Source organism: Camelus ferus, chromosome 25 (genome assembly GCF_009834535.1).
Source record: "Camelus ferus isolate YT-003-E chromosome 25, BCGSAC_Cfer_1.0, whole genome shotgun sequence".
NCBI classification, from domain to species: Eukaryota; Metazoa; Chordata; class Mammalia; order Artiodactyla; family Camelidae; genus Camelus; species Camelus ferus.
Genome location: NC_045720.1, coordinates 9,560,744 through 9,632,832, shown reverse-complemented (window position 1 = coordinate 9,632,832; position 72,089 = coordinate 9,560,744). Strand labels below are relative to the sequence as shown.

Below are 72,089 nucleotides of genomic sequence, written 5' to 3'. Positions count from 1 at the left end.
CAAATCAGGAGATGAGTTTGAGGGCTTATTAGCTCATCAACATTATGCCTCCTCTTATTCCAAATGCTCAAAAGTTAAAAGCCAAATTCAAATACTCTCAATGATAAGACATTTGCTCCTACCTTTCAAAGGTACTTCCTGAGGAGAGCAGCCACCCCTAAGTGTAAGCTCTAGGAAACCTATAACCAGGTTCTCTAATTGAGCACTTTCCTTCCTTAGATTTTGGAAGAAGCATGAAAATGATTTACTGATTTAGGAACTGGGTGGAGCAGACCACAAAGGGACAAATCAAAAACATCTGGAATGAACTCGTTGGGGGGAAGGAGACAGAGAGAGAGAGAGAAGGGCTTTCAAATAAAACAAAGTACAGATGATTTGGCCAAATTTAAGCCAAGCCAAACACGCACGTTAAACATTGCACTTGGGTCGAGTTCAATAGCGGGAGCCGGCAAGAGGGAGCGTCCGCCAACATTGCATCAGACGCACATTGTGGATAGAGGAAATGAGTTTAGTCAAGCCAGCTGTGACTTCAAAGGGGCTGCTTTCTCGGAGAACAGTGGGAAAGGGTTCCCTCTTCAGTGGAGATTGCAAAGTTCAGCCAAAGCCAGTCCAAAGGGAATGGACTTCAGGAGGAGGAGAATTAGATTCAGTGCACAAGAAAGAGTGTCCTTCCATGAAGTCGCTTGAGAGAAAGGGAAGGAACATGACGGGGAAGAGAGTCAAGAGGAAAAGCTCCCGACACTCATTTGGAGTCTGCAGTCCTGTGTGCAGAGTTATTAAATGAGGTGTTTGTGTGTAGACAGCATTGCTCTTCAGTTCAGACACCTGAATTGTGTTCCCAAATCTGTGGGAGGAGAGGTCATAAGATTTGCCCCCCAAATGACTCCCACAGACACTTCCTTCCCTCTGTATTTCTAGAAAACCACACATTTCTCTCCAATTATTTACTCAACACAGATCTACTGAGGGACAAACAGTGGGTTAGACCCTGGAAGTACAAAGATAAACAAGACAGTCCTGTTCCAGGACTTCACAGCCTGAAGGAGAGCCAGACATCAATAGAGGATAACAGATTTGAGCAGCGTCTTACACTAGAGCAGAGATGCCCAAAGGATGATCACCTGGCCAGGACCAGCATCACCCGGGAACCTGTTAGAAATGCAAACCCGCAGAACCCAGCCCAGACACACTGAACCCGAAAGATGAGTTTGGTTTAACCAGCTCTCCAGGTGATTCGGAGACATGCTGAAGTCATAGAACTGCCTTGATAGTGAAAAGCAAAAAGGACCTTGGAGCAGAGACACAGTACACCTGAGCCAGTTTTGAACTGTAGGTCATCTGTAGGTCACTTCTCAGCCCCTTCTAGGCTAGATTCTAAATAGACTGCTCCCTGGTAATTCACAAGAAGGATACACAGGTGTGTGTCTTGTCTCTCAAAGGAAATTTTAAGAACTTTAAGGGAAGAGGCTGATGATCCTTTAAAATGTTCTTTCCTTTCTCCTCCTACTTTCAGAGATTAGTCCAATACTTGGAAGATACAGGCACTGAAATTTACTTTAAGTAGTTAATTCAGAACTTCGATGGGTGCCAGAGTTACACATTTGCAAGGAGAAACTGGCACATTTACACTTACAAATTTTCATAACTTTGGTTGGTGGAAGGAGAACATAAATGTTATCTTTTCCAAGCACTCATCGGATGCTTGAGTCCTCTCTGTGGTATCTTTGCCAAATGTTTGTCCTTCTTCTGCTTGAGTCCCTCCACCGATCTCACTATCTCAGGACTGCGGTAGCCTTCCTTTCAGACAGCTCTGCTGGAAAGAGCTAGCTTCTCCTGGGCTGAAATCCATCGTCATTTAAATTCCATTTGTTAGTTATAGTCCTATCCCTTGGGAATCCATAGCAAAGATACTTACATATTAATGTGACATTTTTCAAGTATTTGAAGATAGTAATTATGTAGCATATGACAGAGGTTAAACTCACAGACTCTGGAAGCAGACGGCCTGTGTTCAGATTCTCGTGCTGTCACTTATGAGCTCTGTGACCTTGAGAGTTATTTACTCTATCTGCAGCTTTGTTCATATATATATATATATATATACATATATATATATATATACATACACACACATACAATGGCATTACACAAAAGGGCTTTTGTAAGGAGCACTTGAATTAATATATGTAAATGTACCTGGAACACAGTAGAGTGCTCTGAAAGTTTTAGCTAGTATTAATCACCATCATTATCATAGAGAGCTTGTCAGATACCTGACATCGGCCATCTAATTCCACAGTCATTCACTAGGGGAGCCTACTCACTCCTAGGGGTTCAATCACTTTCTATATATTTGTGAAGAACCTCTTCATTCTCCTTCTGAGCACACGGCTAGATGTCAGTGGCTAGTGGTGGCCATGTGAATTGCTCTGGCCACGATAATTTGGACAGAAATCATGAGCACAACTTTCAGACCTGGTCCCTAAAACCATCCGCAGAAATCCTCCTCTCTTTCTCTTAGCTCATCAGCTGGTTGAATGCACAGGAACCAGCCAGGGACTCCAAGAAGGCCCTAGGGTGGGGGGGTGGGGGGTGGCGCCACAAGTTGGAAGAAGCATAGATGCCTGAGTCAACACTTAGGCAACACCTACAAGAGCCACCAGATTGGAGGACTGGGCTCGGTGTGAGTAAAAACAAACATTTATTGTGTTAAACCTTTCATATTTTGTAGCCTACCATGACTACTCTAATTTATCTCTTGCTCAGACTTTGCTTCTGAGCTTCAGGACACCACGTCACTTTCCATTCAGCTTTTCTACGTGAACCCTCAAATAGGGTAATAAGGAAACTCAAGGCTTCTGGGATCAGACCTTGTGTGTGGACATACTAGTCCTGCCAGGTACCAGCTGAAAGACCATGAGTGAATTATATGAACTATTCATCACTGCATGGACTTCAGAGTTGTGAGAAAGTCAGATGAGTAGATGTTTACAAAGCAGAACAGTCATGGGTCCATAGTAAACAATAAATGCCAGGTGGTACAGTCATTATGACCGTCCCCGTCCCAAATCTGCTCCTCTCCCTGGGTTTCCCATATGGACAACTGGTAGTTTCCCCACCATCCCAAGGCTGTTAAAACCAGAAACTTGCAACCTAATCTTGAGGGGTTTTTTTCCCATCACCCCACATGGATTAAATCATCAATAACTGATAAATTATACTCCCTAAATATTTCTCAAGTTCATCCACTTCCATCCTCTTTTGTTGTCCCCTCCTCATCCTTCTCAAGGTCACCTGCATATGTCGCTCTACTGTAATTGCATCCTTACTAGTCTTTTCAGATCCATTCTTCTGCCCTTCGAATACATTCTTCACAGAGAATTGTTAATGTTCTTTTTAAACTCAAATCTGATATGGTCACTCCAAAATTTAAAATGTATTAATACCTTCCATCAACTGCTGCTAAGTCCAAATGCTTTACCCATCATTTCAGCCTCTCATCACAATCCACGTGACTTCATCTTCAGAGTTCAGCCAGGCTGGGCTTTTGTTGTCTATAAAGGTGCCACAGATTGTCCTATCACGTTGGCTACCTCTGCTTAGCGTGATCTTTTCCTCACCCCCAGTTTACCTAATTAATTCCCTATCATCCTTTACATTTCAGCTTAAGTGCTAGACTCCTCAGAAAGCCTTCTTAGCAATCTCTGTCCACACTAAAGATATGCCCACGTAGCACACACCATACTTCTTCATTAAAGTCAGTGCACTTGTCATCATTGGCACAACCATGTCTTCCCAGCTAGCAAGAAAGCCTTCTGAGGCCCGGGACCTCATATGCAGGGTTCTCGGTCTAGTATTGGCTTGTACGGAGAAGGGGCTCAAACTTTTTTAGGTGTATTAGTCTCTTTAGGTGACTTTGTGTATATGTCTCCCCTGTGAATTTTTATTTGCTTGGGTCAGGAAAATGAGTCCTACAATCAATCCATGTGCCTAACTCAATCCACAAATTTAGAAAATGCAGCATCTGACCCTTTTGAGCTCAAAATCTAGTGGCTTTGACAGATATACAAAGTAAAAACCACATTACCGTATCACGCATATATAACAGAATGATTCTAAGACCTCCATTGGTGGGTGATGGGTTATTTGGAATGGGTCCAAAAGTAGCATGTTTCTAGAAACAGTCTTATAAGTGTGCTCGTATGCTAAACATCAAACAATTCCTCCATCCACATTTCACAGTGGATGTGTGATACCAGACCAGATCAAGAAATACAGGAGATGATGAAAGAAAATTGGAGTTCAGAACTAAACCAGGTTGTTTTCAGGTCAAGAAAAGGTTTGTGTTGGTCCAAAATGTGACGAAGTACATAGCTGGAGATGGAACAATACAGGGATGCCTGATGAACAGCACCACATAGAGAAAATACGTCCTAGGGAAGGAACCACCGGAAAGCAGACTCAGCACAGTCACTGAGTTTCAGTAATGAGGCTTCAGAGTCTAGTTCTAAACCTACTCGCCCTGTTGTTGATGTAAGTATGGAATTTCTCTCAACAACACTTTCTTTTTTTTCTCATCAGTAAAACAGAAATGATGGGCCTCAGGTCATCAGATTCTTTAAGACAACACTAACTGTATCTGAAGCTCAGAGAAGTTAAGAATTTTTCCTGGAGGAACTTCCTAATAGCTGATAAAAGCTAGGTTCATACCTACACCGCCAGACTCTCAGTCTAGAGCTCTTTCCATTAATTCCTAAGGGAATGTCTTCTCCCTTACAAAAAAAATAATAAAAATAAGTGGATATTGCCAAGAAAGAAACAAGGTAAGCGAAGGCTAAGTTCTACTGAGTGCTCATAAGCATCCTGACTTATATCGGGTGATGTGTGTCAAATTGAAACCCACAGAAGACATTCTCTGTTTTAGAGAGGTTTATGGTCACATTTTCCAGAAGAGTTGTAAAAGGGAAAAAAAGCCAAAATAAGTGGCCCAAATTCAACAACACTAGCACTTTCTTCTGCCCTCAGTCAAAGAGGAAAAAAAAAACTTGATATGAGCCTTTGGCTCTGGCAATAGTTTTGCATTAGTCCCTGAAGCATGTGGGTTTCCTTCAGCTTCTTTGGAGTCATGACCAATAGTTCTGTCGCCTTCTCTGGTTCTAATAAAACCCTGTGATGGGTTTTGGATTACGTTCATTTCAAGAGGACCCCTTGTCAGTCCTCTAGTGGCCTTTGTTGTCCACAGCCGCTTGCAATGAATCTGGGGGCAAAGGTCTCTGGTTACACCCACCACTGAAATCAGACTCAGCTACGCAACACGAGGAACGCATTATAGGGTGGAATCCAGCACTGGTCCCCGCAGGACGAGGGCAACAGCTCCGCAGCTATTCTCCGTCTTTACTTTTGATAATTCTATAACCCAGTGCCTCTTACATTGGAGACATCCAGGATTTTTTTTTAGCAACTCTGACCTGAACAGAAAATAAAATAGCACAGCAGCAAAGGAGTCAAATCGAGTCTCAGGAATGTTTTCTCCAAGAGAAGAGGTCGAGTAAGTTTAAATACAAAGACTTACAAATCCCTCCAAGTAATTTCCCCTCCTTAATAGTTTCAGCCAGGGCCTTATTATTATTCACCCCATGTTTGAATAATGAAGCGCTTAGATCACTGCATTCATCAAGGGAAGTAAATGCTGTGTATTCTAAAAAGCACTTTGAATAAAGCTCTCTCCCTCTGTGTGAGGCCATACTTCACTGAGTTCTCCTAATAGTTAAATGCATAGTTCTGGCTTGAAATTCAAGAATTTGAAAAATTGTGTAACACCCACTGCACCAGGGAAATCAGACCACACCACATTTCAGAGCCTTCATCATCCAAGCAAACTCTTCCAATCCCAGATTATCACAGAGTGTTAAGATTTCATGTCTGTACACATACATACCAGACTATTGCAAATAGCATCAAGATTATAGATATATAATACTATGAATTACAAATATATGAATTTTATTCTGGTTCTGGTCCTCAGGCACTGCTTCACAGCAGTAGATTGAGTTTGGAAGTTCTGAGCCTCAGTTTCCTCATCTGCTAAACGGGTTAATGAGTTTGTCTTGCTCACCAGTCAAGGTTATTTTATAGCCCTAATCAAACAATGAGGTCCTGGGACTCTGATGCAGGATATATCCAGTGACTTCTGGGGGAAAGGTATTTCCTTAGGTCATGTGCCCCATCTAGCCTGGAATTGCAATGATTCAGAGGACTTGTTCACTGCCAAGTGCTCAGCATCTCTGATATCTTCTATGAGAGATGTAGCAGACTTGATTGGAGAGCTGAAAGGCCTGCTCTGAGCAGGGCACAGCCTCCTATTTCCGCTGTCTAGCAACATTCTGAAGAAGTTCATTCAAGTGGGACAATCAGCCCATTGTTTGAAAGAAGCCCACGTTTCTTGAAAATCTAACTTTCAGGTCCGTTCCCCTGGGTGAGCGGTCACTTAACATTGTTATCATTACTATTCGTTTATGATTAACATTCACTTCATTCAATACTTTATGAAAAATACTTAGAACTCAACTTCCCTTGTTCAACTGCCTTATACAGTTGTATAGGCAATCACCTTGAGTGTAAAATGTAAATTACTTGAAACAACCCAAACAGCCTAAAACGCCTGGGGAAGCACATGCATTGAATGGGTCATTATACAGCCCTGAAAAGTCATACCCTTAGGGTGGTAGTAAATTTCAAGTAAGGCAGTTACATTAGAGCATTTGGTGAGCTGCTGTCAGGGTTCTGCAAGGATTAGTCATTATTTGAGCAATGGGCATTACAACACTAAGAAGACCTGAATTCAGAACTGAATTCTCTTACACTTTTTAAGCTGAGTGACTTCATAAGACCCTCTCTGAGGCTCACTTGGCTTATCTGGATAATGGGTACACTAAAGATTACCTCATTGCATTATTACGTGAAGTATTACAAGCAAAGCACCTAGAGCACAGAATGACTCAAATAAATGTTTATTTAAAAAATTGCATTTGACTTTATGAAGAGTACTAACTCTACGAGGCAGCTGTAAGTCTCATTCCATTGTTAAAAGTACAAAAATAGTTGTGACTTAATGGAAAAGGTTCCCTGGGGTAAATTTATTCTATGCCACAAAGCAAAATAATTGGGCTGCCCTTCTGGGAGATAATGAGCCCCTTTCCCTGGAATGGCATATGGTCAAGGTGATGACTGTTTAGAGGGGGCACAGAATACAAGTTAGCCTCGATGGCTTTGAGAATCCCTTCCACTTGAGACTTTATGAGTTTGAACATTCAGAAAGTCATCATTCACTCAACAGATAAAAAACTGCTGTCTTAGGTACGCATCACAAAAATCTCTAACCATGCAGAACTTATTTATAATGGAGGGAGACAGACAATAAACAAATAAATGAGTCAACGTTTCGTACGCCAGAGGATGATGCCTGCTAACATAAGGCCTAGCATTTTTAGTTGGGAGCTGAGTTTTAAACCTAATTTAGGGCAGCACCCAATTTCAAACCTCAGTGGCAGGAAAAGCAAAGAGTTTCAAATTCATGGACCTCTGAGTCCCAGATGTTTCCTTTTCCCATAGCATTTAATATCATCTGATGCAGAAGGATCCCCGGTCAGTTGAGTGAACTAATTAATAGTTGATAAGTTTCATCAGGGAGAAGACGATTTCTATCACAAGGGTTCAGTATCCTTCATCAAAGTGTCCAGGTGATACCATGCATTTTCTTTCCCCCTGGTTAATCAGGAAGACTAAACCCAGACGGAGGGTTGAACAAGGTCAAAGAGACGGAAAAACAGCCACAATTTGCATCCTAGGGCACGTGACGGAATCTATTTATGTATACCTCCAGGGGCACAGAGAAAAAGGCTCCAGGATGCACAGATAAGATTTTTGAAGATTCTAAAAAACTAATTGAACCATTCGATCCACTAAGAGAAGATTAATAATAAGTATCTACTAGTAGATAATATTAGGTTATTTTATCAGAAAGCCCCAATACAATTCAGAATAGCAACTCTGACCCATTCTGGTTTATATCGAAGACTAGATTAGACTGTTTAAACAGAGACACAGAGTATTTCTAGGTTTAACCGCTCACATAAATAATTCCTAAAATGACTTTGCATTTATTATTTAACATATTTACTCATGCACAAACAAACCTGTAAGTTAAGCAAAATGGGCCTTAGGATTTTAGGTGGAGGTGGGAGATGAACCTAGATTTTTGATGTCGCAGGTGTTCACATACGTTTAAACTCTCCCAGCTGGACGCCCTTTTCAACTTTAAAGGGCATACAAGACAGAGAGGTAGAGGTCGCAACACACCACCCATTGGCTCATTTCATCACACACAAACAAGCCAGTCACTGGCCTGGGGTCAGAGGCCCACAAGTCCAGGAGAGAGAGAAAGACAAGCCCCAGCAGCCACTATGATAAAATCTGGGAGGTGGCAGCACCGTCAGAAAGTTAGGGAGTGGTGCGGGGTTCACAGGGGGAATACATCGCATTAATCTCCTTGTCACAAGACCCCAGTGGGCTTAGCGGGCAGCTGTACTCAGCTCAGCTGGTACAGGGTGGGGAGGGGATGGAAGCGGAATCACTGTGGTCCCCTGTTCCAGACAATGCACTCAAAACTCAAAGGATCAGCCTTGCCAAACGCTGAGGGCACATGGCTCTGCTTCTAAGGATGTGCCCACGGGGTCAGACTCCAGCCCAGAGACCCATCCTGCTATGCCGGACATTTAGTGCTGAGAAACCAAGTGAGTCGGTCACCCTACCTGAGAAGGCGGTGGCATCAGATGAGGCAGTTCTCCGCGCTGAGTAGTACCCAGTCCTTCCTGGAATGGGCACGTGGGGCAGTGCTTCCCCGTGGCCAATGCTCTTACCTTTGCTGTAGACATTGCACGTTTTACGGATAAAGAAATCAGGCTGGGTGAGTTTCAGTGCCACAGAGAACTGGCGCTCTGTATAAAGCAAAAGAATGGAGCCGGTGTATATGATCCAGGTAGGTAATTCTTGTCCTCGCCTTCCAGCATCTCTCTTATAATTGGCTCTGAGCTCTCCCAAGGCTCAAGTGCCTTTGTCTTAGGGGCTAGCACCCAGGGGAGATGAGGGGACATGAATGTTCTCATTGGACAGTTTAAGGAAGAGGGATCCTAAGGGAGAGAATAGGTGGCCAAAGGTTTAATCAGGGAAGGGATGTGGTCACAGCCCTCGGGGTCTCTGGCAGGAAAGAGCCTGAGCCCTGGACCTGGCCTGGGAGGGCTGGAAGCCCTGAGAGCAGATTTGATGCAAGGGTTTGTAGTCACATAGGCAGCTTTCCTCCCCTCTCATTAGGCCCCGTCTTATCAGCCAGCAGGGAGATGTGCTGAATTCTGTGGAGGTGTACAGAGGAAGCTTTCCCCCTTCCTTGGGGAAGAAAAGACAAAAGAGGCACTGTGAATGGTAAGGAAAAGAAGTGGCTGAAGCGAATTCCACAATTCCTTGGCCTTCCAAACCTGAAGACGACTAGTTAAATAGTCTGATGCGCACACCCTGACCACCATTCTAATGAGGCCTGATGGCTGGCACAGAGAATTAATAATAATAAATTAATTCCAGAGAATTCCATTTTACGTACTCAATTATTAATGGCATTACAGTGTTATTAATGGTGTCAATTATTAATGGCATAAATAATTAAGAAATCACATCCTCACTATGATGTACAAGGGTTCCAGTGTTCAGCAAATTGCCCAGAATAAATAAACATACCAGGGCTCAGACTTGTAACACTCAGCCTTCAGCATGTTTCTTGGAAAACCTTGGAATATCTGTCAGCAGACTAACTCTACTGATGAGACAGACCTCTGTTACCAGGACTCCTGCCCGAGCCTGAGCTTAGGACAATAACTAGAAAGAGGGCACGGGGGTGGGGGTGGGGAGCGCATGTTTCCTCAGCAGTTCTGATCTTTCAGGGGACGGATACGGGAGACTCTGGCTGAAGCTAGTGTCTACAGGAAACCAGGTACAAGGTGAGGGAGGGCTGTGTGAATTTAGTGAATCCAGAAGAGCTGATCAAGGAACCCGAGACTGACTAGTTACTACTGAGTTTAAAGACAGCAGAAGCCCCAATCAGCCATTTCCCCAGTGAAACCAGGCTGGGGTTGCAGTAAGTAAAAATGAGGGAGGGGTTTCAGGAAAGCATTGTTTTCAAATGCGGCAATTTATTACTGTGTGAATGAGTGTCCTGCAGCATCTCACCGAGCCTCAGTTTTCTCATTTGTATAACGGGAATAATATTTATTCTGAAGGCTATTTGACAAAGTGAATGCATGGCTCATAATAAGGTCTCCACAAATAAGTTCTATCAGTGTGGTTGTTTTTGCTATTATTATTATAAATACCTTATCATCCAACCTGCCCATTTTACAGGCGAAGAAATTAAGGCCTGAAGAACAGATGTGATCTGTCGCTAAGTCTATGTGTAGGATGCCTTCCCCTTGCCCCTTCAGGTTGCCATCTTCTCCACCCTGTTCCTTCCCGGGAGCCAGTCTCCACGTGTGATACTGATGGGTCTCCAGTGCCCACATGGGCAGCACCAACAGGCAGACCCAGCAGAGGTGAGAAGAGGGAGGAGAATGAGGTCAGGACCTTTCTTTTCCTGGCTTCTTCCCTGAGAGGATCCTGCCAGGGGCTGCGTATCTCCACAGAAGACACAGGTACTCCCAAAGTGGCCAACTCTCCATGATTTATCATTGACTTTATCCCAGCATCCTGAATCTGCTCCCACCTCTGGACCCTTTAGGTTGACAGATGGTAACATCTCAGATGTTACTAGCTTTGAATTACTGCACAATCCCTTTGTGAAAAAAAATGTTTATTAAATGATCCTACTTTGAGTATTCCGACAGATAACAGTAAGTGACAGAAATGATGCTGGAGTCCAAGTGTAGAATCTGTCCTTTATACTCATTTAACTTTTCATATGCTCAATAAATTATTGGCTACTAAGAGCAAAGCCCTGTGCTGGGCACAAGCATCATAATAATCAGTAACACATGGGTGAGCACATTATTCCAAAACACCATTCAACAGTAGTCCAGCGCAGGAGTTAGCAAATCGCTTCTGCATAAAGAGCCAGATAGCAAATATTTTAGACACTGGGCCCTGTGTCTTTGCTGCAACTCCTCAAATCTTCCACTGTAGGGCAAACGCAGCTACAGACAGTATGTCCACAAATGAGTATAGCTATGTACCAAAAAAATAAAATACGTACTTATGTCCACTGAAATTTCTATTCCATATAATTCTCATGTGCCACAATATACTCTTCTTCTTTTGATTTTCTTCCTCCAAGTATTTTTTAAAAAATAAAAACTATTCTCAGCTTGTGGGCTATACAAAACCAGGCAGCAGCTCAGATTTGGCCCTTGGGCCGTAGTTTGCTAACTTCTATGCTAAAATATAAACTTGGTGCTGAGGCAGTCGTCAAGGAGGCCAAGAGTTGGGAACAGGAAGCTGAGAAAGAATTCACAGAGGAAGCGACATTTGCACAGAGAATTAATGCATGATAGAGTTGGTTTGTTAGTCAAGAAGAGAGCATACCACTAAGGCACAAGTGACAAGCAAAAAGCAAAGAATCTTAGAAACACTTAGAAGCGGAAGCTAAATTGGTAGGGCCAGAGAAAAGAGGCATGGGGTGGCAGGGAGGGGAGACCCTGGCGGGGGAGAGGATGGGAGGCTCTGAGTCACATCCTGGAGGACCAGGGACTGGACTTCAGGTGTAGAAAAGCCAAGTGGTGAGGTTCTAGGCTACAGCATTAGACAAACTAGAGTGCAAAACCCAGCTCCACTGCTCTCCAGCTGAGTGACCATAGACAAATTAACCCATCTGAGCCTCATTTCTTACACACAAAACAGTCATCAAAGCGGCTCCAGCTTCACGACTGGAACAGTGAGGATTAAACGGGGTAATGCACGCAGACCGCTCTCCGCAGTGCTGGCTCACAGAAAGGGCTCAATAAAGGTTTGCTATTATTAGCATTATCATGATTAGGCTCATTGACCGGCCTGGCTCTCACTATGTTTTCTCTAGCCCAAATTCAGAGCATTCCCTGCCACTGCTGATGTGGATGGCAGCTGGACAGTTGGCAGCCCCGAGGTGAACATAAGGTTTTCCTTTTAGCACTGTGATAGCATCAGCCCTAATGAGTCTGCAGTGGCAGAAGTCCATTTCTCTGAACTTGAACCTCATAGACTTTGGTTCATTGAACATGTAGCCAAAGCCGCAGCTCCCCAGCCTAGACAATACCTTCTTAGAGCGTTCCAGCACACAGAGCACCTATTATTGCTTACCTATGAGTTCTCTTTCCTGTTTAGGCTGCAAAGGGAGAGGACAATGTTTGGATAGTTCTCCTTTTGAACAATTCCTTCTTGAGTCTCCTGGCTAGCAGCCTTCAGTGAATTTCTGTGGCGCTCCATCTGACCTGAAGGGGGAGAAGAAAGGCAAAACCAAGTGGGCATTAATCAGTGACATCACTTGAAATAAACAAGTTCTCTATAGCCTAGGGATGCCTTAAGTGATATATTTTATGATTAATTTAGTGGATCCTTAAAAGACTTCAGATCTGATTTAAATAGAATATTGTGCAGAAACCGTAACATTCTAATTCTGAGACACTTAAGAAAACTAAGATGTGGTGGGGAAGAGGACTGATTACTTATCTTTTTAAAAGATAAAATAATTTTGGTATTTAATTATAATTCTGGCACTTAATCATTAAATGGACTTTTAGGACACATTTCAAGGTAATAATTTTAACTCCACTTTTTAAAAAAATTAAAAATTCTGTTGTAAACGTAACAAATGTTCATTATACAACATTTGTGGAAACAGAAAACTATAGAAAATTAAATAATTACTCAATGAACCTAAAACCATATGCTGTATTTTTAACACTAATTATGTAGTTTCTTCAAAAAAAATTTTATTGGCATATTTTAAATCTAGATAAAGGCAGGAGAGACCAAAAAAAAAGTGTGAATGGTCACATTTAAGGATGTAAAAGGTTGAAGTGAAAATGGCAGAATGAGTGCTTAACTGCACAGAGTCATAGGGTTTTGTGCCGTCACCCTGCACCTTACCCCCTAGGTAGGGAGGCATGTGTTTGTTCCCCATCCCAAGTTCTGTGGGAGAATAATGGATGGATGGACAGATAGATGGATGAACAGGCAGATAGACAGGTATTTCAAATGAGCATCAACACTGGTAATAGTGATAGCTGACCACATAAGAGAAAATATAGGAGCCAGGAAAAATTGAAATGATATATTCATAGTGTCAAATAAAATAATGACTACCCTAGAACTCTATACGAGGTGAAACAAACGTTTAAACAGTTGAATGAATAAAGAAGATATGGTATATATACACATATATATGTATATATACACACAATGGAATACTACTCAGCCATAAAAAGGAATGAAATTTGTCATTTGCAGCAACATGGACAAACTTGGAGGACTTTGTGCTAAGGGAAATAAGTCAGACGGCAATAGACAAATACTGTATGATATCATTCATATGTGGACTGAAAAAAATACAACAAACTAGTGAATAAAACAAAAAAGAAGCAGACTCACAGATACAGAGGATAAACTGGTGGGCATCCGTGGGAAGAGGGGATGGAGGGGCAATATAGGGGTGGGGAAGCAGGAGGTACAAACTATTAGGTGTAAGACAGGATACAACACAGGAAACATAGCCAAAATCTTGTAATACTTGTAAATGGAGTGTAATATTTAAAAATTGTATAAAAAATAAATAATAAAACATTAAAAAATAAATTAAATACATGACAATAATAGCTCAAAAAGGTGAGATAGAATAAATGGAGTTGAATTCCCTAGGTTATATAATGATATATAGTGAAAGAACAGGGAAAAATAAAATGATAAAATATTATTATTCCAAGTGAAGGCAAAAAAATAGAAAAAGTTCAGTAGATAGAAGTAGAGATGGTACATATAAATTAAAATATATTAGTAGTTACTTTAAATATAAATGAACTAAATATTTCAATTAAAAGAACAAAGAATAAAAGCACAAATTAAAAATAAACTGACTATATATCTCTTAAAAGAGACATACTTTAAATACAAGGATATAGAATGTTTGAAAAGTAAATGGTTGAAAATATTTATACACTATAAACATTAATAAAAGAAGTTTGACATACACCAATATTCAACATATTTTAAAGCAAGAAACAGCACTCCAGATTAAAAGGTGCAGTTTTTGATAATAAAAGGAGCAACCTATGAGAAAGTGTATCAATTCTAAATTTACGTCCATCTAATAACATAGCTTTAAAGTACATAAAGCAAGTATTTACAGACCTGAGAAGAGAAACAGTCACAATAGTTGGGCAGAAATTAATACCTTCTTTACTCAAGCTCTGCTAAAATAAGCAGACACACAATCAGCAAGGTTGTAGGATTTTGTACAGTGTGAAAAACAAACACAAACCACCTGACACAGAGAGAATATGCAGGAAAAAATAATCAACAAGGGATCAGGAGAATGAAGATAAAACAAAGTTTTATCACCATTGAAGCTGAATTAGAGAAAGCGCTTTATAGCCTTTTGTCAGAATACGGTTTCCAACTACTCCTAACGCTACCGTCTCCGTCATATTAAACTCTCCTCCCTGTAGAAACTGGACAATAGTGGGCCTGCTCCAACCAGGAGGAGGAAAAGAAAAGGAAGCTAAAGCTGTGTACAGATTTCACATTCAGACCAGATGCTTGTCTTGTGAGGACGGTGGCTCAAAGGGGCAAAAATGTTCCTGTCCTAATTCACTTCTCTCCTGGGAATAGAAGTCTCTCCCCGGAAACATGTTAGTAAGAAACTGGACTTTCCCCAAACAGTATCTGAAGGAGACATTATGAGTAGAGAATGACATAAAAATGTTAGCTATAATCCTGCTTTACCACTGATCACATTTTTATTTTAACGAAATGTCTGTATTCCCCACACCTCATCTCCAGAACCAGATGCTATTAGCCTGTGTACCCCCAACACTTTACACAGTGCGTGGCACATCGTAGATAATTCTAAAAGAATTTGCTGAGTAAATAAAATTTGAAATAAGGTGAGGAAAGGCACCTGGCAGCGACTAAAGACAAGCTATGAGTAATAAACAGCACTTTCCTTCCAGAGTAGCCCTTCCTAAAACAGGACATTGTAAATGTGGTACCCAGAAAACTTCGAAATCACCCAAATTCAACCAGAGTAACTGTGGACATCCTCAGATCTCAAGCAAGACACAGAAGAGTTGTTATCTATTGACTTGAACCTGGACATTCTAAGGGAAGATATGTTAATGGCTCCATGTGGTTTGCATGGAAATGGAATTTGGGTCAAGGTCAAGAGCATAGTAAACGGAAGAAGCAGAAGCTCTGATTGGCCAATCTCGGGCTTTTGATGTCCTAGCAATGAGGACTCCCACATTTGGAGTGCCGGGCGTAATCCCCCACAGTAATCCTTAAAATCATTACCCCTTTGAAATGGAATAAAACACCAAGGTCCAGAGAGGATGAGAAAATCGCTCTAATTCCTGCTACAACTGAGAATCAAATCCTGGCCTTTCCATCTCCCGAAACCTGGGCTCTTTCAACTTTTCTCTACAGGTCCCAAAGACAGCTTTTAAAAGATGTTGTGGGTCTACTGCTTGTGTTCAGAGGTACGTTACTGACGCGGACTTAACTTGCCCTGGGAAGTGCCCCACTGGAGAAAAATGTGATGACAAACAAGCACTCCTTAGTCCTCATTACAGTTACATTCTCTGTAATTCATTCATAAAACGCTGTCTGGCCTAATAATCAGTATCTGATGATACTGGTTATTCAGCAAGATTGGAATTGCTCCCTGAGGGACTGGAAAGACCGAGGACCCAAAGGCCCAAACCTCGCCCGTGGCAACCCCACGGATGTGCAATTCCGCCAGCAGGAACAGCACACCCAGAACGCCTCTGTCTCCTTGATGTCTTTCTTTTAAAGCACTGATGAGACAACTTACCTACTACTTTCGTAAGAAATAAAAAGGGCAACCCAGTCTATTTCCTTTATTTATGTGTTGGAACTCTCTGTTATGGATTTTGAAACTAAATATGTGCTGCCAATATTTTTCTTCATCTTTCATTCGACCCTTAAAATATGACTTTTTTTTTTTTACCACAGGGAAGTATTTTCTCTTTTACTCCTGTCTCTCTTATCCCCACTCTGTCTTGCCCCATCTCCTGTCTGCTTCATTCTTTCTCACACTCATCCCTTCATTGTCCCTCTCTTTTTGACCCTTATCTTTTTTTATCATGGAGAAGCTTTCTTTTTTTCAAGTGTAATTGATACACAATATTACATAAATTACAGGTGTGCAATTGAGTAATTCACAACTTTTAAAGGTTATATTCCATTTATAGTTTTAAAATATTGGCTGTATTCCCCGTGTTGTACAATGTATGCTTGTAGCTTATTTTATACACAACAGTGTGTACCTCTTAGTCCTCTACCCCTGTATTGCCCCTCTTCCCTCTCCCTGCTAGTAACCACTACTTTGTTCTCTGTATCTGTCAGTCTGCTTCCTTTCTGTCTTATTCACTTGCTGGTTGTATTTTTTAGACGCCACATATAAGTGATATCATACAGTATTCGTCTTTCTTTTTCACTTAGCATAATACTTGTACCCCAATGTTCACTGCAGCATTATTTATAATTACCAAGATGAGGCAACCTGAGTCCCCATCAACAGATTAATGGATAAAGAAGATGTGGTTGTTCTTTCAAAGCTCTCAAGTGGTTTAAGTTCTAAACTGACACTGCCCTTTCTCAGTTGCCATGACTCTACTCTATTCCCCAAATGGTTTAAAGATGTTGGTGATGCTGATAACAATGATGGTGACAATTATCATTTCTTAGCTAATGCTAATTTCTTGAGCACTATTGCACAGAAGGGTATAGAACTGTTCTGTTGCAGGAGCAGGGAATTAACACAGGAGGGACTATCTCTACCCCTGTCCAGACCCTGCCCTAGGGAGCTGGGAAGACCAAGTCAGGAATGCCCGGTATACATTTATGAGCAAATACTTGTAAGATAGTACCATAAAAGCAGCACCATGAAACTGAGAAGTTTTGTTTTAAGAGAGTAGACTGTTGCTCAATTCAAGGGAAAAAAAAAATTCCTTTATATCTCCTATTCCATAAAGTGAGTCTACGGGTCTGATGCAAAATTATATGGGAATTCCATGCTGTAGGTGCCATAAGCTCTTAAATAGTGGTGATTACTTAAATCCCAGAGGCCGTAAAGGAAGATCCAACCCCAAAGTACTGTGTCTCTTCCTGTGAGAAAGAACCACCAACCCCTCCAGAACGGAAAGAGCCTGATGTGGTCGATCCACCTTCTCAAGGACTGATGCTGTGTCAGGCGCTCGTGGTGTTATCTCTGTTGCTGGTGGGTTAAACATCCAGTCAGTGCCACGTCAGACACTAGCAGCTTTGGTCGGTGGGAGCCCATGCGGTGGGGCCGCTGTATAGTCTCCATGTCTGCTGCCTTGGCCGCATCACTCATGTCCCCGCTGTGTTGACCCTGCAGTGCCTGACGACAGAGGCCGGCTGACGTCCACTAGACCTGCCTACTCAACTACGTAGTGCCTTTCCCATGACGGACACTCACAGGTGGCTGTTCACCTGTAGCACAACAGTGTGCCACTCCCCAGTGTTTATCCATATGCCACTAGTCCAAACACCTGTCTCTGTCCGTCCAGTCTTTTACCTTCCATATCACTGACCAGCTTGCCAGGCCATTTCCCACCGCCCAGGTGTCCATTCTAACCTTGGCCAATTATCATTTCTCACAAAATGGATAACCACATTGCCCAAAGCTCTATCCATGAGGAGTATCTTTCCTTGTTACCTCCTTTCAAGGCCATTAATGCAATGCCATCTCAACAAACCCTCAGTCAACCCAGTGGGGAGCTCCAGAGTAAGTCTTACCTGTCAGAGTGTCATACACTGGCCCCAAATGACTGGGGCTCTTTATGCACCCACCTCACTGAGGCACAAGATACAGGCTGCCCCAAGGACGGCTGAGACACCAAGTTAGTACTTCTCCATAGCTAAGGTGCACACTGAAGGGCCTGATGGCGGAAGGCTGTCTGCTGATCCTCGTCCTCACTGCTGGGCAGGAAGTCCTCCGCAAAGGGAGATCCAGACACTGCATCTCTACGTCTAGCACATGCCTTCCTTAACACAGCGCCTGAATACAGTTGCAAGAAACAGAAAACCTGACCACAGTGACTTATTATGTTCTTTTTTTTTTTTAATGAAGTGTAGTTGGCTTACAATATTATATTAGTTTCAGGTGTACAACATAGCAGTTCAATAGTTTTATAGTTTATGCACCATACAAACTTATTACAATATTATTGACTACATTGCCCATGCTGTACATTACATCCCTGTGACTTATTTATTTTATAACTGGTAGTCTGTAACTCAATGCCCTTCACTTATTTCATCCATCCCCACCCTACCGCCTTTCTGGCAACCACTAGTTTGTTCTCTGTATCTGAAAGTCTGTATCTGTTTTGATATATTTGTTCTCTTCAGTTTTTTAGATCCTACATACAAATTAAAACATACAGTATTTGTGAGAGATATAAATAGATAGATATAAATATAGCTCTTCTTTATCCATTCATCTATCCCTGGACACTTAGGTTGCTTCTCCGCCTTGGCTATTATAAATGCTGCTGCTATGAACATGGGAGTGACTGTATCTCTTCAGATTAGTGTTTTCATTTTCTTTGGATAAATACCCAGGAATGGAATGTGGAATTCCTGGATCATACATTAGTTCTATTTTTACTTTTTTTTTTTTTTTTTTTTTTGAGTAACCTCCATGCTATTTTCCATAGTGATTGTACCAATTTACTTTCCCACCAACATTTATATCACATGAGTAACTTGTGTGGGTTCAATAGATCAATAATGTCTATAGCTTTCTTGCCATTATCTTCATGGTCCTAAGGTGGTAACTATCATATTCACAGTCAAGGCCAGAGTGAGAAAGGACATTGCAGAGTGTCTGTCCCTTTTCATCAGAAAATCAAAACCTCTTTAAGAATTCTGCAGGAAAACTTCCTTTTCTTAGGTCTCTTCGGCCAAAACTAAAGTATACTAGGGCTCCCAAGAATGTTACAAGAGTGAGAATAAGGTTATCATGACTGACTTACAGCAATAAAAATTTATTGCTTGGGTGTAGACATAATGCTTCCACTCAAAAAAAAAAAAAAATTCCATGAGAGTGCTGTTAGCAAGGAGAAAGGAAGAGCAGTTGAACAGAAGGTAGAATACTAACAATGCCTTCCACAATGAATAAATATTTATCAAATGGAGAGTGACTTTTTGCTCTGCAAATAATTCCTGCAGTGGCAAGAAGTTTGACTAAATAATTCCTGAGGTCATTTCAATACCAGTCCATGAACTAAAGGGAACATTAAAGATCATCCATAATTAATAAAAAGAAATCTTTTAACTATGGCAAACCACCAAGAGAGCCAGCAAAAGAGAGGAAAATTCTTTAGCATCATAGCCAGACTCATTCGGTATCCCCCGAGGAATCTTCGGGCAGCCATTGACTCTCAGAGCGGAGCTGTTGAGGCGATGGTGAGCCAAAGAGGAATAATAACTGCTTTGTCCTTCTGCTGGACCAGGGAAAGAGTGATCAGCTGTAGCGTCCATGAAAAGCCTCACTCTTACCACCTTTAACGACTCGCCCCCGCCTTCCTCCCCACCCTCCACCGAGTGCCCTGCTCAAAATCTGACGTAAATTGTTTCTACCATGGCGAGCCGCCTAAGATTTCTGGGAAGTATGTTTGAACAGGAGTCCTGCCAGTGCTGGAATCAGCAGTGCTTCTGTGTAGCCTGCAGGATAAGCTGTAATTAGGGATACGGAGACCCCTGAAGTTGTGGGCCAAGGAAGTGTGTCGTCTATGGTGTGTGTGCTGGGGGAGATTTATACGCATGCACACACACACACACATACACACGTTGTTTTTTTTTCTATTCGTTTCTTCACTTAGATGTAAAAACCAAAGGCCATAAGAGACTGTGTCGGTTTGATGGAGTGTGACATCCCTCCCAAGGCTGTTTTCTTTTTCCTCGCCACTCATTCACTCATTCTTTCAATTCAAAAACTTTTCTTGGGGACAGAGCAGCTAACAGGCTAGATAAGGATCACATCCTCATAGAGCTTATGGTGAAAGGCAGGCTGTAAACCAATATTTTAAATTGTTTCTTGATGATGTCGACCCCTTTACCTCCTTCTGTTTTTCCTATTCCTTTCTGTCTCAGGGCTGAAGTGAAATATTGCCTGCTGAGATGGTACAGTTGAAGGAGCATGACTATGGAATAAAAAGACTTTGATTAGAATTCCAGCTGAACCGCTTACGAGCTGTCGGACCTTCAGCAATTTACTTAACCCACGTGAAGCTTTTTGTCCTCACCTGAGCAGGTGGTCGGTGGTCTGTTCACACACTGGTATCCAAACTTTCACTCTTCCTCATTCCCTCACCTACACTTTCTTAAATAAGCTACCCACAAACTTTCTTTTTAGAGTCATCCCTTTTCTTGGCGTACAGAGATACTCATGTGTCCTACTGACTCCAGTTCTTTATTGGCTGGACTTAGTAAAGTGTTGTTGAAGAATAACATACTTACAGAAAAGTGCAAAAATCATAAATGTGCAGCTTAATGGATTTTTCACAAGCTGATCAAGCCTGTGTAACCAGCACTCACATCGTGAAATTGAGTATCTTCAGCAACCCAGAATCCCCTGTATCCTTTTCTGACCACCACAACCAAAAGCTAATGACTACCCTTATTTCTAGTACCAACAGGGTATTACAGGGACTCTTTTGCTTAGGACCTCTTTCAGTAAACTCCATGTTCGTAAGACAGAGTAATGTTGTTAGCTACAGTGTTACTCTTCATTCTCATTGCTGTATAATACTCCATTGTGTAACTATATTGATTTGTTTATCCATCCCTCTGTGGATGAATATTTAGATTTCAGTTTGGAACTATGATAAATGGTGCTGCTTAAACACTCCTGCACATAATTCTTTGCCAACTACTCTTTTGGATACCTAGGAATAGAACTACTCTGTTACGGGGTATGAAAATATCCAACTTTAATCAATACTGCCATTTTTCCACAGTGCTTACAACAACGTACACTCCCACCAACAGTGTACAGAGCTGCTCTGTATGTTCCCTAGCTATTCTTGCTATTAACTATTATCATTGTTTCCATTGGTTAGTTCCTACTAACGAATGTACCTGTTGTTCAACATGTTCGGATGTGTTCCATCTTTGACATTTGAACCATTCTGGTAAATGTACAGTGACACTGTATTGTGGTCGTAATTTTCATTTCCCTGATGACTAACGGAGGTGAGCAGCCTTTCATAAGTTTATTGGTCATTTGGATATACTCTTTTAATGACAGTCCTGTTCAAGTCTTTTGCCTGTGCTTTACTATTGCTGAATGGTCTGTCTTCACTTAGTGACTTGCAGAAGTTCTTTATATTTTGTAGAGTCCTTTGGTTAGCATATGTGTTGCAAATATTTTCTCTCACTCTGTGAATTCCCTTTGGTTTGAATCTTTCTTATTCATTCTTGAATATTTTCTGTAGAACAAATGAAGTGGAATTATATCTTTGAGACTTCTTAGCTTTGAGAATTTAGGTCAGTTAATAAGCCTCTCTGAATCTCAGTTTCCTATCAAAAAAATGGGAATAATGACCCTCACCCAACCTACATCATATTGTCATTGGGAGGAACAAATGAGATACTACACACATAGCAGCCTGAGAATTCATACAGTATCCAGGACAAGAATTAAACTATGGTTTGCAATTATTATAGATAACACATTACTATTAGTGGTAAGTTGTCACCAGAGAAAAATTATTCAAATTATAGGCTGGGTAGAAAAACAGGTTAAGTATAAACCACTTATGAAGGTTATACCATTGGTTCTTATCTGTGGGATAAAGAACTTTCACTTACATTTCGTACACAGAAAAGGAATCTTGTAAGACCAAAATAATGTTCCCAGATGTGAGCCTCAGCACTCATATAACTATTTTCAGAACTTGATATTGATGTTCCTTTATTTCACATTTCCTCCAAGTTCCCTTACTTCCCAATGAATACATTCAATCGGGCGAAGATGTCTTCCCCAAGAGGGTGGTGCCACTTCTCAAGAACCCAAGCCTATAACAAGATGTGTTTCCCATCCATTTTATTTCCTCAGATAAGACAGGAATTGACTGCTGTTGAGACCTGAGTGATTTAAGGGCTGTGGGGGATAAAATAATGAGGAATAATAGAAGGTCAGATGATGACACATTGAAATCATCTCATCCTATCCCCTAATTTTACACCTGGGAAAACAGGTTTAGAGAGTTAAAGTTACCTACCTAAGGATGTACATGAAGTGAGCAAAAGACAAAAAGCCAGAAGTTTGCTTTACAGACTCTAAGTTCTGAAGGACCATGTCTGTTTCATTGATTGCCATAGCATTTGGCACACCAAGAACAATGCCTTTCAAACCTTCTTCCTGCCACTTCTCAAACACACCAAGCTCCTTCCTATCCACAAAGAGAACTAACTAAATGAAAAAGGCTTGGCACTTTAAAAATTTACAGAATGAAACAAACAAGTAATTGATTGTTTAAGAGTGCACACAGCTGGGAAGACTTACATAAATGATTAATTGTGGGATACTTCTCATGTTCCTCAGAGAATCCTTCCAAAGCCACCCACACCCTAAGACACAGTTCATCTGTGTTCTCATAGCAGTATGTTCTTAATTCTCTTACAGCAGTGTGTATCGTACTGCCTCATATTGTAGACAGCTATTCATGCATTTAAGTCCACTAGACTTGCCTGACACAGACCCTGGTACCAAGGAGGTGGTCCATGAAGAGCTGTTACATCAGTGACTCAATTAACCAGCAAACAGTCAACGGTTGATTTGTCTACTTCTTTAACATCTCAAACTATATTCTCAGGGCTGTAATTAGGAATATTGAGGTCCATGACCCTGTAGATCAAATAAGAATGTTGTCTCCAGGGGAGGGATGTGCACCCACAGACACACACGTATGTGCGTATTTTTTCCATTTCTGTTTTTCTTTTTCAATTGTTAACTTGGAATATGAAAAAATAAAGATAGTAAAAGACTTTGTTATTTTGATGAAGTATAGCACCCCTTCCAAGTCTCTTTTCTTTTTCCTTTCTTTACATGCATTCATTCAACCATTCATTCATGTATTCATTCTTCCAATTAAAGAACTATTCTTGAGTAAATATTGGCTAGCAAGAATAGTTTTGTCCCGAGGGGAGGTGTGCCAATGACTGGAGAAGCTTTTGGTCTTTACAACTTGGAAAAGGGGATGCTACTGGCATCTAGTGGGTAGAGACCAGGGATGTTGCTAGACATTCCCTACAATGCATAAGACAGCCCCCACAACAAAGACTTATACAGCCCAAAATGGCGGTAGTGCCAGGTTGAGAAGCCCACTGCAGGACTACTGTAACTAAAATGTTGCTCATTGGCCTGTGCAATCCAGAAGACAACTGAAATTGATGTGAGAGAGCACGGGTCTCACCCATGGGCAAGGATTACACAATGACATAGCTTTTCTTCTCTAAACTTTGCAGTGAATGCATCAATCAGCCCTGTTCACCTATAGGCAGTCACAATGGCCATTCAAATCCAACTGAGAAGTTATCTTTGAAATTTGAGTCATTTAAGTCATTTGACAACTATGTACTACGTGTCTCACCATTGCCCAGCACTGTGCTATACTAAAAGAGAAGAGAAAAGAGAAACATTTCAGTGAATTACTACTTTCCATTTCTCAAAGTGTCTTTACCATGTGACCTCATGGCTTTCCTTTAAGGTAAAGAGGATGAGAACTATTGACCCAATCTGACAGGTACAGAAACCAAGGCACAGAAATACATACAGAGTCTCCACCTTCTAAAATTAAAGAGTTCTCTCAGTAATGCAAAAGTCAAGTCACAGCTTATATAACATTGACAAGATAGACAATGAAACATATTAAAATGGCATGGGTATGTATTTTAGTTGCCTATCTGGAATCAAGAAGAGAGCAGAACTAGTTCTCTGTCTTAATCCATTCAGGCTGCTATAACAACACACCACAGACTGACTGGCTTATAAACAACAGGATTTTTTTTTCATAGTTCTGGAGGCTAGGAAATCCAAGATCAAGGTGCCAGAAGATTCTGGCAGATTTGGTGTCTGGTAAGGGCCCCTGCTTCCTTGTTCATAGACAGCCTTCTTTCTGCTGTGTCCTCACACGGCAGAAGGGATGTGAAGTCCTTCTGAGGTCTTTTTCATAAGGGTGCAAACCCACTCACAGGCGCTCCACCCTTGTGATCTAATCTACCTCCTAATACCATCACACTGGGAGTTGCAATTTCAACATATGAGTTTGGGGGAGACCCAAGCATTTAGCCCATCACAGTCCTCCTCAAGCACTTCTTCAGTAAGACCATCCATCACAATCAGGACCAAGAAGCTCAGCTAAACCAATAGCCCTAAAAAGCTCTCCTTATCTAGGGAGAGTCAATGGTCCCATTAGGATAAGTGCACCACAGAAAAGATGAACTAATTTCTGCGTGAGCAATCTTATAAAATTTTATCATTTAAAATAAACACAAAAAATTAAAAATAATAATACATATTTCAGTAAACAGCATCCATATTTCTCATTCTGAGACTTTAGGAGAAAAAAGGCACTATTTTTCAGAGTTTACTGAAGAAACTAAGGCTTGTAGAGGTTAGATGATTCGCCCAAGGCCACATGGTTACATAGTTTCATGACTGCATGACTAGGTCTTTTCCCACTGCCACTTTTGCCCTAGAACCTTCTCCTCTCTTTAAATCATCATCACGATTCCACCACCCTCCACCTTCATTTCCTCTGGGGGCAGGAGGGGAGCACAAAACTCAAAAAAGTATGATACCTCCAGGGATTTTTCATGACTCACTAAAATAACTAGACACATCCTCTGGGAAACAGAGTCAGAGTAAAGAATGTGGGAAATCTTCTCCTTCCTCTGCACTGACTGGGCATGACATTCTCTGAGTGACATTCTCAGATTCCCACAAGGATAATAAAGCTCCTTGTCTCTTAACTACAGAACTTGGAGCTGAAAGGCATCTTAATCTTTTCCAAGAAAACTGGAAGCACTGAAACCAAAAAATGGTCTTTACCAAGAGGCATGACTGAACCAAGACAATGTCCCCTACAATGGAGGCTCACAGATCCCAGGTCTGGCTGTGGTCAAGTGGGCCAGACACAGTGGCAAGAATTCTTGCCATTGCTAGGGTAGACAGCCCCTAATTTCACTCAATTTTTATTAGCCTCAATTAAGATTTGATAGTATATGAGATACATATATATATATTCACAATAAACTTATGTTTTGTATCAAGTCATTCATAATAACATACATTCCCTAATGGAGTCTTGAGAACACAGAATACTAACAAGTAGGACCGTGCCCATTGGTCCCAGGACCATCTCTGATACAGGAACAAACTAAACTCTCAGTGTTTGGAAGACAGTGTTATCAGTAATACTATTATGCTTATGGAGTAAGGTGAATTTATTGATTTATATAATAATATCAACAATAATTGAGAGGGTTTTAAGAAACTACAATAGTACTACAGAGAAGAATCAGACACAATTTCACCCTTACAAAATAACTGACTATTCAGCACTATTAAAGTTCTCAATTTAAGTACTTAATCTTACAGTGCCCTGTGCTACATAAAGAGATATAAAGAAGAATTTGAGACATAATCCTTACCCTCAGAGAGAGACAGATACATCTCTATATAATTGCAGACCACGGTAGAATGCCATAGCGGTTGTTTGCACTATGTGCTATGTTAGAACAAATGTGAGGGGGTGACAAATTCTACAGTGGGGGGCAAACATTGTGAAAACAAATCCAACAAACTTTGAGGTGGCTGAGATGGCCAGCAAAATCAATCAGTCCCACTCTTTTAAGATGGTCTTCCAAACCCCAACTCAATGACCAGTGGTTGATTCAGTGACCACCACACAGACAAACAGACTCATTTAACTGCCAAGCCATCATGGCTCAAGTTGGGTTTCACTGGGTGAATTTCCGTCAGGGCTGTTGCATTCAGTTCTCTTCTTCCGCCATAAACTGAGGTCAGGGAGCTAGTCCAGAATGTTGACTAAGTCAATTCTCATGTCTTACAAAATTTTCACAAGGAGGAAGGATAATTGTGTGCATGTGCAAGGCCAGATGTCAAGGTTCAGGGAGATAAGATCCTCGACGGAGAGGATGACAAGACCTTGACTGCTGAGACCCCGCTCCTGCCAGCACAGCTGAGCAAACGGCTTCTGGCACTGAGACTTTCAACTCTGGATGAGCATTATTTCATCCAACTGATCGAGAATAACATGACGTGGCCTTAAGTAGCGAACTTTGGTCTCTGGCCTCTCAGGACTAGTCAGTTAAACATCTTCAATATTCCATGATCCATCAATAAATAGTACCAGGTCTTAGGCATTAGGCACTGGGGAGTTAAAAATAAACAAGCCATGATTCTTGTCCTCAAGTGCTGTACAGTCCAGGGAAGGGACAAGCTCCAAACGAGGCAATTAAAGGCCTCATTCCAGAGCGCTAGTGTGAGCTGAGAAGAGTGACAAACTGCAGCTGCTGGAGAGGCTGGAGGTGGGAGGTGGAAGGTGGGAGGTGGAAGGCAGACTTCTTACAATAAGCAGCCCCCAAGCTAAGCCCTGAAATCAGATGCAGGGCTTGTGACAGACGAAGAAGGGTAAAGGAGGGGGCATTCCAGGGAAGAGGCAGCAAAAACAGAGGCCTGCAGAGAACACAAGGGCAGGTTGCATTCAGAATCTATAAGTTTAGGAAAAACGGAGCACAGCAGGGAGGACAGGAAAGATTGAGAACAGAGAGGGATAACGCTAGAGTTACATGCTGGCCAGGTTACACAGTTCAGGTTGATTTTGAAGGCAGCAAAACCCTTGAAGGTTTTTAATTGGGTAATAAATATGTGAGTGTGGTGTTAAAGAGAACCCCTCAAAGCTTCTGCTTGGTGAGTGGATTAGAGGATTGAAGTTAGAAACCAACCAGAAGGCTGTTCCGGTGGGCCAGAAAGGAAAAGAGAGAGTCTTGAAATTTCATAGAATGGCCGTGCGTTAGAGAAACATTAGCACATTAAAGAATCTCTAAGGACTTAGAAAGAAGAACTGGTAGTTGATTGACCGCTGGAGCTGAAGGAAAGAGAGGAATCAAGGCTGATATCTAAGTCTGAAGCTTGGAAATTGGGTAATGATGCTATTTATTAAGGACAGTAATACTTCATTTTTAATGGTTTTCGGTTTTTGATATTTTCAGTCTCCGTTATCAAATAAGCAATAATCTGCAGCTTTCCAGAACCAGAGCTCGGGAACTAAGTTATCTCTTTGTGTGACGTGAAGTCATCTAATTGGATACTGGTTCCTTAAATATGTACAAGGAAGGAAGTCAGACACAAAAGGTCACATTGCATGATCCCATTTATATGAAATATCCAGAACAGGTAAGTCCATGGAAACAGAAAGCAGACTGGTGGTTGCCAGGAGGTGGGGGGAGGGGAGGATGGGGAGTAACTGCTTGATGCCTTTAGACTTTTATTTGGGGATGAAAGCATTGTGCAGCTAGATAGGGATGGTAGTTGCACAACAACATGGATTTACTAAATATCAATGAATTGTTCACTTTAAAATGGTTAATTTTATGTTAAATGAATTTCATCCCCAAAACTTTTTTTTTAATGGACAAGGGAGAAATTATCACACCAAGGACAGAGTTCCCACTTCACCTTGGTTCAGAGTCTCATCTAGACGTGAGGGATATTTGATTCCTGGTCTTCCTCAACCCTCCCAAGAGATCCTCACTTCCTTGACACAAACACAATGTGGGGCCCTGAAAAAACCAACGTCACAGTCAGAGAAATAAGTGGACTTTCAGAATAGAGTAAATAGCATGATCTTTCGAGTCTTTTCTGGCATCTCTTTGACACTTGGATGATTTCGTGCAGGGAGGGACAGCACGGACATGTTGATGTTCCTGGAAGTTTTATCTTCTTTCACTTACAGTCAGTTTTGCCACTGGCTTGCAGCCCATTTAGCAGCACTAAGGCAGTTGTGGGACCACCTCATGGCTTCCCCTCCCAGAGTAACCTGCCGCGATGGCTCTCCAAGGACACGCTGCGTTTACAGGGTATCCATTTCAAAGATTGGCTAATTGCTCCACAGGCTGCAAAAAGTGCACTCCTGAATCATAAAAGGGAAACACTCGGGCTTTTCCCAGGCCACAGAGCATGACCAAGTTGATTAGGACTCGTAATTCACACTCCTGATACCTGAGCTTGATCCTTGGAGAAACAGCTGCCCTATAAAAGCCGAGACAGGGTACGTATATCAGGCTGTTCAGGCCGCCCTAGTCACAGCTTTGCGTCCACAATAAATGGCCTCTGCCATGTCTGGACAGGGGCTGCGCTGGAAATGAAACAATAAGAGTGGAAAATCGCTTTTATTTATTGAGTTCACCTACCCTTAACATCAAATCAAATCCCAGCCTACGCAGCTCACAGAATCCAAAGAGCTAAAGATGGAAATGCTCCAGTAGACCAGTGACCCTCTCCCAGGAGCTAGCCCTGGACTCTCTCCCACAGGACACGCGTCAGTGTCCAGATCTCCAACACCTGGGGTGATGAAGCAATCACTGTTTTATGGTGACACACCCCACTAGGGCTGATGGGTCTTACCAACGACAAATTGAGTTCCTGTGCCTTGAAAAGGAGCACTTGTAAGTGGAATGCAATGGAAAGCAGACATCGTGATAAAAGTCACACAGAGAAACGTTTCATGACCATTCGTGTCAAGATGAGAGACGCACTGTGAAGGAACATGTTTCAAAGCAAAGAGGAAAGCCACATCCTATGGCAAAACCAGGTGGGTGAATGCTGCTCTGGAGACGATAAAGTCCATCTGGGACTCTATATGCTATGGCAGATCTTTCTCTTGCTAACAAGGGGCTCTAGAGTGACACTGAATAGCATAGGGTTAGCCAGACACACCAGCTTTGGGATTGCCTAGAAGTGGCTTTGAAGCATGGCTCCACTACTTCATTCATTCATTCATTCAATCATCCGACAGTAATTCCTAAGTGGCTATTTTGTGCTCGACTATAAAGCAGTAGATAAGACATGGTCCTCTTCTCAAGTTTATCACCCAGGGGTTATTGAACAAAAAAAGCAAGCATCACAATAAAGCTGAGATGTGCACTGATGACAGGTGACACAAAGTGGAACTATAAAAGGGAAGAAATTGACACACGGGGCCAGGCCAGAATTCCTAGAGGAAGGGATACCTGAACCGAGGCTGGAGGCCAAGTAAGTTAGCAAACTGAAATACTGTGTGTGTGTATGGAGAGGTGAAATGGAGATTAGAAAGAGCATATTAAAAGACTTAGAATATGCCACTCCTGGGCACGTATCTGGAGGGAACTCTAATTCGAAAAGGCACTTGTTCCCCAATGTTCACAGCAGCACTATTTACAATAGCCAAGACACGGAAGCAACCTAAATGTCCATCAACAGATGACTGGATAAAGAAGCTGTGGTATATTTATACAATGGAATACTACTCAGCCATAAAAAATAAAATAATGCCATTTGCAGCAACCTGGATGGACCAGGAGATCATTATTCTAAGTGATGTAAGCCAGAAAGAGAAAGAAAAATACCATATGATATCACTCATACATGGAATCTAAAAAAAAGGGGAAAAAGAGGACCTTAATGAACTCATCTACAAAAAAGAAACAGATTCACATAGTAAACAATCTTATGGTTACTGGAGGAAAAGAGGTGGGAGGGGATAAATTTGGGAGTTTGAAATTTGCAAATGTTAGCCACTATATATGAAAATAGATTTAAAAAAAAAGTCTTCTGTTTAGCATGGGGAACTATATTCAATATCTTGTAATAACATTTAATGAAAAATAATATGAAAATGAAAATGTATATATAATATATGTGCATGACTGTAACATTGTGTTGTACACCAGAAATTGACACACTGTAAACTACTTCAATAAATTAATTAAAGTTTAGAGAGAAATTAATACACACAAAAAGAATAAAACACATTAACTGAAAAAAAAAAAAAAAAAAAAGACCCAGAAACGGACAGTACTGGGGGAATCAGAGAAAAAAGAAATGGACCTAGAGAGACAGCATCAGAGAGAGTTCTTATAGAAGGCGGCAAAGGAAAGGACTTAAAAATCTTACATACAGAAGTGACACAGGAACAGGAATTTTACAAAAATGTTACTAATCATATTACTAACTCTGGACCAACGACTTAGTCCCCCTGAGCCTCAGTTTTTAACTAACTTGCTGTGCAAATTAAACAATACGTACAATGCTTAATGCCTGAAACTTAGTAACTAATTACTCAGCAGTAATCACAAGGAAGTTTCCATTAGTTTAAATTTGATGTAACTTTTGACCTTCCCTTCCTGTACAAGTTCAAACATTTTATGAAATGCTTCCAGTAAATTCACGTACAAATTGGTTAATTCAATATTTCTCCTTTGGGGGAGTTTGAGAAGTTCGTTTGTTCAATCAATTACTTGACTTAACATTTACTGACCATCTTTCCTGTGCTGGTCACCGAGCTTCCCAACAGAGATGCTGTGACGAAAACACTGATTGGATGGTGATTCACTTAGAAGAAATTGTTGCTTAAGTCAAATACTAAGCAAATTACTGTGGCTCAGCGTGGTTTGGGGGTTTACGGCAGACACTACCAGTTGCCACCAAACATCTTTTCCCTCCTTTTTCTTTATGAAAAGAAGTCTCGTTTTTGGTGCTGATAATATTCTGTTTAATGATTTGGAGATTACTTACATAAATGGATTTGAGAAAATTCATCATGATGTATATGATATATTTACCAGAAATAAACAGATGAATTAAATCAATCAATAAAAATTAAATTTTAGACATCTTCATTTTTATATAGGCCTATTTTTGCCCAGCTAAAAAGTATGTTCTAGGTCTCCTCTGCAGCTAGGGGTGTGATACGACTGGGTTCTGGCCAATTAAGTATAAACATGGATGCTGAGAGGTATCGCCAGTAAGACTTGCAAAGGGATATTTTTCCCCAGTCCTCTCCCCAACCCTAGACCTGGGAACACATATGATGTACAGGCTATCTTGGACCACAAGGACAGAGGTCACATCCTAGGGATATTTGAGAGGTTAGCGAGAAGAAGCTTTGGCTCTGCCTGACAACTTTCCACAATTGCTAAACCAGCCCCGATCTCTAGATTTATATATCAAAAAGAGAGAAGAACAATAGTCTTGTTTAAAACACTCTTATTTTGAATTTTTCTGTTGATTCAGCTGAAGTTAATTTTAACTTACACAAGGTTCAAGGTGTTCAGTCCTTGCTTTCACACCAGGAACACCCAAATGATATTAAACAAACAAACAAACAAGGAGTTACCTAAAAGCAATAGAAACAGCAGAACATTCTAAATCTTTAAAGGTCTAGCTTCACTCTTCACTGTTTAATTGCAACTCCACATTCTGATACGTAATACAGAGCTTTAAACATCTACCTTGTTTTCTCCATTGTTAAAGTTCTTTCCTGGCAGCAGCTCAATCTAAATTTAGTTAACAGGAAAGGGGAATTTACTGGAATGTTATCAAAGATGTCCCTCCAAGTAAACTGACAGGTTAGCGTCCAGGCTTAGAAGTAAGGCAAAAATCAGAACGAAAAATCAGAGTAGGATCCAGGTAACCAGAGCAGAGTGCCACACCCGGGACGAAGGATGCGGGCCATTTCTCCCCCACGGAGAGTCACTTGACGCAAGAGGCAAAGTTGCGGGAGAAAGAGTCTAATCGACTAGGTGCAGACTACAAACACATTGGCTTCTTTGAAGCAGTGAGAGAAAGGGTCTGGAGGGAAGAGGACGCACTGGCCCCCAGGGCAGCGGACACTGATTTATTGTCCCACTGAGACTGTACAAAGCAGGGGATACTTGGGTCCCTCAAATTAATGGATGCAGGACAGTCATAAATCAACAAACGTCCACTCTTACCACCTCACAAGGTTGAGAGTGAAATAAATTAGAGGCAAAAGCTCTGAAAACTGAAACCCACTATACAAATACTCAATGGTACACTGTTATTATTACTATTGCTATAGCAATGACAGAATTTATGAAAAAATAAAGTACCTTTAAAATCATGGCTACTTCAAATTTTGAAGATTTTTTCCCCTTTAATAAAGAAATTATTTCATTAGCATTGAGCGCTAAATTAACAGACTATGTCTCAAATGAACAGCAGGGAATGTGTGTAGACAACGTTGACATTAACAGGAAGTAAAACAAAGTGCCTTTACACATGTTGGGAAGGTCACCTTTCATTTTAGGTAGGTTTCAAAGAAGAGTGTGGAGGATGGGGAAATATACATTTCTACGCAAAAGCCATCACCCAGAATAGGATTCTCAGCGGTGGTTCTTGAGTGCATGAATGGCTTCAGAGGCTTATGAACTCCTGAAATTGCATGTAAATATTTTGTTTGTTGCACACAGAACTGTGTGGATGTATGTGCGTGTGTGTGTATGTATATATAATTTTTATTTTTCTCGAGAATACTGCCAATACCTTTTATCAGTAGTTGAAGGTACATGACCCTAAAAACACTAAGAATCATTATTTTTGATGCTAGATATCATCATGTTGTATGGAACCAGAAATAAATGGATTCAGATTCTAGGTACCCACCATAGGTTCGAAACTGTGTCAATCAGTGGAGGAATTCATAAACCTTCCCCCATTCTTCAGGAACTTAGGGTCTCACGTAAGAGATAAGAGTAGATAAACCAATTAAAACATCATAGGCCCAAATTACAGAAAATCGAACTGACCTTAGTCTACATAAATATGGAAATAGTTCATGAGGTTCACGGGAATAGAAATCCAGAGATAAGGTAGATTTCAGAGTTGGCGTTAGTACAATGATTTAGGTTGCATTTCCCTACAATTCTTTTGGCTTGGCCTCCTCCTTGTGCTGGCTTCTTCTGCAGGCCAACATCTGTTGTGGTTACAGAGTGGCTGCAGATGTTCCAAATGGAGTAAATAATCAAAACTAATATCCATACAAGTAGGAAGCATTCATAGTTCACCTTTTTTTTTCCCCTTGGAGTACTCGGCACAACTGAGTATTCAATTAATATCTCTTAGATAACAAAGCGATCGGATAAAAGTATGAAACATTTAAATAATAATACATGGCAGGCATGATTAAATGAGCATTTTAGATGCCATAAACAATAGATCAAAGAAAGAAATTATACATTCAAAAAGCTCCTAAAACTCACAAAGTTTCCAAAGACTATCATGCCTCAAATAAATAGGAGACAGAAATAGTATTCCAGGCATACAGTCAGTGCTTTGTTTAAAGCAAATGAATTCATAAATGAAAAGAAAAAAAAGATACTTGATTTCAGAGGAACTTTTCCATCTACTCCAAGTGGTTTCATATTTTAAGTTGTAATATTACGAAGTTATTAGGACCCTGGACGTTTCTGTGAAAACTTGTATCCTATAGAATCTCAAGTTACCTCGTGCAATAATGATCATGACCACCTAAATGATGAGGAGATTGAGGTTTACATCCTTTATGCAATAAAAACTTGTTTTTTAATCCTCCACTGCTATTTTTACAGCTCGTTTACACATTCATTGAGAACTTTCCATATGCCAAGCCCTGTGCTAGGTACTTCCAATTTTTTTTTTTTTTAACTTTCACCACAAGGTTAGTATTATTATTTTGACTTTACAATGAAGGAAAATGGGAAACCCAGTGAGGGTGGGTGACTTGGCTAAAATAACCAACTAACGAGTGTCAGAGCTGGAATTATAATATAGGTCCGTGAGGGTTAATATTAAGTATTTATATTCTGTTTTAAAAAAACAAACTACTTTTTAAAATACCAAAAGTAACAATTTAAAGAGGAACAAATTATAGAGGGATTAAAAGTAACTTCAGGCTAATTACGCAGGTAGATTTACTTCATATTCCCAATATCCTCCTGTAGTCAGATTCTGGATACAAGACACAAACACAAAGGGAATGTAATGACTTTCTTGGAAGCTACTGCTGTTTTAGATTGCGCCCTCTTAATTGGAACAATGTGGTAAAACAGAAAGCACGTCTATCATGGAGCGAAGTGGAACTCAAGTCCAATCTTAGATTTGAACAAATTATCCAATTTATTTGAGCCATGGTTTTCATGTCGATAAAACAGAGGTTTTAATCACCCCTATAAAGGACTGATGTAGAATAAAATGAGATTAAAGTACCTCTTATGGACAGGTATGTGCCTAAGAGTCATTACCTCTCCTGCCTTTATTCAACTAGACCTGTCTCTCAAATTTTTCAAATTATAAAAGAAGGCAGAAAAATGGAAACGAGATGTTGAAAGCTGACTTTGCGTCAAGGCCACAACTATTATTTCAGCTTCCTGAATATCCAGGTTACCAATTCAGATATTGCTGCAACGTGGAAATGATGGCATTAACAGTATTGTGGAGGTGGTCCATTTATACAACACTTAAAATGAGGTTTGTTTCTTGGCCTGTGTTTTGGGCTTCCAACTTTTTAATTGTATTGAGGTGGACTCATTTTGTTTCAAATGAGAGAAAACCCAACTCAAAGAGACTTAAAAGATACAGAGAATTGTATTTTATTTACACAGTTAAAAGTGCAGAAATAAGGACTGGTTGGGTTCGGGGTTGGTGTGACGGAGGGGTCTGACGCTCTCACCAAGGACTCGTGTGCACTGTTCTGCGCACCTATGTGTGTGTGCGTGCAGGTGCGTGTCCACTGTTCTCCTCTGACCTCCGTGGCTCCAGCTTCATCCAAAGGCAGGTCAACCACACGATGAAGTGCCTCCAACGAACTAATACTCTAACCAGAGCCAGAGAGGGGAAGGGAAACCAGGAGACAGCTCAAATGGGTAAAAGGCACCACACAACCAAGTCGGTGGGAGGTGAAGATGAGAGAGAGTCCAGAGAAAAAATGTTTTCTCTTTTGACAGAGAAAGGCAGTGTTATGGGTGGAACTCCCTCCGACCCCCAAACAAAAATATTTCATATGCCAAAGTCCTAATCCCCAGCACCTCGGAATGTGGCCTTACTTGGTAACAGGGCCACTGCAGATGTAATTAATTGAGATGAGGTCATACTGAAGTAGGGCAGGCCTCTAACCCAAAAAAGACTAGTGTCCATATAAAAAGGGAAATTTGAACATAGACACGGACTTGGGAGAAGAATGCCACGTGAAGGCTGGAGTTTTGCTGTCACAAACCAAGGAACTATCAAAAGCTACAAGGGAGGCCTGTGCAGATCCTTCTCTGGAAACCTCAGAGAGTATGGCCCTGTCAACACCTTGGACTTCTGGCCTCCAAAACTGTAAGATAATAAAGTTCTGTTGTTTAAGCCACTCAGTTTGTACCACTTGTTATAGCAGCCCTGGGTAACTAACACAGGTGTATGGCTAGAAGAAAGGTACCTGTGCCAGGTGAGTATTTGGGAGGGAAGCTGAACAGACTAGAGAAGGCGATTCCAGGTCCCAGTACCTGCGATTTGATGTGGGCTGAAACATACAACTCAAACCAAAGGTGAGTACTTACTTTTATATTCTTCTGGAATCAGTGTCTGGTGGAAAGCAAAGCGTGGTTGTTAATTAACTTTACGACTTCTCGTTTCTACTACTAAGAGTTGATGGTTTGTAGTCACTGCAACTTCAGGTCTAAATATTCTGGGTTCTAGCACTCTCTGCCTCCTTCTTCAGAGACCAAGCAACTCAAGTTTAAGTTCCAAATTGGTCACCTCCAGGAGAAAAGGAAGTCAAGTTTAGAAATACAATGAGCCAAGAGTTAGGGAAAGGATATGATTTTCTCCTGTTTTTTCCTATTATCACCATCCCTTCCAAAGTTACTCTCATCTCACAGTCAACAAAGTGCTTTCACATACAAAGACTCATCTGTTTCTCCCAAGGACGCAAAGAAGTAAAAGGAAGGCTGTTCCCATTACACAGATAGGTAAACTAAGGCCCTGGGAGATTACAAGACTACCCAAAGGGAACTGACACAGCTAGTTGAAACAGGTCTGTTGTCCTTTTACTAAACAATTAATACTAAAATGTTTTTCCACCATGGAAGAAGTATTCCAACACACACAGATCAGTGTTTCCCTCTGCCCAGTCTAAGAGGGCATTCAATTCTTGCTTATGTGCTCCAAGGACCTCAGCCAGACTTGGAGTGTGGTCCAGATTTAACATCTTGAATTCTGTCGTGGCCTTCGGGCTTTTTGCCCCTCCTACTGACTTACCAAGCTTGAGTCACAATTCTGGATGGTCTTACAGGGAATCTTTGACTCAGGAAAGCCTCATAAAAGCTCTTCTGGGAAATTAGACACTAAGCCAAAATTTCACACAACTGAGGTATCTTTACAGAATCCAGATCAATACCACCAAAGCGTTACTTCCCACTGCCTCCTGACAGAAGGCCCTAGAATAAAAAGATATGTTTTTTATGGAGATGTGGTAGTTTTCATATCTCCATTTCTCTTTGAAAACAGGGTCAGGAAACCAGCCCAGAACATAGGGTTGTGGTTTGTTTTCTTAAGACTCAAACTATTATTGCTAGAAGTGATCTGAGAGAGATTCTGATTCAACATTTTAGACTTGCTAAGAACACTGAGATCCTTAGACAAGAACCAACTGGTCCAGTGTCTGATAAGGGGCTGGTAGCAGGGCTGATATTAAGATCTGGTGTTCCTAACTTCTAATTCAGAGCTCTTCCCAATATGCTAGCCTATATCCATTGACCCAATCATTTCCAATACACAGTTGTTTACCTTCCACTCCCATTTCACAGATCAAAGCAGTAACCAATGTGAGATGTGAGGTGTGATTTGTCAAGAGTGGGGAAAACTTCACACTGACCCCAGGTCCATTCTCTGTTGTCTGCAGGGGGGCCTATTTCTTCAATATTCGTTGCCATATTATTGATTTTTGCATTCAATAAACCTATTTATAAACTACAGCACTCTGAGCTTTTTACTGCCAGTGACTGGTCTTACGCATCTTGGTCACCTCTGATAATGTGAAGGTCAGAGTCCAGCAGGAGAAGGAGCTACCTACAGAATTAAGGAAATACAACTTGGTAGAAATAAGCATATAAGAGATGAGATTTGAACATAAAGGAAAGAGTGACTCACTATTCTAGGAGGGGAGGTTAAAGGGAAAAGGAGAAGACCTCATGATGGAGATGACACTATGATGTCAGGCCCTGAAGACTGAGAAGGAGCTTGTTAGCTGTACAAGGCAAAGGGTACTCCAGACAGAGGGAACAGCAAAATCAAAGTATAATAATGTGGGATCGCCTGGCACGGAGTTCATAGGGCCCATAGAGGGGAGCTGGGGAGAGATACAACTAAAAAGCTGTCATGAAGCCAGGCAGTCAGGGGCCTTGAAGGCCATCACGAAGGGTAAGGAAGTTGGGCTTTGCACTAAAGATGCCTGGAAGCCAGATGAGGCAGAGTAGAGACAGATTATATGTGTTTGGGGAGAGTGTCTGTGACACAGTTGAAGACAATGGCTCAGAGGTAGCAAGAGTAGAGGCAGGAAAATAATTTCAAAGATCTCAGTACTCCAGACAACAGATGTTGAAAGGCTCAACTACAAAAGTGGGCTTGGAGGAAAATAAGAGTTTAGGAGATATGAGAAGGTGGGACTCAGTGATATGTTGGATACTGGTTACGGGACAGTAGCAACAGCTGAAGGTGATGGAGACTCTGATTTACGTGGCTGTCACATGATTATGAAACTATCTCCAAGAACCAATGTTTAATTATTTAGATTCACTGGATCTTTAAGAATTAAAGTGCAAAAGAACTGGTGAAGTTTGGATTGTCAATTACTAATGTCCTAGAGTTAATCTGTCAGCTTCCAACATGGCTAGTTGAATATCTGGACCGTAATGTAGCAGCCAGGGGTACAGCTGAAAGCACTTGCCACGTGGTGGCCATGGGGCAGGAAGTGTGATCTCAGAGTAGAAATAAGGCACAGAGCAGGGTTCAGAGAGATGATCATCACCACCTCCCAGGTTTTTCTGCGTCAGTGCCAAGTCATGGTCCTGAATGAATCAGGTATATCCCACGGTTTTACCATCCTTCCACATCTGAGACTCAATTTAGTACTCACAATAACCCTGTGTCATTAGCAGAGACATACTGGCAGATCCATGTCAGAAGATGAAATGATCAAAGCTCAGAGAGATGAAGTGACTTTCTTTCCCGAGGTCAGCAGCAGAAGCGGAGCCTAGTCTGTTTCCTTCCCTTTCAAGGCTATTTCCTTTAAAGACAAGTTAGCCTGAGACATCAAGATGAAACATGTGCTCTGATATGGATACTGACACAGTCTTTTCCATCTCACTCTGATGATGCTGTTCGGAGTGTTGGCTACCTAGAACACTGCTGAGGTCACAGCATTCAGGAGGCAGTGGGGAGGCCATGAGTTGGAGCCATTAAGGACATTGTCTACAGCTTTAGACAGACTTGAGTTCAAATGCCAAAACTACCACTTCCATTTCTGTGAGATGGGTCAAGCTATATAACCTCATCAGCCTTCGATCTCCTTGTCTTTATAAAATGGAGATAGAAATATGCACCTCCAGATTTGCCAGGCTCAAATGAGACACGGGAAGGGAAAACAGCCTCTAGAAGCACTGGCTCCTCTCGGGAGGGCTTCATCAGCTGCAGCAGATTCCCTGAGATCATAAATCCTATCTGCAGGCTCCTGTCACCCATCCCTTTCTCTCAGATCACTCACTGGGGGCAACCAGCCTGCCAGAACAGTCCACTGGCTGACCTGCCTGACACACACAACTCTGTTGCCTACATCACTAGAACAGTATGTGCCAGGAACATCTGAGACCGTCATACTTGAAGGGCGAGTCTTTACAGACTTAATGAGGATCTATTTTTAAAAGCACATGCTCAGAAATAGAGAACAATAAGAATGCGAATGTGGAACATTTCCTGATGGAGAGGGTTGTTATAGGGTCTGTGTCATGGAACATTCCAGCTGTGTTTACTGTCCTCATAATAGCTTAAATCTATTCACATATTTAAATCATCACTTGCAACATTTGAAGGCCAACCTCCTATAAAGCAATAAAACATGATGTATTGTGTCTTATTCCAAGAAACAACTAGATGAGAAAATGCTGAGAATTATTTTTTTCATTTAAGTAGTTGATTGTCACGAACATGAGTAAATCTTGCCACGATAAAGAGGAGTGCTTTTCCATATCATTTGTTGCAGAAAGTGGGAAAGACCCAAAACCATAGGTTTTAACGTAGGTGTCCATCCACTTGCTAACTGCATGACTTTCAGAAAGCCAGTTAAGAAAATCTCTGAGATTCTGGTTCCTTATTTTCTCAGCTGGGGAAATAATGCAGGCTTGTCACCCTTAAAAATCTTAAGACTATACACATCCATATTAAATTGAGGGACTGTTGGCCCCTTTCTGAACTTCCTTCTTCCATTCTGTTGCTTCTCATTAAAGTGCTCAAGAGTCAGTGTGCCAAGGACGTGCATGACGGCTGCCTTTCTGGGCAACACTTACCATTCTGGATTCTGCTGTTCATCTTCGTTAACATTAAGCAACGGGTTTTGCCTAAGATCCATTTCCTCATCTCTAGGAAACAATTAATTTCCTTTCTGTCTTTATAGACTTGTTTATTCTTGCTATTTCACATAAATGAAAACATAAAATATGTGGTCTTTTGTGACTGGCTTCTTTTACTTAGCATGATGTTTTCAAAGTTCATTCACATTGTATCATAATTTCATTCTTTTTTATTGCTGAATAGTACTCCATTGTATGAATATATTTTACTTAGTCATTCATTGGATGATGGACATTTGGGTTACAATTATTGACTATTATGAATAATGGTGCTAAGAACATGTGTGTACAAGTTTTTTGTGTAAACATATGTTTTAATTTCTCTTGGGTATATATCTAAACTCAGAATTGCTGGGCCATATGCTAATACCATGTTCAACATTTTGAGGAACTGTTGAATTTTTCCCAAAGAAGCTGCACCATTTTACATTTCTATCAGCAAGGTAAGAGTGTTCCAATTTTTCCATATTCTAGTCAAAACTTGTTCATTGTCTATCTTTTTGATACTAGCAGACAGAAAGTAGTAACTTATCTTAGTTTCATTCGCATCTCCCTAGTGACTAACAATAAGCATCTTTTCATGAGCTTGTTGCCCATTTGCATCCTTCTTTGAGAATTGTCTATTCAGATACTGTGATCATTTTTAATTGAGTTGTGTATTTTTTTATTATTGAGTGTTAAGATTTCTTTACATATTTTAATGTTCCTAATCAGATAGACAATTTGCAAATATTTTCTCCCATTATATAGACTGCCTTTTCACTTTTCTGTTGGAATAATTTGCTCTACAAAGTTTTAAATTTTAAAGTCCAATTTATCAATTTTTTTTTTTGATTCCTGGTACTGTAACTAAAAAAAAGTATTGCATAATCTGAATGCCAAGGATTTACTGTTTGGTTTTCTTTTACGAATTTTATAGTTTTAGTTCTTACATTTAGATCTATGATTGATTTTGAGTTGATATTTGTGCATGGTGTGAGAAAGGCATCCAAATCCATTTCTTTGCATGTGAACATCCAGTGCCCCAACACCATCTGTTGAAGATATCCTTTCCCCCTTTTATTGTCTCAGCATTCTTGTCAAAAATCAATTGACCATAAATGTAAGATTATTTCTGGAAGTTCAATCCTATTCTACTGACTTATGTGTCTTTGCTTATGTGATAACCACACAATCTTGATCTTTTAATCTATTTTTGTAGTCATTTTTTTAAATTGGGAAGTGGGAATCCTTCTACTTTGTTCTTTTTCAAGATTTTTTGTTTTAGCTATTCAGGGTCCCTTCCATTGCCATATAGATTGTAGGATTAGCATACCAACTTCTGCAAAAAGAGCCAGCTAGAATTTTTATAGAGATTGCTCTGAATCTGTAGATCAACTTGGGGAGTTTTGCCATCTTAAGAATATTATGTTTCCAAGCTACAAACAAAGACACGCCTCTCCATTTATTTAGATCTGCAAGGCAGGGCTCAAGATTCAGTTTGCCCCTTATAGATACTCAATTGTTACAGTACTTCTTATTTTTTATTGAAGTATAGTTGATTTACAATATTATATTAGTTTCAGGTTTGCAGCATAGTGATTCAGTATTTTTATAGATTTACTACATTAAAAGTTATTACAATTACAAAAAGGAATTATTAATTCCCTTTGCTATACAATATATCTATTTCATACATACTAGTTTGTGTCTGTTAATCTCATACCCCTAACTTGATCCTCCCTCCTTCCCTCTCCCCTCTGGTAACCACTAGTTAGTTTTCTATATCTGTGAGTCTATTTCTTTTTTGCTATATACATCTGTTTGTATCATTTTTTAGATTCCAGGTATAAGTAATATACACTATTTGTCTTTCTCTGTCTGACTTATTTCACTAAGCATAATCTCTAGGTCCATCCACACTGCTACACATGGCAGAATTTCATTCTTTTTTTTGACTAATATTCCACTGTGTGTATACACCACATCTTTCTTTATCCACTCGTCTGTTGATGGACATTTAGGTTGCTTTTCTATCTTCACTATTGTAAATAGTGCTGCTGTGAACACTGGGGTGCACGTACCTTTTCAAAGCAGTGTTTCAGTTTTTTCCAGATATATACCCAAGAGTGAATTGCTGGATCATACAGTGGTTCTATTTTTAGTTTTTTGAGGAACCTCCACATTGTTTTGCATAGTGGCTGCACCAATTTATATTCCCGTCAACACTGTATGAGGTTTCCCTTTTCTCCACATCCTTACCAACACTTGCTATTTGTAGACTTTTGGATGATAGCCATTCTGACAGGTGTGAGAATTGTGGTTTTTATTTGCATTTCTCTGATGATTAGCAATTTTGAACATCTTTTCACATGGCTGTTAGCCATCTGTGTGTCTTCTTTGGAAAAAATGTCTATTCAGGTCTTCTGCTCAGTTTTTGATTGAGTTGTTTGCTTTGTTGATATTGAGTTGTATCAGCTGTTTATATTTTGGATATTAACCCCTTGTTTATCATATCACTTGCAAATATAATATTTTCTCCCATTTCATAGGTTGTCTTTTCATTTTGTCCATAGTTTCCTTTTCTGTGCAAAAGTGTTTAAATTTAATTAGGTCTCATTTGTTTATTTTTAATTTTTATTTCTTTTGCCTTAGGAGAAAGATCCAAAAAAATATTGTTACAATTTATGTCAAAGAGTGTTCCACCTATGTTCTCTTCTAGGAGCTTTATGGTTTCATGTTTTACATTTAGGTCTTTAATTCATTTGAGGTTTACTTTTGTATATGGTTTGATAAGTAGTTCTAATTTCATTATTTCAAATGTAGCTGTCCAGTTTTCCCAGTACCACTTATTGAAGAGACTGTCTTTTCTCCATTGAATATTCTAGCCTCCTTTGTCACAGATTAATTGACAAGTGCATGAGTTTGTTTCTGGGCTCTCTATTCTGTTCCTTTGATCTGTATGTCCATTTTTGGTGCCAGTACCATGCTATTTTGATTACTGTAGTTTTGTAGGATAGGCTGAAGTCTGGGAGGGTGATACCTCCAGCTTTGTTCTTTTTTCTCAAGATTGTTTTGGCAATTTGAGGTCTTTTGTGGTTCCATATGGTTTTCCTTTCCCACCTGAATTGCTTTCACACCTTTGTCATAAGTTTGACTACTGATGTAGAAGTCTATCCTTATGTCACCAGCACCACAGTCTCAGAATGACTGTAGTTTAATAGTGAATCTTGAAATCAGGTAGTTTAAGTCCTCCAACTTTATTCTTCTCCAAAGTTTTCTTGGCAATTTTAAGTCTTTTGGAGTTCTCTGTACATTTTATAGAATCATCTTGTCAATTTCTTCAAAAACGTGTGATGGAATTTTTACTGTAAAGCATTGAATTTAGATCAATTTTGAGATAATGATTGGCTATATATGCTTCACACCACTGACCTCATATCTCTTTTATTGGAAGCCATCTTCCCACAAGGAAAAACATGTTTTGCACCACCTACTCTGCCCTAAGATTACTTGGGGAGTTCCCACAGGTGGGACAGTCTTTACATTGTCTGGTTATGTCTACAACTGAGTAATTTCATTTCAAGGGTAAAATATCAAAGTTACTTGCTCATGTACCTAAGCCAATAGACTTCTTCATGAGAGCAACTGGGAGTCATTGAGGGTTTTAAGCAAAGGTAGTGAAATAATTTGATTTGTACTTTGGAAATATTACTCTATGTCTGGTAAAGGCAGAGTTCTGAAAACTTTTTTGCCAAGTTTCAGACAGTAAATATTTTGCATTTTGCAATCCATACAGTCTCTGTCACGACTATTCAATACTGCTGTTGTAGTATAAAAGCAGCCATAGACAATATGTAATAGACAGGCCTGGCTGTGCTTAAATAAAACTTTATTTACAGAAACAGACGGCAGGCAGTATTTGGTCCACAGGTTGTAGTTTGCTTATCTCTGGTATAAAGTATGTAAGAGGAAGTCAAGCATGGAGACTGAAAAATATTCGAAGGACACTTAGTTAATTACCCAATTCACTCAGTACATCTCTAAGGAATGCCCGCTGTGTACTAGGAACACTTCTAGATACTCAGGATACAGTGATGACAAGAAACACATTATTCCTCTCCTGGTGGATGTTATAGTACAGTGGATCAGATCACTGTATAATTAAGTGAGAACAGCCTTAATAATAAGCTTTGTAGGCTGAAAATCGTAAAATGCATATAAACCACCATCATTGTGATGATTCAATTTAGTATTTAATATGATTATTTTATTATGAGGCATTTTTAAAAACATAATGTCAAGCACATATTTACTGACTGATTGACTAGAAAGACTTAAGGAAATTGCCAAAAGTTCCAGGAAAACAAATCTAGTGTAGAATTTAAGACACATGCCAAGAATTCTGTTAGGTATTTTCTATGTGTGAGCACATCTGGCACTCAAAATATCTTTTTAAGGTACTTATTATTGGTCCCATTTTACAGATGTGAAAATGAGGTCTAAAGAAATCTGATCTCTTCCTAGGTCCTAGGGAGTTTAAATTTAGGCTGTAAAGATGGTTTTCTTCCCCTTCCTCCATATTGCCTGTTTGGGAAATAACACAGGCGAAGCAGCAGGGAGTTGGAAGCAGGAATTTGATAGCAGGGAACTAAGCAAAGAGGTTAAGATGAGTCCTTCAGAGTCTCACAGAGAACTCAGGATAGGCCTGGGAACTGAAATCAGGCATCCCAATTGCCACTTCCTGTTTCTAATCACTTTCCCAAGAGAGCTGTCCCAGCTGTTCCTGAGTAGAAGGAAGGCTGAGAGAATCTTTTAAAACCCAAGCCCTTGTTGTAAATTTAGACTTCAGGGGAGGAAAAGAAGAAGAAGGGGGAAAAAAAAACTGTTGGCTTAAGAAAGTAATGTTTCCCATTCATCAGATCAAGGGCAGTGGACAGAGGAAGAGAAAGTAAATTCAGGCACTTTGACTACTGGCCCGGAGGCAGTTGAGCCCTGGTTTGCCCTGAAAGCTCACCCACCCAACTTTGAGGGAATGTGGTCATGCCCAGAAATATGGAGCTCTACAAGGAAGGCTTCTGTTTCTCCCTAATGAGTTGATTATATCCTGTCAGAAGAATCGTAAGGCCATCAAATGTCAAGTCAATTTTCTCAAACATATTATTTTCATAGCAGCTGGGTCTGACTAACTCTTGAAACAGAGCATCCTATTGTTACATTTTACTGAGAATGTTGAAGTGAAACTCAATTTAAAAAGGAAGAAAAAAAAAATCTTATAGGACACATGATCCTGATTCTTGCAAGTTTATAATTCAGTATTTAGAGGCCAATTTTATCAAGATGATTTGGTCACTTAGCACACAACTCACTAATAATGACAGAGGAAATAAATGCGGAATATGTTATTTGCCCACCTTCTCAGAAGGCAGGCGGGATGTCTCCTCAGCTACAGACTCTACACATGAAGGGTCTGAAGGATAAGCTTGGAGGCTCCGAGATGCTGAGTTCTAATCCATGTGTTTCCAACACGTGATCCTGAATCAATCTGGTTTATCACACTCTCAAAAGACCTGGGTCCAATACTGAGATGAAATAAATGGACTTTACAGTCAGGCAATTAGAGCTTCAACTACTTATGTGCTAAATGGTCTTAAGTGAATCTATAATAACTTAAGTTATATAATAACTAGGTAAGAGTTGTTGAAGGAATTAAGTGACATAAGATACATGGCACATTGGTACAGAATAAGTGTTCGATGAACAGTAGCAATAAAAATGATGGTAACAATAATAATAATGATGAAAATGAAAAAAGATGAGGAATTTGGTAAAACATGTATCCAGGGTCAATCAGAGAGAGTGAGTGTAGAAGCCACTAAACGTGGAGCTGAAACTAAAACGCAGCCTCCAATCCACGCTGACCGATGATTGCACTGGACAAGTTTCTCGGGTTATACCATCAAGTGTGCGGCCAGGAAACCAAATTTCCCTTCAGAATTAGAGCATGTCTCCTTCCACCCAAATCCAATAGCATTTTCTTGCAGACACTCTATTTGGTCTTCACTTATTTCCATTTTTTTTTTTTTTTGTACACTTTGTTGAAGTGGCAGGCAGAATTCTGAAATGGCCCCCAGGACTCCTGGGCCTTGGAGTACTCAGACTTCCCATTTATTCAATCAAACACTAATACAGGGGCTGCTGTGAAGGGGTTTTGCAGAGGTCATTAAGGTCCCGTACCAACTGACCTTAAGGTAAACAAAGTATGAGGGTGGGCCTGACCTCAACACATGAGCCCTTTAAAAGCAGAGAGTTTTCTCCAGCTGGCAGTAGAAAAGAAAGTCGGCGATTCAAAGCATGCAAATAATTTGATGCACCATTACTGGCTTGAGGATGGAAGGGGCTACATAGCAAAGAATGCTAAAGGCTTTGAGAAGCTGAGAGCTGACAGCCATCAAGGAAAGAGGAACTTGAGTTCTACAATCATAAAGAATTGAATTCTGCCCAAAACAAAAATGAGATTGGAAGAGGAATTTTCTTTCCCTAGAGCCTGAAGATGAAAATTCAGTCTAGCTGACATCTTAATTTCACCCTGGGCAGGGAACCCAGCCATGTCATGCTGGACTTTTGACCTACAGAACTGTGAGCTATTCCTTTGATAACTATGTAAGTTTAAAAAGCTAAAGCTCCAAACTGTTCTTAGAAACAATAAGCAGTACTTATATGTAAATTTTTTTAATTCTAAAAAAAGATTAAAAAAATAATAGTATTTGTATTTCAAAGATGGAGCCACAGCCTTTTCTTTGGCTCACAATTACACTATTAATTCAGTTTTCACATAATCTGAAATAATACTATAGTTACTACTTTTCACCTGTTTTGCTTGTTTAAATGGTTTTACTATTTCAAAACTGGGTTATTAAACCCGGAAGGATAGATTTTATATTCCCATTTTATAGACAAGAAAATTAAGGCACAGAAAATGAAAAAAAAGGGCACTGATTTTGTGGTCATTTGTCACAAAGCAGCAGAAAACTAATACAAGAAGTCTGGATAACTCGGAAGTTAAAAGTTGTTGAGTCCTCTGGCCTCTGAGCAAACCTGGTTTACCCATCCAAGCTTAGATAAGGAAAGACTGACAGTAAGAACTCTAACCAGATGAAACATGCATGCGTACACAAATGCACACACACACTCTCACAACCTGAGTAACAAATACACAGTTCTTCAAAGAAGTCGTTGAATAGTAGGGTAAGAAGTGAGATAAGGAAAATCCCAGTACTAGAAACCAGGGAAGTCTTCCAAGAGCAAGTAGTGTTTAAGCTGAAAGCTAAAAAATTACTCACTCAGATGGATGTAAAGGGAAGCAGATGTTTCCAGGAAGCAAGAATACCATGAGCAGACAGACTACCAAGAGTGATGGAGGCCAGACTCCTCTGGAAGAACCACACAGCATTCATTCTGATTGAAGCATGCCTGGAGGTTGGGAGTGGGGGAAGGCAGTAAGAAGAGGAACTGAAGGGGTAAGCAGAGGTCATCCATAGAGTGAAACCCTCCTAAGGAATGTGGAATTCCTGAAGGCAATGGAAATCCTTGAGGATTGATAAGCAGTCAAGCAGTACTACCAGCCCTGTTTAACCAGAGATCACTTTCCTAGAGTTTACAGAACAACTTGAAAAGGGACACTCAACACTGGAGACAACAGGCCGTTGCAATAATTCAAGTGAAGTTGACAAAGGACAGTGGTCTGAAAGCATTGCCAAGTGGATGGCAGAATAGAGATTTGCAAATTACTAATTTTAGATTTTTCAAGACTTGGTTAGAATAGGAAGAGAAAAATGGAATCAAGGGCAACTTTAAGGTACCTGGCTTGGGACATGGGAAATGCCAGTCAATGAGAATAGTACCCTGGAGAAGGAGATCGTCTCGGGGGAGGGTAGAGCTGGGGAGGAGGTGGAAGGTGATGGATTTGGTTTGAGACATGTCGGATCTGAGATGTTCGTGGGACAATGAATGGATATAGAGTCGGGAGCTGTTTATTGGGTGAGGTTGGTAGAACCAGGTGGGACATTCTAGCCTCTCATTTTTGTGGATTGTAAACATCAAAAGCATGGATTTCTTAGCAGCATCACAAATTTCTTAACCTTTTTTTCTTAATTCTTCCTCCAGTTAATTGAAGGTGCTGAAACTTCTTGCAGTTGGTGAAAACTGGAATATCATTTGTGTTCCATCAAAATTAGTTGCCTCCTTTTCCTTCAGGTGGGTGAGTGGACAGTAAAATCACTAAACATTTTAAGTGAGCAGAACACAGAGGCATTCAGAAATCCAAAAGTCCCAGAGAGAGCTGATCAATGGGTAGGACATGGCTTTCCTTTTACTAAGCCTAATTTTTCATATTGTTAATAGTTAATAAAAATACCTGTTACTTATGTTGTGAAATTTAAATGGGGAGATAAAAGATAACTGGAAGAATCAAGTCCACTTTAAAAAATAGATGATCTCATTAGAGAAGTACTCATTTGTGTCTGCCCTCTTGAATCTTGTAGCAATAAAAGAAACACAGTTCCTTGGCTTTAGTAAAATAATGACCAGGTGGGAACATATTCCATTAGAAAGTCTCTAACTAGGTTTTATCTTACGCATTTACTTACTGAACAAATATTAATACATGAAGTAACTAGTAAACAATGACAAGTGTAGTCAGAATATCATTGGCGATTGGATGCTAGGGTGACACAGACCTGGGTTTGCATTTTAGTTGCAATATTTGCTAGATGTGTAACCTTGGACAAATTATCTGTTCTTCCTAAATATTAGTTTGTCCTCACCTCTGAAATGAGAGAATACTAGAATTCATACAGTTGACATCAATATTCAATGAAATAATGCACATAAAGAACTTGGTACATATAAAGAACTGTTGAAAGTGGCCCATTCACTTCATAAACATCGGTCATTTATATTATTTTTATCATCTTACTTGTTCCTTATATGAAGGTCTTCTGACATCTGTTATTATCTCTGGATCTAATATCCTATAATTCTACAGCACCAACTTTGTATACATGGAGATTAAAAATTTGCAGTCTATGCAAATAGAAAATAAAGCAAATAAAAATAATATTAGGTGACATTTTTCAATTGGTCAGGCATATATTCCAAGTGGTTCTCTTAAACTTGTCTATACAACAACCCTGGGTGTGAAACTGAGTCTTAAACAGAACTGGTCTTGCTATCTCAAATCACACTGACCCACTCTAATGTGATGAGCATCCAAGTGAACCACCTTATGTGTATTTGTATATACATATGTATTATGTTTGTAAGTATGTTTTTCATATGCATTTTTTCAAACTGTTAAACTTACCAACCATTTCATTGTTGAATCTCTAACACTGACCTTAGGCTTCTATGATGCCTAGCATGAGTGTTAAGTCAATAAACTAATATATTTATTTGAAGCACAATAACCCAACACATTTAATAGAGCTGTAAAGATATGTAATTCTAAATATTTCTTAAAATTTGTATAAAGCCATGACATCAAAACAGTCTTCAAGACATGCAGATGGCCAACAAGCACATGAAAAGATGCTCAACATCGCTAGTCGTTAGAGAAATGCAAATCAAAACTACAATGAGATATCAACTCACACCAGTCAGAATGGCCATCATTTAAAAGTCTACAAATGATAAATGCTGGAGAGGGTGTGGAGAAAAAGAAACCCCCCTACACTGTTGGCGAGAACGTAAATTGGTACAGCCACTATGGAGGACAGTATGGAGATTCCTTAAAAAACTAAAAACAGACTTACTATATGATCCAGCAATCCCACTCCTGGGCATATATCTGGAGAAAAATGTAACTGAAAAAGACACATGCACCCCAATGTTTAAAGCATCACTGTTTACAATAGCCAAGATATGGAAACTACCCAAATGTCCATCAACAGATGACTAGATAAAGATGTGGTATGTATATATACAATGGAATACTACTCAGCCATAAAAAGAATAAAATAATGCCATTTGCAGCAACATGGATGGACCTGGAGATCGCCATTCTAAGTGAAGTAAGCCAGAAAGAGAAGGAAAAATGCCATATGATATCACTTATATGTGGAATCTTAAAACACACACACACAGACACGCACGAATGAACTTATCTGCAAAACAGAAACAGACTCACAGACACAAAGAGCAAACTTATGTTACAAGAGGGTGAAGGGGGTGGGAAGGGATAAATTGGGAATTTGAAAATCACACCTCTTGAGGAGTGATGGAAATGTCAGCTATCTTGATTGTGGTAGTGGTTTCACTGGTGTATACAGCTATCAAAATTTATCAAATTATACATTTGAAATATGTGTAGCTTACTATACAGGAACCATACCACAATAAAGGTGTTTTTTTAATTTTTAAAAGATATCTAAATTCAAGATTCTGAGGATACTGAAATAAAAATCAAACAAATTTTGAACTCCTTTAAGAAAAAAAAAAAAAACAGTCTTCAAGTCTTGAACAATGACCATTCCACTATAGCTAACATTTATTGAGGGCTTTTATCATGGGCTGGACACTTTTACAAACATTTTACATGCATTTAATCCTCAACATCACTTTCTGAATTAGGCATTATTATTATTGTTTTTATGGTAAAATTGACATTTAAGGAAGCTAAATCTACCACAATTGTGGTAAGCGATAAGGATTGAGCCAGGACTCAAAAATGATTCTACCCAGCTCCAAAGGCCCTGCTCTTACTTAAACTCACCTGGTTTTGCTGCCTTCCTCTCCCACTCTTAAATGTATACACTTTCTATAAATAGTTCAGTATTACTTCATGGCTAAGATACTACTTCCAGATTCACTGAGAACTTGATTGGCCAGATCAGATAAATAAGAGCAAGAAGAAGCAAAGATGCAGGCAAACCAATGAGATGAGAGGAAAAGAGACTTGAGCTGGAGCAGAAGAATGTTTTGGAGGGCACTGTCCCATACCTACCCAGTGCCCAGAGCGCCTTCGTTCTCTGCCAAAAGAACCTAGATTTTTGTTCTGAGTCATGATGCACTCATTCCTGGGTGATTACCCATTACTGGTGAAAGCCAAAATCGTTATCATCCTAAGTTCTATTTTTCTTGCCACTAGGGTAGCTGTGGTTCAAATTTTAGCCTGTGACATATAAGAAGCCCTCCGGGGCTTCCAAAAAAGACTTTGTTTTCCTGATAAGAAAAGAAAGTCATGACTGTTCCATCCCACCATTTTAACTTAAAGATGGACATGATGTCTGGAGCTCCAGTAACCACCAGCGTCCATTAGAGAAAAGCCAAGGAAATCATAGTTGAACCTCAACCAAACTGAACCACTGAACCAGCACCACCTCCAAGTTTCTTGTTACAAGAGAAACCCACTCTGTCAAATTTCCTGCTACTTGGATCCAAAGACATTCCTATCTGATAAAATTATATAAGCTATGGATTTACATACAGAGATAGAGGTGTTAGTATTAGGAGACTGCATAAGTAAAAAGCAAAAGATTTATGGTTGTTTTACTGCTTAATGCATTTTATTGTTTGTTTTTCTGGCCACGTTTAAATAACCCTTTTTAAGTATGCAGATGTGTTCCTGGAGAGAGGGAAGTTAGTTCTATAAATGGCCCAATAGCAGATATACTCAGCTTCTTATTTTGAAGAGGAAACTGTGCCATAATAAACACAGCCAAATACCTCACAGCACTGAACGACGGCAGAACCAACCGAGACTCTGTGGAAAACTGACTCTGCCTCTTCGCATGGGTCTAATTCACTGCTGCCCGGTACCTCGGCATGTAACAGGCACAATAAAATTTCAGTGTAATCGACCCAGCTCATAAAGTTTCCATTCCGACCAGGACTTTTCCTCATGTGAAAACTGGACGGCCCAGCAACACATCTGCTGTCTACAAGTGATAAAACTGTGGTTAAAGCTGAATATTCACAGCATTTCACACTCGTGCTGTCATCTGGATTATATAACAATGTGTGGATTTTATAAACAGCAACTGCTCATTTTTGTGGTTGGCTTTTTACTGGATGTGCCCAAGAGCCATCTGACTATATAAGCTGGAAACAATGAGATCAAGCAGAAGGGAGCAGTGACATTCCCTGGCACACGCAAAACCAAGTTCTGCAGGCACTTGCAGACCAGAAAAATCCCCACACCCGTAAACTGTGGTCAAAATGCCCCCAAAATATCAATGTGCGTTTTCTGGAGGATTGACTCTGCCTTCTGAGAGCATTTAACACATCTTCTACCATACCATTTTGCCCCAAGAATACTATTGGACTATAATCCTAAAACAGTAGACAGTGGTGGTGTCCAAAGGCAAATCACTTTTAGAAGATTCATGTCAAGTAATAAAAGTGTCCATCATGTTGAAAACCATTGTTGCATGTATCAATTTTCAAGAACAAACATTTTATGTCTGCCTGACGAATGACCTATTATTTCATGGAATGATGTAATGTTTTTAGAGATCTTTTTGTAATACTAGTTGAAACAAGCGAGGTGAAATGGGATTGTCCAAGACCGTGTCTGGAGACAATTTACAGACCTTAAAAGATGAAAATAATTCACCAGGGTGATGAAAAAAGATGAGCAAAGTCACCAAATATTGTCCATGGATGACATCTGTAGGGAAGAGCCAGCGGAGGTAGAGTTAGATATGGATAAAGGGTCCTATATTCTATGGTAGACACCGTTGTAATATAAATATCAGAAGGCCCTCTTGCAAATGTATGTATTTTAACGTATTGATGTGTCAATCAGCAAATACTCATTCACATCTAACGACTACATTGGAATTTGTTAAATGAAGCATACAAAGATGCTTCCATCACTGTTCCTGCCACACAGATCTTCTAACACAACTGAACAGCTGCGGCACAAACTCACAAAGAGCTACGTAACAACTGGACAGCAACCAAAGTCAGTCAAAAGATGTTCCATTGGAGCATGGGTTGAAAAACCAAATGCATTCCTTTAATAAGTGTTAACCAAGTTTCAGTGGATGCAGTTGAATAGCATTTAGATGAGGGTTACAAAAGAAGATTCAGACAGGACCATCCTCAGGACGTTCACAGAATGCCATGGGGGCAGTCTTGCTATTTTAGTAAGATCTTTAGGTTGCAATCTCTTTTCATCTATCTTCTGTCTCAAAGCTTTATACTCACTCCAACCTGATTCTATTTCATGGCCTCTCTCTATGCACCATTTTCAAACTTTCGTTGTTCCTGCTGTTTTATCACCTCCACGCTGCCTAGTTCAAATTCCAAACCAAGGTGGGATGTGGCCATGTTTTCAGGACAGGAGACATTATGGGTCGCTTATATCCTGCAGGTTAACACTCTCTGAATAGTGCCCTTCCTGGTCCCAGGGCTCTCCTATAAAATGGGTTAACAGCCCATGAGAAATCACCTAGCTCTTTGCAGAATGAAATGTGATACTGAAAACCATGTGTACAGATCTGGCACATTGCAGACACTCAAGAAATGCTATTCCACTTTTCTCTCCCCCACCCACTCATCCGAGGGCACACTTGTTATTTTCTTTTCCATGTGTGACTGGGAATCCTTTTGTGAACCAGAGACTAGAAACCTTGCACTGATTGGAATATGGCAGTCATTCAACATCTCCCCTGTCTGTTCTCACTAAGTTCTTCTGACCCAATGGGAATGGGGAATCTCAGACTGCTACATGGGTCACTCTGGAAAATTCCAAATTGAAGCTTTTTTGAGAAAGGAGACATTACCTCAGAACTTCCACATGCAGCTATTATGGAGTTTCTGTTTATGTGAATGGATATTTTCACCAGATATTGGAAAAATGCTAAAGCTCAACTCCAGTGCAATAAAGGCAACTCATTTAGCCACTGGCTTCTGGTATGATGAGAAATGTAGTTTAATTAGACAAATGCTCCACCAGGAACTGTGGCCAAAACAAATTATCATTTCAAAAAAAAGAAAAGAAAAGAATATAAGGAAAAAAAACAGATTTCTGTCATTTTCCTTCTTGCCAACGTCTCTGAAAAACAGACCTAAAGTCGCAAATGAATACCTTAAATTCCAAATGACCATTGGGAGATTTGAGAAGCCTAGTCTCCTTATGGATTGGATGGATGCATAGATAAGTATTCAAGATTTTTCTGTTTTTTATCTCCTGTGAATAAATCCATGGAATAGTAACTGAGAACAGCTTGAGAGTGCTTCTTGGAGAACAGACATTTGGAGAAAACAATAAAAGATGAGTAATTAGAAGTGAAGTTTGGAGAGAGGAATATTTTTGACTGAAAGGAAAGTATACAAAAAAGCAGAGAACTAGAATAAATGGAAGTTTATCTCCCATATAGATAACAGGAAGAATGTCTCCTCACTTCTACACCACAGTAGGAAAAAGCAAGATTTTTCCCAAGTGAAAATCAGAAAACTTTAAAAAGTACTTAAAATGTGTTTCTGACAATTAACATTTTCTTAATTTATTGCCTTTTTAATAGTATATTTACTTTGGATAAAAGTAATGAGCATACACTGGATTTTAAACTAGCAAAATTCCATAACCTAATACAATAATTTTTATTTTCCATATGTCCCTACTATTCCTGCCCATACAAATTCACATTTATATAATTATTAGCATAATGCATATACTATTTAATATTTTTAACATTATTTTGTAACTTTTAACCATTATCTTTCATTATTATGTTTAATTATTCATAACATTTCATTGAATGGAGAAACCGTAATTTATTGAGTTGGGCCATTCAAATGTCTCAATGTTTTTGCTATTATATATAAATTTACAAAGATCATCTCTATTAATATGGCCATTTTATTTCAATTAGCTTCTTTCTTTAGGATAAATTCTTACGAATGACATTACTATATCAGAGAACATGATCTTCGTTGTGGTCCTTGATGCATATCACCAATTGCAATCACAAAACCACCACCAGTTGCACACCAACCAGCAGCACGTCCATGTATTAATTTCAGATAGCCCTGCCGGCACTGGGTGCCACCATGTTTTACACTGTTGAATAATTTAGCAGGTATACAAAAAATCTGAAGAAGTTTAACTATAATGAACTACTCCACTAGTACTAATTAAGCCCAGCTAGGGAGTGTGGGGATAATTTTGTGTTCTCAGCCCATGCAAAAGCAATAAAGAGATGCATGATGAGAGGGTAAATCGGGGCTCTGGACACATAAGGCCTGTGGGCCCTGGTTCGGATTTTGACTTTAGTTTCAGTGCTAGGTGGAGCCTCTGTAAGGGAAATAAGTGATTTCGTTTGATCCTGTTCTCAGGAGCTTTTCACAGATCTTAACGAAGAGATGAGAATCAGGGGCTGCTCCTCATCTTCCAAAACTACCTTCCCCAACCTCCATGCCCACCCCTGTGCAGAGACCAAGAGCATCAGGACCAGTCCTTGGAGACACGACTCCCCATCTTCAAGGAGGACAGGAGGAATGGAGGGTACCAGCGGCTGCAGCAGGGCTGGGTGCTCTGCGTATCCAGTCTCATTCTACCCTAACAGCAGTCCCGAACGCCAGCTCCCTTCTTACGGTAAAGGAAACCACTCGGTGTGCTTACTCTGGGAAGACCTTCTGTTTGTCTTCCCAACTAAGGAAGTTTAGATGCCAGAGTGTCCTCAAGGAGCTTTGATAGGATCAGGACCATTTTTACCCTGTCTTTCATTTTTAAGTTTCCAAGGCACCTTCACCATCTCCACCCTGTGGAAACTGGGGCATTCCATGCTTCACAAGACTGGTACATCAGGTAAACTGACCACCACCTATTTCCTTCACCCTTCTTGTACATATCTAGAACTTGAAAAGGAAATCGGTTGGATCCCAGAAGAGTACGTCCACTGAACTGGGAATAAATGAGATTGGAAGTCCCAATCTTTAACGTCTTCTATGATTTTGAACTAATCCCCTCTTCTCCCTGGGTCTCATTTCCTCAAATGTGCAAGGACGGAGAGGGAGAAACCAGAAGATCCCTGGGGATCACTCCTGCTTTAACGATCCATCACAAAACTTTCTCCATGGGCTGCACAACCAGGAAGGAACCAGGCTGGGAGCTAGTTCTCCCCAGAAATGTGATTCTACAGTTTCAGTTTCCTGGAACAACTGAAGAGTGTGGTAATAGAATCCATGGAGAGAGACTTTATGTGGCTAATATTCCAAAGCTTTCTAAGTGCCGTAATAAACGGAGCACATCTTGGTGACACAGAAATTACAAGGCAGAGACCATAATAACAACTCATGTCTGCTTCTATTCACCAGAAGAGACGAGAGATGCTTCTACTCCCAAGATTCCAGAGCAGCAAAAAAAGTAATTCCATTAGTTGCCATCACATGTATTTTCGTTTATGCTAGTTTTTCTCTTTTGGTGTGTTTTTTTGGTTTGTTTTTGCCACCCACCAAAGTGAAACCCAATCATCTGCAGAAGCTGCTTTATGTCTAGGAGTTAATTAACTGAATCATATGAAACTACGCACCATGCTTTCCATGCTGGAAAGGAAAGCGCCTCTTGATTAGGGATTTTTGGTTTACTGTAATATATATTCAAGAACTGGGAAGCAATGTTGAATGTATCAACATTTGCAAAAGATTCCCCAAACTCTGAAAATTTCAAGGAAATTAGGTGATCGTGTTAGCAAAGTATACTTTCTCATCTCACCATTTCCCACCTCCAAAATAATACACCAAGGCACAGAATTTTACTGCTTGACTGTTCAATGATTCATCCCATTTTGTATAACAATTCCAATTATTGGGAGTGAAATGTGCTGCCTTCGTCCTATTGGAGCAAGGCAGGAAGCATTTATTTTTGTACAACTCTTCTTCAGGGATGGGTAATGAGCCTCACACACCGTCTAAGTTTTCTCTTCCCCATGGTAAGCACAGACAATTCCTCAACCATTCCTGGTTGGGCATAAAACTCAGATCCGGTCCCCATCTTGCTTATCCTTCCTAAAGTGGTACCACTTGACCAATGTACACCTTAAAATAAGCCCCCTACTCTTGAAATAACACCTCTAAGAGGGGCTGTGTCCAAGAAAATGATTGGAATCATCACCTCCCTTGATCTGTACCCTCTATCTCTATTAATTTTGCCAAAGCAGCCTTTAATTTTTTTTCCCAGCAACTGAAGCACTCATTTGCTTGTGTTTAGTTCTGTGGTCAATTTGTGAGTTTTGCTCTCTCCAAGGCACAAACAGGGGTATACTGAGAATCAAAGTACTTGTGGTAACTCGAGTGTTTTGACAGAATAGAGCCTTTTTACAAAATCAGAAGGTCAGCCAAGACTGCATTTTGGACGCTCCCTTCCTTTTTGCTGCTCTTGAACCTTCTCTATCTCTTCCACCTCAACATAGCTGTAAGGCTTCTCCTCACGGGAATATGCTGTAATGTTTGAGAACTTGGCCTGCCCAGGATCCCATCCCAGCTCTGACGTTTGCTAGCTCTGTAGATTTCAGAAACTCACTTAATATCTTTGTGCTTCATGTGCACAATAACAGCACCTCCCTCATTGTCCTCATAGTGTTCTTATGAGTTTTAGTGTATCTAAAGCACTTAGGACAGTGCCTGGGACGTATTGGGTGCTGGTTGCACTACAACCTTAGCATTGTATTAGGGATAATCAGGTCTGGGGGACAGGACACGAGGAGTACAGTCATCATCCAGGCTCCAGTAACCTATGTCACTTAGACTTGGCACATCCTTTTCAGACTTTAAGTTTCTCTTTCCACAAAATGGGAAAATCTCACAAGATTCCTAGGGTCCTTTCCAGCTCTCTCCTTTATCAGACTATGATTGTCTGCAAGTCTTGGACCATCTGGCCCCTGCCATGGGTGGACCAGTCATCCCCAGCCTGGATGGTAGGTGATCAAAGCTGAGATCTGACTCCTCTAGCAGCTATGGCTTTTGTCATCCACACAAATAAAACTGTAAAGGCAGACTATTTCATAATCATTGGAGGCAAATTAGGGAAGACTTCTAAGGACAGTGGTATCTTTTCAGAGCCCCCTTACATCACACCACAAGCCTGCTGTAATTGGTAACATGGTGGACCGATTATTAAGAACAGCCTGGGCAGTCAGGGATGAAGGATGGTATCATTTTGAGGACTGAAATAGAGAAAGGAATCAATTTTTCATGGAAATACTTGGCTTTGCACGGGCCTTTGAAAACCCACAGTTAAATGCAGTGGAAAAGGCAACGCACCACAGCAGAAGGCCAGAGGTCTGGGGCTGCATCAGGCTACAAACCAACACAGCACTTCATTAACCTTGGCCATGTGTCTCAACCAGCCAGGGGTGCAGCCTCTTCATCTGCCCGAAGCGATGGTAACACTCTTCCTTTACTTCCTCACAGAACTGCAAGAGACCGTGAATGTGAGGGCATGACGAGAGCAGGGAAGATGCCTTCCACTGCAACGCGGTTAGTGACACTGGGGACACTGATCCGTCAAGGCCAGAATCTGGGTCCTGTAACCTCTTCCAGCCTTTAGTTCTTGAAGCCACTCTAACATATGAAAGTGCACTTTCTTTGCCTTTCCCTGTTCGATGCCCTTAAATAGCTTCCTTGCCACCTCTCTGTAGGCACGCTCACTACCACTCAGCCTGTGTGATACGTAGTAATACGTCCTATGATCTGAGCAAATCATCTCAGCTTTCTCTCTCACACACCCTGCTTTAAACTCTAAGATCTAGTTGACTGATCTTCCAGTTTCTTGGACATTCTTAATCATTTTCTCTTACTTTATGCCATCCCATCTGTTTGGCTGGTTCCTAATCACTCTTCAGGTCCCAGTTTTTTACCTTTTTAATACTCGCCCTGAAAATTAACTTAGGTTCTCTAGGCGACGTGTTCCTAAAACGCTCTCCTTTTCCAGGATGGTCCACACCACAACCTGTTGGAATCCACTGTTTCATTTGCTCTTCCTTACCCTGAATGGTTGGATTCTTTATAACTGCAGATATCAGATATTATCTCTTTAATTTTCAATATCCTCGGTGCTTAGCAGAATGGCTCACATATATTGATTGACATTCAATAAACATGAATGACTTGCATGATAAAGACAGGAGGCATCTTTCACTGACATTCTGTATAGCCCTTCTCCCTTTACCCAAGACCCATTCTCTTTCCTTTTTGCTTCTTTGCACATTGTCACAATTCTTCCCCTTATTCCCAGTGCCCATCATTGGCTTAAAGAACCACTGCATTTCAACTCTTCTTACAATAGTTAATCTATATGTATCACCTCCTCCAAGAAGGTTTTCTGACCTAGTTCCTGGGCAGTGCAGTCCTTCCTCTACCCTACAACTTGTTTACTTGTCTACAAAAGGAATTACGACACTGCTTTATTTACTTGTTTACATGTCTGTCTCCACACTAAACTCTGAGGCTTGTGGATACAGAAATCTGTTCTTTTCGTATCTGTTTCCCTTCACCTTGCAGTAATCTGAAAAAAAGATGGTAGCACTTAACGAATATTGAATAAATTTTAACCAGTCTCTTCTTTTTCCAGATGAAAAATGCCAAGTACCTACACAGAGGAAGAGACCTTACTGGTCCAGGAAGAGGACTCAGAGGGTTTTACCCTCATTCATTCTTTCATTCAGCAAAAATACCTTGAGTTTTCTCATTCGAGGTGGTAGTCTCAGGGAGGACAAAAGCCATATGCAATCACGTCAAGATGGACAGCCGATACTTACCACTAATGATACTGTCATTTTTTGTCCTCCTGAACTTAACTATCACCCTTCTTCTAAGAGACCTCAAGAAAATAAAACTTACTTAATTTTGCCAAAGAGTGAACGAAATCCCACAAAGCATCAGTGTCCCTCAGTAAAAACCTTTCTAGTTGAAATTAGTGACCACCATGATACTTACTAGGCTACTTTTTAGTGTCATTTCTTGATTGCAATGCGCCACCTGGCAAAGTTCTGCCTTTATTGGAATACGGTCTACGGTCATCAGGAGTCAACTGGGGATGACTTAGAGGACAGAGGCGAGAATATGGAGAACCCCCAGCTCCACAAGGCTCTCTGCTGCTTTTCTTTTTTTCTTTTTTTTTTGTTGTTGATTGATTTTGTACTTAATTTTTTAAAACATTTTTACTGAGTTATAGTCATTTTACAAAGTTGTAACAAATTCCAGTGTAGAGCAAAAGTTTTCAGTTATACATGAACATACACATATTCACTGTCACATTTTTTTCCCACTGTGAGCTACCCCAAATTCTCTTATCTGCTGGTTTTCACAGGTAGCTCTCTGGGAATGGCACTATTCGTATCCTCCTTAGCTCAGGCTGCCTGTGAAGACTCCTTACACCTCCTTTCTACTTTACATTCAGCGATTGATGACCCCCAAGACGGTGAATGAATCAGAAAATAATGTGACATTGAATTGGAAAAGCCATCACTCTCCTTATAGAAACCAAAGCAACAATGTGAGGGATCAAGTTGCCCAGAAATGCATTTCAGATGAGTCACAAAAGTTGCTTGAATTTGCCAAATTCAGAATACAGGTTAAATTTCTGAAGAGAATAAGATTTTAGGGCCCATCTCTGTAATTCTCTTAACTGAGCTCATAATTAAGTCAGTTCATCCCAAATCAGAGTATACTGAATCACTGTGTTTGAGGCACGGGAAAAGGAGGGAAGGACAACATAATCTAGCCACTGGAGCTAAGCAGCAGCATCGTCTTTAAAACCCTGGCTCAGCCACCTGCCAACTGTGTGGCTTTGGCAATTTACTTGATTTCTCTGGGTCTCAGGTTCCATATTTATAAAAGGTAGGTGGTGATAATAGCCACTTCACAGGGTTATGGTGAAAACTAAGTTATGTTATGAATGTCAGAGTGCTGGTTAACATTCGTTCCCTGGCTTTCTCTAAAATTAAATCCTTCTCGCTTATGGAAGGTCAGTATGAAATAATCCAGGTTGAAAAATAGATCTGCATATTTTGAAAAACTGTGTAATATCATGTTCACTAAATAAACACTAGTTCCATCCACACCTGACCCCAGTCCCATGGAACTCATTGATCACCTCTCTGAACCTTGATTCCTTTGTCTGTAAAATGGAAGCAACAGGAAGTACCTCAGAGGACTACTGTGAGGGCCTCATGAAGTGGCCCGTGTAGAGGACTGGCTAGTGGCTGACATGGTAAGTACTAAATAATGTTGGCTGTTATGATGATGGAAAGCATTGTTATTAATGTTTCTGATTCTTATCAATTATGCCAGCCTTCTCAAATATAAATATGAGCATTACTGAGTATGTGAAAGAGTGGTTGTTAATGATTTTTGAAGGATCTTCCCACTGCCAAAATTCAAAGAACCTATGAATCCATTATCATTTAAATAGTTGTCTATGGCCATAGCCTGAGCTGGTGCTTGAGAGCCTGGCTCCCAGAACTCAACTTACTGAATATGTTCACATTCTAGCACTCTGCTTGGGACTAGGAGAGGAAGCAAGCTTCCCAACCTAAAAGAACTCACAATGTAGAAAGAAAGAAACACACTAAAATATAATCAAAATCTCGCCTTCCCGTCACATCAACTGAGGGGGGAAAAGAAATAGATCCCCAATGAGAATTGTGAAAGTTCCTGCAATGGTAGAAAAAGACTGATTAGTCTGTAGCCATGGTAACGAGTAACCACCAGAACTGCTTTTAAACCTGTTGAACTGACCAACAACAACTCCCCTCAATGAACTTACTTCTTTAAGACAATCAGTAACAGTCCCCGGCTTTGGAAAGACAGCTTGTGAGGAGCTGATTCACTCTGGGAAACATACTTCTAAGAGTAAATCAACACCAGTTTCCCCCAAATGACCTCCCTTATGTGGAGGCCAGACCACTCACATCCCTAAAATCCACTAGCCCTGACCTACACTCGTCCCCAGCACCCTGTAAGACTGGCTGCCTGCTCCGATCTCACGGTGGGGACACCAAGCCTCAGCAGCGTAGCTCTCCCTAACTGGGAACAATACCATCAGTTCTGTCTTTCATCAGTCTGAGACGATGAGTGATGGTCGCATCCTCTGACTCTACTACACAGTTTAATTCCAGATTGATTGAGATTAAAATGCATGTGAGTGTGTGTGTATATATAGGATCATAAGGGCATCAGGACAAAATACACACTTTAAAAAAATAGTTTCATCATAGCAATGGTCCTTTTGGTTTTTCTGTTTGTTTGTTCTTTGGAATGGCACCAAAGGCAGAAACTTTAAGGATAAATACTGATAGAATTTAAACTTCTGTAAGGTAAAACATCACAACACCATCATCACTACTAAAAAACCACTACTACCAAACAGTATCGCCAAAGCAACACCAAAGGCAGCTCCACCAGCAGCATCTCTATCGCCATCACCACCACCGGTACAAACACTTAAAAAGCAAATGGCAGATAGGGAAAATATCTGAAGTACATAGGATAGCACAAAGATTAATGTTCCCAATATAGAGAGCTTCTAAAATCAGTAAGGAAGAGCACAGGGGTAGATTTTAAAAGGTCAAAGGATACAAAAGGAATCACAAAAGGAAGAAATGCAAATAGGAAGAAAGAATAAAGGACAACAAGTGAAAAACCTCATTTTCAGGAGTCATAGAAATGCATATTTTTGAACACTAATTTATTATTATTTTACACTTTAGTTGGTTCATATCACAGGATTTTTTAAATAAATTTTTTCTCTTTTTCTTTTCTTTTCTTTTTTTTTTAATGGAGGTACTAGACCCAGGACCTCATACAAGCTAAGCATGCACTCTACCACTGAGCTGTTTCCCTCCCCCTGAAATGCATATTTCATAAGATTGGCAATGCCTAATTTTTTATCAAAACTGTTGACATGTCAATGAATATACATATGCTCATGTATAACTGAAAAATTGTGTTCTACACTGGAATTTGACACAAAATTGTAAAATGATTATAAATCAATAAAAATGTTAAAAAAAACTGTTGACATGTATTTTCACGTACAGCTCGTGGAAAAGTCAATTGGTCAAATCTCTCTGAAAGGCTATTTGCAATATGAGTTATACACCCTAAGAACATGTGGCTTATATCCTGCATTTCCACTTCTCGGGATTTATCCCAAGAAAACAATCAGAAAATAGCAAAAATATTTTCAAAAATGCTTACTGCAATATTGTTTGTAATAATGAAAACAGAAACAACTCTGATATACATCAATGAAGGATTGTTTTAATAAAGTATTCTATGTCCATGGAGGCAAAATGTGGACTACTCTGGAGTACCTAGAAAACGAGGCAAATGTTCATTGATATGGCAATAATGCACACAATATATTATTAAGTCAAAGAGGTTAGGTTGAAATATTCTAGGTATAACATGAGCTCATTTTTATAAAATACAATTTACATTTTTTTCATTCATTTACACATATTTTCATTCTCTCATTCAACAACAAATATAAAGTGTATCACCTATTTTGTGCAAGACACTGTTCTAACCGCTGAACCTACACGGCTCCTAACTTCCCGGTGCCTACAGCTGGGTGGAAGTAACCCAAGGACGTACACCTAGCACCAGACACCTGAGGAACTGCTATCTGAGGGCAGCAGAACTATGAGGGCTTATTGGGTTTTGTATAAACAACTTCTAAATTTTTCAAAATTGTTTTTCTTTTGAACACTTCTACAGTGAAAAATTTAAAAATAAAGCCATTTTCATTTTAGAGAAAGAAAGGAGGAATACCTTCTACAATGCCAAGTCATTCAGGTTTATAATGTTTTAATATTTTCCATCAAAACTCCCTAGGACAGCCTAACTAACTGGGGCATTTGCCTGTTCAATTTCCATTTTCCTCTCCTCCTCTCTCTCTTCTCCCTCCTGCCCCTCCTGTTCTTTCTCTTCCTCACCTCTCCTCTCCCTTCCCTCCGCTCCTTTCCTTCCATCATTTCATCATCGTCTTCATATTGGTCATGAACACCCTGGCCTTTGAACTGTTTCCCAATAGGATGTGCTGCCCCTGGACTCTAAGAGCCATCGGTGTGAACAATGATGGACTCACAAGCTAGGGGCGATTCACCACACCTCACCCTTCAGACTTTGAGAAGAAAATTTCAAAACAGGGCAGCATTAACCAGGGAGCAAAGTGTATTTATCATCATCTCCAAAAAGCACTGTTTTTCTAAAAGACAAGTTCCTTAAGTTCCTGGAAGACTAAGGTACCATCGCTTAATTTTTATTAGATTTCTCCACTAAGGGATTTTTTTTATGCCTTGCTGCTAATACACCTTCTTTTACTTATACACACACACATTTCAGCCCTCAAACCTGAACAAAGCTGTACAAAATCCCTCTGACTTCAGGAAGTTTTTGATCTCTTGAGGGTTTTAGGATATGTCCTTGCCTACATATTTGAAGGGGATGTTGAATCAGTGTTACCCCAAGCAGGGCTCAGGACCCGGACCTATGCCAAATGCAAAGCGCATCAGGACACATTGAGTATTGACTTGGAATAGGGGACGGAGATGTTAACAAGAATATAATAAGGAGATGGAGCACAATGAGGGCAGACACAGCCATGCGCAGGAAGACAGCAAACAAGCATGAAGTGCTTAGAGAGCAGGACAAAACCTGCCCAGTTTCAAGCAAACTTTGAGAGTCTGCTCTGGGTGAAGCAGACACTGATGTTAACAGGATTCTCTGGCCTCAGATCCAAATTCATTAGAACCCATTGCTTCTAGCTGCTCAGCCCTATAAAGCACCACTGTTTTAGTGACATTCAAGATGCAACAGATGTGAATAATGCTGAAATGAACACGCAGGTGCAGACACTTCTTCAAAATAATGATTTCATTTCCTGTGGATATATACTTAGAAATGGGACTGCTGGACGCACTTCCCTATTCATAGCAGCATTCTTCTCATTAGCCAAGACATGGAAACAACCTAAGTGTACATCAGCGAATGAATGGATACAGAAAATGTGGTATATTTTTATACACAATGGGACATTATTCAGCCAGGAGATAAAAGGACATCCTGTCATTTGTAACAACATGGATGGACCTTGAGGGCATTATGCTAAGTGAAACAAGTCAAAGAAGGACAAATATCGCTTGAGCTCACATGTGGAAAGACTGAAAGCTGAATTTAAACAGAATAAAGTTGTGGTTGCCAGGGGATCGGAGAAATGGGGAGATGTTGGTCAAAGGGTACAAACTGTAAGTTTTAAGATGATTAAGTTCTGGGGATCTGATGCACAGCATGGTGACTACAGTTAACAATACTGAATTATACACTTGAAAGATGCTAAGAGAGTATATCTTAAATGTTGTCACCACACCAAAAATAAATGGTAATTATATAAGGTGATGGTTATGTTATCAAGTAATCACTCGACAATATATAGACATATCAAATGATGCCGTATACCTTAAACTTATACAGTGTAGTATTTCAATTGTATCTTAAACTGGGAAAAAAAAAAAACCTCTATACTTAAAAAAGAGTCCAATATATGAAAACTGGTACAGATCCCGGTTTTGAGCTTCTCAGGATGTGGAATGCAAATTTTAGGAAGCACAAGAATGTCAAGACCACATGAAATCACCTTGAATAACACAGTGAGAGCATTCCTCCCCTTTCAAATCTGACTGTCAAGAAGAAAGCATCAGCTGTGTGCTGGGCCATCTTACGTACTATTTGCTAATAAACATTTTTAACAAACAATGTACTCAAAGCTCAGAGCCTTCCAGAAGAAAACATTTTCCAGTTAGAACATAATGACTTTTTCATGTTACATATATTTTTATGTCAAACCTCCAGAGAATAATTCTAGTATTCCTTTCATAGTACTTTAAAAATATTTTTTCTTTAAATAAGTAATTCTGTCGGTAGACATACTAACACGGCACAATGCAGGAACATGTTATAAAAATGGCTGAATGTGGCAAAAACTTAAAAAGGAAAAGGAAAAGACTGTCCTGACCCTTTCCTCCCACCAATTTGTGACATCTGTCACACTGGAATAGTCTTCCTTGCTGAAAACCTATCTTAGCATTTCTATTTCAACCTGACCACGGAAATGCTCTCATCCATTTTTCCAACTTGTCTTGGTGGCTGCATCCATTCTCAGGGTCTGTGCAGAACAGCCATGGGTCTCTTTCAGACCTATGCACAGAGGAGCTGGTGCATGCTCTTCTGGCTGTGGCAGGGTCTTTCAGCTAAAGAGTCTGCTTGTTCCAGATGCTACAGGGCAAAGATGCTACAGGGCAAAGACAGAGCCTCAATCAGCCTAAGTTGCCAAGGGACCATGCGGAGAAATCCCTCTGTTGAACTATGCAGATACATACTTATTTAGCTACTGAGATTGGGGGGAGGGGGTTCTGGTTACTTGCAGATCTATTGCAGGTCCTCTCCCCTGGAAAGAGTTTCTGAGACTGAGATTGGCATACTGGACATTTACTGGGAAATGCTGCCAGAATAAACACCCGTGGGGCAAGAGAAAGACCCAGAATCGGGCAGTGAGAGAAAATGAGCTGTAGCACAGTCAGCTCAGAGCCCAGCTGGCTCTGTGGGAAGCTCTCAGGCTGCACTGGCCTCTTACAGTTGTCCCAAGTTGGAGACAGAGAGCTGGGACTTGATGCCCCAAAACCAATTAGTCACTGAACGAAAGCTGGCCCAGGAGGGAGCTGTGATGTTAGGTGAGGCGAAATTCCTGCAGAGGACCTTGAGCTGAGCGCCATCAGCTGTGAACACTACCAGCAGTTGGAAAAATAACTTCTTCATTCCTGAAAAGGGACCTGGGAAATGCATCACAGTATGCACTACTGCCCTATAACCCAGTCGATTCTGACTTCTATGGAGAGCTTGAGTAATTTCCAAGTCACAAAATTGCAAATGGCAGAATTGGGATTCAAACCCACATCTGTCTGACTCCTAAATGTTAACTATTATGTTACACTGTCTACCTCTCTAAACTTAATCCTGGGCCTACCTTTTGTTTGGAGGCCAGTTACTGGGGTCACTGCCATTTAGGAAGGAATCTTTCTAAATGCTACCAGCACAAAACTGTGAGGAGTGAATACATTTCTTATCATGCAGAAGGCAATCCAGGCTTGGAGAAGACAAGCTACTCGTCCTGGTTAAATAGTTCCTTGACGACATATGGGCCCCGGTCTGCTTTACTCTAAGATTCTAAGATCCACATTCTATTTTGAAAGACTTTAAGCCAACCAAAGCTTTACAAGGAAACTAAATACAGACCTTCCTTGACTTACATTGGGATTAAGTCCTAATAAATCCGTCATAAAAAAAAGAATCCATCCTAAGTTGGAAATGTCCCAAGTCAAAAATGCATTTAATACACCTGACCTAGCAAACATCATAGCTTAGCCTAGCCTACCTTAAACGTGCTCCGAGCACTTAGTCTACAATTGGGCAAAGCCATCTAACACAAAGATTACTTTATACTAAAGTGTTGAGTATCTCATATAATTGATCGAATGCTGTACTGAAGGTGAAAAACAAGAGTGGGTGTCGGGTACAGGACAGTCGTCAGCATATCAGTTGTTCACTCTCACAATCGTGTGGCTGACTGGGAGCTGCAGCCTGTTGCCACCTGAGTATCAGATCAACTTGAACATCAGACTGATTATCACTCACCCGGGTTGGGGGTGGGGAAGGCAAGTGGAAATCAAGATGGAGAATTTGAAGTACCGTTTCTACTGAATAGGTATGACTTTCACACCATGGTATAAGTTGAAGAACCCTAAGTTGAACCATCCTTGGTCAGGGACCAGCTGTAGTCTAAAGCCTGGAGGGAGGGGCAGCTTGATCTTTCATCTCCATTACTGTTGGCATTTGTTTCGGAAAAGCTGCTCATTTTAGAAGCTTCATAACTAAGACTTTCCCAGACCACACATTTATTAGTGTAGATGCTGGAACGCCTAATTCCCTGCTGACCTTCCGGAGAGACAACAGCTTTCCTTCAGTCGTGTGCCTGTTCGGGGATAGAAATCACGGTACCTGGTCCGCAGACCGGCTCCTACTATTAATGATGAACTTGGACAGGTCACCTTTCCCGACCTCACAGCTCAGGGAGCTGGACACTATATACAGCTCCTGAATTATATTTTCTTATTCAGATTCAATTCACCAAAGCATTTACGGAGCCTGCACTCTGTGCCAAGTACCAGACTGGGTCATGTACATTGTGTTCAAGATTTTTTAACCTCCCTTAACCCCTCATGCAAATGTCTCCATTTGAAGGAGAGTTCCTAACAATGACTAAGGTTTCAGACAAGATCACGTGCTCTAAGTAGTAAACATGTATCTGCTTCATTTGGCAACAGCCTTTAAAAATGGGTATCTGTAGCGTTACCTATGGGAAATATCCCACAGAGTAACAGTGCTTATTAGAATATTTTAACTCATTCATTTACTGGGTATGCCCCAAGCCTTCACAGGCTTGCAGATGGCTACCTTCTTACCATGTCCCCACACAGTCTTTCCTCTGTGCTTACACATGGAGAGAGAGAAAAAGAAAGAGGGCTCTCTTCTTACATGGCCACCATTTCTCTCTAATTACAACCCTACCCTTTTGACATCATTTAGTCTTAATTAATCTCTAAAAGCCCTATCTTCAAATATAGTCACATTGAGAGTTCAGACTTCAACATATAAATATTGGGAAGACACATTAAGTCCACAGCATCTCCTGTGCTTGATCTCTTCTCAGGACCTTTCCTGTACCAAATCCAACCAGATATCAGGGGCAAAGATTCCCATCGATGTAGCCCATACAGAAGTGTCCTGGGCACAGAGCAGGTGAAAAGGGTGGATAATAAATCCGGAGAAGCCAGAAAGCTTCCACTACAGTAGACTGAAACAATGAATAAGTGAAAAAATGAATTAATAGAATAAATAAAGCTGTAAAATGTTACAGACAGTAGGGAGGTATGAGAGAACATTAGTTCAGGACAGAGGAGTTAAGAACAGGGCAGAGGAGTTAAAGTCACCAGGGACTAGATGCAGAAGGATTTTGTACACCATACAAAGGATTTTGGACTCTGTTTATTCAAAAGCCATGATACAAAACACAGAAAAAGAGGATAGAATTAAGGGGAAGTGATGAGTTCCATTTTGGACATAAGATTGAGACACCTGTTCCAGTATTCAACTGGAAACACTCAGTTTGGAGTTCAAGAGAAAGAGAAGATGGAGACACGATGTTTAGAAGGCTGTTTAGAATTCATCAGTGTATAGTGCCGGCTTGGGAGTGATTTCCCCAAGACAGTACACAGAATGAAATTTGAACATTAAATTTTTTAAACTTAAATTGTACTTATATTATTGGAGCAAACAGTTGGAAAAATATGCTAGTTAATGTATACAGATAGCTATAAAGATCTGTACTTTTCACAATTAGTTGGAAGAAAAGTAAAGCTGAAGGGAGATGAGATGAATTGCTCTGGTAACTCAACATCAAAATTATTTTAAATATGTTTTTTGTTCAACTAATAGGCATTAGAAGACATACTATGAGTCAGGTACTATGCCAAATGCTACAATACAAACTTTTGGACTTTTCTCAGTAAAAATAACATAGTGGAGGAGGTAAAACAGGTAGAAAATTCTAGATAACAGGATGTTTGGAGCAGAAACTTTCCTTAAATTTACATGCTGATAGAGGAAGTGTGTAGGCATGAGTGCAAAGGACAAAAGAACTTAAATCTGAACCATCTTGAAAGAAAAGTAATATCAATTCAATTCACAACTGCCCACAGACTTGACCTGAATACAGTAACTAAAAAGAGAACACCGTTAGAAAGCCCTGTGTGGCATGAAACTCTGACTTGTGACAGAAACAGAACTAGAAAGCCCTTGAACATTAGTTTATGGTCTCATTTCAGGCCCTAATTGAATCATTTGGTTTTAATAATGCCTCAACTCTTTTAAAAGTAAATACATCAACTTTCTCATTCAGCCATGATGGATGACTGGGACCAGTCCTACCCTCCTACTCCAAACAACAACAACAACAACAGAAAATGTATGAAACAAATGTCCAGCATTTTACACAGGCTTGTGATCCTTATGAGGCAGGAAACAAAATACATGAGCTCTAAAATTGCCCCAGATTTCCACTTGGATGTACTTTCCAGGCTGCATTGTAAGGAAAGTTACCCAAAGAGAACACAGCATTCTCACTGAGTTAAAGAGACTGATACTGGAGTTCAAAGAGGGTAGAGTGGCTGCAGTTAGCAAAATAGATAACTAGAGAGGTGGGATAAATTTTTTTAAGCAGCAGACACGTCCATAAAGGCTCTCTCAAGTCTATTACTAAATGCAAAAGCGTATGTGTGTACAGTAAGGCTCCAAGAAGCCAGGCAAAGAATGACTAGGAAACTGTAAGCTGAATAGTATCACCCAGGGATTGGATGCATTCATGTTCTAACCAGAGATAGTGGATAGTTCAAGGAAAACCAGGAGCATTTGGAAATAATCATAGAAGGATCTGACTTACTAGCACAGAATAAAGGGTATTTTACATTGAAGCTTAAAAACAAGGCATAAAAGGATCAAGTTGATCCCCAAGGAACTTTAACCACCTGGCAGAACAAAATTAAACACTCTTTGAAAGAAGACAACAGAAAATTCAGTGCTCAACAACACAAAATATATGATATCTAGTCTCCACTCAAAACTTGTCGGATATGCCAAAAAGCAAGAAGACAGACCCATAATTAAGGGGAAAAAATCTATCAGTAGAAGCAGACCCAGAAAAGACAGATGATAATTTAAGTAACCATTATAAATGCACTCAGTATGCTCAAGGATTTTAAAAAAATGTGGACACAATGAAGAAAGGAATGGAAGATATAAAAACAAACCAATTGAAACTTTGGAAAGTGGAAAAGACAACATTTGGAATGTACAGTTCACTGAATGAGGCAGATTAGACACTGAAGAAAAGAATGTCAGTTAACTTGAAGATACAGCCATATACTATTCACCATGTAAATCACAGGAAAAGGGAACAGGGCTTCAGTGGCTTGTGGGAGAACAGAAAGCAGGATAATACACAAGCACATGACACGATGAAACAGATAAAGTATTTGAGAAAAAAACAGCCGAACTTTTTTCAAATTTGTTGAAAAGTATAAAATCACAGATTTAAGAAGGCCTATAATTGCAAAAAAAAAAAAAAAAAAGACAACAAAATGAAAATGACATCATGACAAACCATAACCAACCTGTAAAAACCAGCAATAGAATCTCAAAATCTTCTATATATTTGGAAAAAAAAAAAGAGTTGTTATTCACAGAGGAATAGAAATAAGAATCAGAGAATGATTAATACTATGTAAACCAAAATAAAATGACTTATGGTCTTTAAGGTACTGAAAGGAAAACACAGTCAACCAATAATACTACTTCCAGAAAAAATACTTTCGAAAAAGTAGGTGAAAATAAAAACATATTTAGAAAAACAAAGGCTGCAAGAGTTTATTGCCAACAGATATGGCCCACAAAGGAAAAAGAAACATTAAAGGAATTAAAATAAGAATGAAAAGGATACAAAAAGAAAAGCTGGATCAACACAGAAGATTGAAGAGTGCTAAATACAGTAAATATATGGGTAAATAAAAAAATTAGAAAGTACCATTTCTAAGTTTATTGTGGTAATAGTTAACATTAAGAGAGATCTACCCTCTTAATTTTTTTTAAAAGAATTACACTTTTTTACCCTGATGTTCTTAACCACAAAAGAAGTCTTCAACTGAAGTAAAACTGAGCATGCTCTCTGACCACAATAGAATTAAAATTGACATTACTGTCAGAAAGATAATTTGAAATTTCCCACGTGAATGCATTATGAAATAAACCATGGAATGAAGAAGAAATAAGGGAAATTATAGTACATTTTAAACTGACTGAAAATGAAAACATATCAAATTTTTGAGACGCAGCTAAAGTATTCCAAACGCACTAAAGTCAATTATCTCAATTCACACATTAAAAAGCTGGGTAAAGAAGAACAATTTAAACCCAAAGTACATGAAAAG

General features: G+C 40.1%; 1 long non-coding RNA gene across 1 annotated transcript; it reads left to right on the top strand.

Annotated features, from left to right (window-relative positions):
• Nucleotides 1-35,585: 35,585 nt before the first annotated feature.
• LOC116659754 lies at nucleotides 35,586-60,982 on the top strand. Its single transcript, XR_004315092.1, has 4 exons — nucleotides 35,586-35,719; nucleotides 48,151-48,240; nucleotides 58,402-58,467; nucleotides 59,561-60,982. It is a non-coding gene; the product is annotated as an uncharacterized LOC116659754 (long non-coding RNA).
• The last annotated feature ends 11,107 nt before the right edge of the window (nucleotides 60,983-72,089 follow it).